Source organism: Arachis ipaensis, chromosome B6 (assembly GCF_059453495.1).
Source record: "Arachis ipaensis isolate K30076 ecotype BB chromosome B6, ASM5945349v1, whole genome shotgun sequence".
In the NCBI taxonomy this organism is placed as follows: domain Eukaryota; kingdom Viridiplantae; phylum Streptophyta; class Magnoliopsida; order Fabales; family Fabaceae; genus Arachis; species Arachis ipaensis.
In genome coordinates this window covers 144,700,400-144,761,347 of record NC_142441.1, presented here as the reverse complement: position 1 = coordinate 144,761,347, position 60,948 = coordinate 144,700,400, and the positions used below count along the sequence as shown (strand labels likewise).

General features: G+C 33.4%; 5 protein-coding genes and 1 pseudogene across 7 annotated transcripts; 4 read left to right on the top strand and 2 right to left on the bottom strand.

The window, feature by feature from the left end:
• Positions 1 to 252: 252 nt before the first annotated feature.
• Positions 253 to 3,318, bottom strand: LOC107605145 (Plastid-lipid associated protein PAP / fibrillin family protein). Its single transcript, XM_016306912.3, has 4 exons — positions 2,940 to 3,318; positions 2,195 to 2,318; positions 1,278 to 1,457; positions 253 to 609 (listed from the first exon to the last, which is right to left on the bottom strand). The coding sequence occupies exons 1-4, from the start codon at positions 3,162 to 3,164 to the stop codon at positions 422 to 424; spliced, it is 717 nt and encodes a 238-aa protein (XP_016162398.1). The 5' UTR covers positions 3,165 to 3,318; the 3' UTR covers positions 253 to 421.
• A 4,313-nt stretch (positions 3,319 to 7,631) lies between these two features.
• Positions 7,632 to 9,816, top strand: LOC148563035 (uncharacterized). The gene is made up of 2 exons (XM_088491130.1): positions 7,632 to 8,532; positions 8,609 to 9,816. The coding sequence occupies exons 1-2, from the start codon at positions 7,632 to 7,634 to the stop codon at positions 9,814 to 9,816; spliced, it is 2,109 nt and encodes a 702-aa protein (XP_088347256.1).
• Positions 9,817 to 17,960: 8,144 nt separating this feature from the next.
• On the top strand, positions 17,961 to 25,983 carry LOC107605146 (glycosyltransferase BC10). Of its 3 annotated transcripts, none has more exons than XM_016306913.3 (11): positions 17,961 to 18,572; positions 19,020 to 19,494; positions 19,798 to 19,896; positions 22,021 to 22,121; positions 22,215 to 22,286; positions 22,461 to 22,551; positions 23,231 to 23,311; positions 24,122 to 24,184; positions 24,267 to 24,389; positions 25,281 to 25,319; positions 25,441 to 25,983. In XM_016306913.3, exons 2-11 carry the CDS (start codon positions 19,102 to 19,104, stop codon positions 25,567 to 25,569), a joined length of 1,191 nt encoding a protein of 396 aa, XP_016162399.1. In that variant the 5' UTR covers positions 17,961 to 18,572; positions 19,020 to 19,101; the 3' UTR covers positions 25,570 to 25,983. The 3 variants fall into 3 exon arrangements, with proteins under 3 accessions (XP_016162399.1, XP_016162400.1, XP_020960781.1); XM_016306914.3 differs by having other exon boundaries at positions 18,190 to 18,780; XM_021105122.2 differs by having other exon boundaries at positions 18,223 to 18,572; positions 19,025 to 19,494.
• Positions 25,984 to 27,540: 1,557 nt separating this feature from the next.
• LOC107605147 (uncharacterized) lies at positions 27,541 to 35,629 on the top strand. Its single transcript, XM_016306915.3, has 4 exons — positions 27,541 to 27,975; positions 28,835 to 28,931; positions 30,277 to 30,336; positions 35,263 to 35,629. The coding sequence occupies exons 1-4, from the start codon at positions 27,713 to 27,715 to the stop codon at positions 35,347 to 35,349; spliced, it is 507 nt and encodes a 168-aa protein (XP_016162401.1). The 5' UTR covers positions 27,541 to 27,712; the 3' UTR covers positions 35,350 to 35,629.
• Positions 35,630 to 43,128: 7,499 nt separating this feature from the next.
• On the top strand, positions 43,129 to 44,871 carry LOC107647509 (uncharacterized). Its single transcript, XM_021105120.2, has one exon. The coding sequence runs from the start codon at positions 43,173 to 43,175 to the stop codon at positions 44,532 to 44,534; it is 1,362 nt and encodes a 453-aa protein (XP_020960779.1). The 5' UTR covers positions 43,129 to 43,172; the 3' UTR covers positions 44,535 to 44,871.
• A 673-nt stretch (positions 44,872 to 45,544) lies between these two features.
• Positions 45,545 to 46,694, bottom strand: LOC107647510 (pentatricopeptide repeat-containing protein At1g71460, chloroplastic pseudogene; annotated as a pseudogene).
• Positions 46,695 to 60,948: the final 14,254 nt, after the last annotated feature.

Here is a 60,948-nt window from a genome sequence, read left to right as displayed (position 1 = left end):
ACAAACCCATAATCTACTCTATACAATGAAAATTAAGTTTTGTATGCAAATTTTTATGTTTAAATTATCTTTTATTATATTGATTTATAAAAAGAAAAACTGGTATTTCCAAAATTTGAATATTTGATCTCTTCTATAAAATATAAGATATTAATGTGTCTTTTAATATATTAATCATTATAATATTAATCTCTTAGGTGTTGAGAATAATCAAAGAAATCTTTTGTCCTGCCACAATTCACAATACCTTGGTTTATAGAAAATAGTTAGTTGGTTAATGGTTAGTGAATTGCCCCTTGACTTTGTCAGCTGTTTTCCTTTACAAGATCTAATGAGATTCACTCATAATCACATTATACATGAAAATATGAAAGTGTGCAGTGTACAAAGCTACAGAAATCTGAGATTTTGCAGCTCAACTTCATTTTCTTTGAAATACAAAGAGGGAACCTCTAGAACCCACTCCCAACCTGATTTTTTCATCAATGTAAGTGATTCTCAGTTTAACTTGACTCTCGCCGCCATACCGGGCCTCCCATGACCCTAGCTTCAATTCGGGTGCTTCGAATACAACTTGAATCCATTCAGTATCTAAAGCCTTGAGTTTTCCTGTTGCAAGTTTGCATAGATAAATTCAGCACAGAAGGTGACACCACATAGAAAGTTAAAAAACTAGGGAATAGATCTTCTCAAATTTTTTTTTCTCAATTGTTGGTGAGAGATCATACTTTACCAAATAATTGAGAGAAAAAATTGAGAGGATACATTCCCAAAGAACTGAACGGAAAACGCGCAGACTGAAAAATAAGCAAACAGATATCAAGATTTAAGATCCAAGGCAATCAGTTATGCTGCCGTCCTTAAAGTTAGATAAAAATACACAAATACCCTTCTATTCATCAAACCTATACTAAGCTCCCCTTTTGATTGTACCTTTTAGTTTGGGGAGGTTAGTGTCATTTTTCAGAAGGAAGATGACTATAACATTTTAAAAAAATGCCCAGATGTCGAGCATAGTATCACCCAAACTTAAATATAGATTAACATACACTTCTACAACCACAAGAGTGTTTTGTGTTATATATTATATTGCCTAATCCTTGAGATGTCAATGTAATTTACCTTAAAAACTTTAGATCGTTCAATTACTTATTTATTTCTTCAGTTTAGAGTTTATGAAGCAGATAAATTTAATGCTACTTTCTTTTTTGGATTTGACATCAGCATGTGGAAATTGGAGTGTTTTACACCTCCTTTCAAATATTTAGAAAATGTACCCTTTAGAGAGACTTCTCCATCCAAAAATCGTAAGGCAGTGAAGGTGATCTTATTTCTCACGATATCAGGAGCTTCAATAACCTGAGTCATTTGCTTCGTCTTAAAGAAAAGGCGTCCCACCGCACTCCTATAGCCACCTCCAGGTGATGTTGGCTGTGAACAGTACGGTACATCCCACTCTGGAAACAACTTTTGTCAATGGAATGAGCAAAAAAGAAAGATAGATAAAAGGGCAAACCAATTTGATTTGTGTATCATAAATTAAAATTCCCAAAGGAATGTTTATAAAATATGTATTGTAATTAGCAATGGAAGGTGGAATCTGCTTGGAGAAGGTGAATAGGTGATATCTAGTGAACTTAATGATTTTAAATTATATATAAAGATACAAAGATTTTGTAGAAATTAAAAGTGTATATAAAAAGATAAAGGGCTTCTTTTGCAAGGTTAAGAAGAGGGTCCTTTGGCTTAATTTTTAATTGTTTGGTTTGAGTATTTTACAAATAAGTCTCGGAGGAACAATTCTGATAGGAAGAAATGAAATAAATTAATTCAAATTACCTTTATATGCAAAATTACTAAAAAGTATATTGAATATATGATGACTTTTGGAGATTGATAAGGGAGTAGTGAGATTAAGTTTATAACAGTGAAAAGTAAAAACAGTTCACCGAAATGAAAAGTACCTTCACTTTTATACTTTGGAGGCTCTCAAAAGTGTGTTGACACACCTTAGTAACCAAACACTTTTGAAACTGTTCAATTTCATTTTGCTATCATCAATTTTAAGTGTTTTTATTTTTGGTGTCATCACAAACTATAAAACCAACATGCAGTAAGCAAATTTTGTACAAAGATACTTTGTTAGAGCCATTTTAACGCCATCTCAAGGTTGTGCAGCACAATGTGAACTCACCTCCAAATATTAATGGGCTTTTAACTGGCTCATTCAGACAATAGTTCTGCAATTGCTGAGCCAATTCAGCCACCTCTTTATGTTGTTGAGATTTTAGTAAAACGCCTCCATCTGTTTCCAACACCTGATTAAAGTCAGGATTCAGTATTCCTTTTTAGCATGCAAGTTGGAAAATTGAACATCGAATGAAATGGAAGAAACTATAACAATTTATAAAAATAAAAAATAAAAAAAAGCACTGCTGAAACGGAACAACAGCATTCACAACTCATAAATCATAAATTTTATCACATGAAATTTATGAACATTACAGTTCATATTATGCTCTTCTTTAGATAAAATTAGTGCCTTCCAATCATCTGTTGCTCAGTATCTGATGCCTTAATCATAAATAAATTCATTATCAGTTGCCAATTGGAACAGAAGAAACTAAAGATCCAGAGAGGTTAGCAATATTATCAAATTTACAACATATATATCATTTGCATTTTTTCAAATTTGAAAATCGAAATTATTAATCACATCTATCTTTCCAATTTTAGTATTAACAAAAATGCTCTATGCATACCATATGTCAATCATCTATACTTAAACATTTTTTATTCTAATATTTCTCTAGCTTATAGGCATATCAACCCTAGAAACTTGGTCAAGGGCGGAGATAAGCTCCTTCAGCTAAATCACACCACGGTTAATAGTTTCTCTTTTCAACTCAAATTGAATTTCAGAAAGTGATCTTAGTTACCTTTGAGAGAATAGACGAAACAAGATCATCGGGAGCGGCACGAAGCTCAGGATTGGACACCGAAACCGAAGCGGAAACAGTGAGTGCGATGCTCTTCTTTACGTGGCAGCGATTCAGGTGAGGGAAACGTGAATGAGAGGAGCGAAGAGTGATTATGTTAGTACGGCCACCACAGGACGAAGAAGATCTGAGGAAAAGAGAAGGAGAAGCTGAAGCTGTGGCCATGGCACTGTCACGAAGGAGCAAGGGTCAATGGCGAGTGTTGAAGCTGCTTGTGGCATGCCACGTGTGATTGGAAATTTAAGTGCTTGGTTTTGGTGATGACCACGCTGCCCAACCTTATCTCCCATCATCTAACTATGCAGATCTTCCCGCTCCCTCTCATTTCATGTTATTGTTATGCATAAAATAAAATAAATAAAAATCACGTTTGGAACCATTTTTTTTTTATATTTTTTAATATGAAAGATAATTTTTTTATTTTTATTTTTATTATTTTTTAAACTAAAAAAATGTAAAAATAATACACATAAAAATAATAATTGATATATGAATTTAAAATAATTTTTAACGTTATGAGCGATTTTAAATTAAAAAAAAATTAAAACAATTACTTAACCTAAATTATAATAATTAATATAAATATATGAATTTAAAATTTATATATCATTGATGTAAAAATATTTTACATAAATATCTAATTACGGCTTTTTAATCTAAATATGGAAGTATGAGTGGTGTTGGACTCGGATATAGAGAGAAGGAGGTGCTTCACAATGTTGTGGTGTCAGTGGAACCACAACTCGTACCCTGCGAGTTTCAATTCACTAAACGGACCGTCCGAGTTGCATTTCACCAAACGCACGGTATGATTTGGTAAGGCATGGACACACGTCGCGCAGCAACTTCTCCCCCGAACGGTGCCCTGAAATCAAACAAAGACCCATGCATAACCCACTCTCACCATCTGAATACAATCACTTTCAGATTTCACTTTCAACTTCAATCCCACTCTTCTTCTTCTTCGTTTTTCCGTTTTCAGCTGTGTATGATGGAAGGAATAACAACATGCCAAAAAAATACAAAGTTAAAAGGAATAACATCTCTTACATGCTCGCTTCGTCCGTCACATATTTGGTTTGAAATTGGACAAATCCACCAAACACCGGTATGGGATATCTGTATAGAATACATATATTTTTCTTGACCTCTCAGAATCAATCTTTTCACATATCACACCTTTGAACTCTTCAAATGAGATGGTAAAAGGAATAACAACATCTAGCGGATTTTCACAAACAAATTTTACTCCTTCAGGTGTTTGTAATAAAATATGACCAAAATAATACGCTTTTAGTAACACTCTGTCACTCATTTCTCTCAATCACTAAAAAATGAGCATAAACTTGGCTACTAGATTTTCTGGTTCAAAACAAGCAATGAAGAAACTCAGAAAAAAGAAACAGAAGAAGAAGCCGTTGAAGAATGGGAAGAAGACGCGAGTACATCGCTACCACCAGTTACACACTTTTATATAGGCCTCTATAATCAACTCAGACCCTTCAACTAGGTTAAGCTTAATCAAAAAAAATATTAAAAAATGAACTCGAACCATGCGATTTCATGTTCCAGTTCATATAAAAAAATACCAAGCTCAAGCAACACGGAGGGTTCGACTTCAAACTTCCGAAATTCAAATTTCACAACCTACAACAAGTCGGACCATGCGATTTCATGTTCCATTTCATATTAAAAAAAAACCAGCTCAAGTAACACGGAGGGTTCGATTTCAACTTTTCAAAATTCACATCATTTCTCATCCTACAAATCGGACCATGTGATTTGTTATGCAAATTTTAAAACTAAATAACTCGCATGATCCGAGTTTTTTTACCTTATACTGCCAAAAAATTATCTCATATTTTTATCTTGTACCCCATAAATTCATATCGAAGAAGATCACACATAAGCCTTCCATTTTCAAAAAATTGAGCCTTTTATTTCACTAGGTAAATGATCATTAAAAAATAAAAATAATTAAATTATTCTGTAACAATGTAAAAAAATATTAAAATAAGCACAGATGACAGTCACGTGGACAAGTGGATATGACTGTAGAGAAGCCATACCCTTTGTTGGGTATGTTTCTAATGGAGGACAGATTACACGTGCTCCTGCTGGAACATTGACATTTAATGGAAACAGCATGTGTGGTATGAATTTGACTATTCAGACCCACTGAAACTGACTAATGCTTAATTATTGATTTTTTTTTTTTTGAAGAACATTATTTATATATTTAGTTGGAAAATTTTAAAGAAGATTGATATACTTATGTTTCAATAATTTTAAACCGCTTATATTAATTTAAAAATTACTGAAATATCAAATTAGTATATTTTAAAGTTTTTCTATTTAATAAATAAAAAAAGAAGATATTAGTTTATGCAAGTGACAAATCTTTAAACAAAATTTAAATGTGCGATAGATTAATTTTTAGACTAATATTTTTAGTATAGAATTCATCCCGTTTTTATTTATGGCCTACCTGTAATAAAAAGTAACTTCATATTAATTTTTACATTATAAACAGTAAATATAAATTTAAAGTATTTCTTTTTTTTCCATTAGAAAAAACAAACTTTAGTCTTTATTATGGTCTTATTTATTTAATTAATTAAAATAATTAAAATTAATGTAGTTACTATTTTTTTATAATAATATTATTTAAATTTATAAATTTAAAAATAATTCACTATTAAAAAATATTAATATTTAAAAAAATTATATATAATAATAATACACAATATATAATTTGAGATTAAACTAATTTGTAAAATTACTTAATATAAAAGAAAACATAGTTAAGTTTTATAGTTAAGAACAAGCATTGTGAAATTGTTATGTGTGTTCAATCAAGTCCTCTTTCAACTGTCTATGTTGCTGCCCTTTTTGAAGTTGGGCATTTCTTTGGAGAAATTGATGGTATGGTGCAAAATCTTCCTCTCCTAACTGAGGTCGTGATAATCCATTTTCGACATCGGCATATTCTAAGTTTTGAGCAAAATTTCTTGCATAAGTGTCTATTTTATTCTCAATAATCATATTATGCAATATAATACAATCTCTCATTATGTTTGCAAGCTTTTTAGGTATTTGGTAGTGTGCAGTTTTAATTTGGAATTTGAGAGTTTGAACTTTGATATTGTTGGGTATTTGGAGTTTGAGAAAAGTTTTATAAGTAATTGAAAAAATAGTTGAGTTGGTTTAGATAACAAAAAATAATATCTCTACTTTGATTTCGTAAACTTGAAAGAAGACGAAGAAGAGTAGGAGAAAATATGAGAATAGAAATGTATATAAGTAGTATATATAGAGTAATAAAATATTAATTTATTAATAATAACGGTAACATAGTAACGATTAGTTTTCAACGGCTAATTTTGTAACGGCTAATTTTGTAATGTAGTTAGCATTTTAATTTTATAAATAAAAATAAACAACCCAACCAAAAATTATTTTATAATATATAAAAATTAAATTTATTTTTTTATGTAAACAAATTTAATTAATTATAATTTAATTATTTAAATAATAATTAATTTATTAATAATTATATTTACTAATTATTATCATTGTTAATTAATTAATTATAATTTAATTATTATTTTAATATATATGTTATATATTTTTATTTGTTTTTTTAATTAATTTGCCATGTATCAAGACTCCATTGGATTGCAAGAGTTTTTTGAAGAGGGACTTTTTTTTGGTCTACTTAAAAGAATTCAATGTTTTTTTCACTTCAATGCTTCAAAGTTCTTTTATGTCAGAGAAGGGACTCTACTGGCTTTTTTACCTAAATGCGCACCTGAAAAACATTAATTCCCAAAATGCGCATGGCTGGAAATCTTTCTGTAAATGCGCATCACCATTTTGTGGCCTCTGCCCGTGAAATGGAAATGAACTCCATTTCATTTATGGTGCCCACGAAATGGGCATGCCATGTCATGCTAACCACACACGAAATGGATATCCCATTTCCATGAGGGCAGCAGCGAAATGGAGGGAGGAACTCACGCCTGGCATTAGCGAAATGGGGGTACGGCTGAGCTCAGAAGCCATGTCTCCTGTACCGCACACGAAATGTCACAAATTTGTGTGTACTGCACACGAATTGGGACAACGGCTAGGCTATAAAAATCCTTCGCCAGCAGAAGTAAACCCACATTTCTCACTCTCACTTCTTCTACCCTTCTTTCTTCTCCGAAAATTCCACTCTCACAGGAGCTACTTTCAGTAATTTTTGGGTGTCATAATGGCATCTGAATATATTTATGTGGTCATATATCCCGATGGTGAAATTTCGTATACAGGTGAGGGAGTGACCTTTATGTGTGACGACCCACTTTGGATAATGATTTCTCCACAGTCCTGTCTACAGCAACTTAAAAATATGATTCTGATGAACACTGGGCTGATTGGAAAAAAGGAGATCAGTACGCTCATTTACAGGATGCCCGTTGCTGTAGCTAATTTGTTTACATATCAGAAGATGCATATTAAATCTGACCAGCACGTGTCGATGATGTTTTCATATCATCGTAGCATCGGAAGCATCTATTAGATGGAACTCTGCGTGAAGCTCCAAGATGTGGGGGCAGCTCATCTAGTTCGAATAACGTGGAGGAAATGCGAAATTCCGGCGCTGGTGAAGGAATTCCATTTTTGGACATAGGTAGGGGTCGTAGTCCGTCCTTTAATGCCTTCGTGGCCCCTGCCCAGAATACAGAAATACCTGACCGACGTCCATTCCCGAATGTCCATGTTGCATATCCGGAAGGAATGGCCGATGTGTTGGCTGACTCATCTGAGGAAGACGAGATTGAGAATGATAGTGGAGAGGAAGCAGATGTTGTTCCGGAAACCCAACCGGTTCAGGGCGATAGGGTCATCCCAAGTGTTGTTGAACCGATCAATGTTGCAAGGGTCGGAGGTCTTTCTAGCGGCACCCCCGACCATTACCTGCACCTCAGTCTTGGTCCAATGAACTCGACAAATGCAGAGGACATACCCAGTAACTATGGTTTGACAGGTGAAATGGAGCTAGAGGTTGGCCTGAAATTCCTGACTAAGGATGCAACAATGCTTGCTGTTAAGAACTACAACATACGTCGAAGTGCGGAATTCAAAGTAGTGGAGTCAGATCATACCAGGTATGTTTGTCGGTGCAAACTTTTTGGTGACCAATGTTCCTGGATGGTGAGGGTTGCAAAGACAAGGGCGTCCAAATTTTGGGAAGTTCAAAAATACCAAGGGCCTCACACTTGTTTGGCGTCCGCGACTTCGCAAGATCATGCTCAACTGGATTCAAATGTCATATGCCAGCACATATTTCCCATGGTTCAAGCAGACGCAACGATTTGCATAAAAGTGTTGCAGGGGTCCGTGGAGTCGGCATACGGATACAAGGTGTCTTACAAGAAGGTTTGGCTAGCAAAGCAAAAGGCAATAGCGAGAATCTATGGAGACTGGGATGATTCTTATAACCAGTTACAGAGATACTTCAATGCGTTGCAAACCTTTGTTCCAGGTAAGCCTATCTATTGGATTGCATACTAGTTTTGTAATAGTTTTCATGCTCTTACGAATTTGCCATTTCGTCATAGGGACAATTGTTGACCTACAAACCCGACCATACTACGTGGGCAACACCCTCGATCGTGAAAGCGTCATGTTTCATCAAGTATTCTGGTCATTACCATCGTGTGTCGAGGCATTCAAGCACTGCAAGCCTCTAGTTTCGGTTGATGGAACACACCTGTATGGTAAGTACACGGGTACCTTGTTGATGGGAATAGCACAGGACGGAAACAACAACATTCTTCCCATAGCCTTCGCGCTAGTGGAACGGGAGAACACAGATGCATGGTACTTCTTTCTGACCAACTTAAGGAGACATGTGGCTACGCAACCAGATGTTCTACAGATCTCTGACAGGCATGCGGCCATAAAGGCTGCGCTGGAGCGGGAGGGTTGTGGCTGGGAACATAATGTTTACTGTGTCCGACACATTGCGTCCAATTTCGCAACAAACTTCAAGAGTAAAGAAGCCAAAAGACATCTTGTTAGCGCTGCATACTCGAAGACCCAAGAGCAGGCACAATACTACCTAGAGTTAATCAGCGCGGAGGATCCGGCCACGTCCCCGGCAATGATGGCTTGGATAAGAGGGTTAGAGCCACCAAAATGGCTCCAACACCGGGATGAGGGGCGCCGATATGGTCACATGACAACGAACCTTTCTGAGTGTATCAACTCTGTGATGAAGGGCACTCGTAACCTTCCGGTGTGTGCAATTGTCAAGTCCACGTACCACCGTTTAAATGCATTATTTGTCCAGAAGGGTTGGCAGGCAGAAGCACAGGTTGCATGTGACCAGATGTTCTCACAGTTCTTGCAAAAGGCAATACTTGCCAACAGGGAGGGAATCACGCAGATGCTTGTCATATCACACGACAGGGCGACATCGATCTTCACCGTCGATGAGATAGCCGGCGTAGGGTCTCAATCCAGATTCAGAGTATACCTCCAGCAAAGACGGTGTGACTGCGACTACTTCCAGGCATTGCACTACCCATGCGCCCACGCGCTTGCAGCATGTGCCCATGCTAGGCTTGATTGGCAGTCATATGTCGATGATGTGTATCGGGTCGAAAATGTCTTCCGGGTATATCAGATGGAGTTTTCCCCTTGCCCGATGAGGAAGTGTGGCCACCCCACGAAGGACAACTTTTCCGTCCTAATCCCCACCTGCGACGATCGATGGATGGCCGACCTGTGTCGACAAGAATTTGGAATGAGATGGACGACGTAGAGCCTGGACCGGGAAAGCGATGTGGAATTTGCAGGCAACCGGGGCATACTAGGAGACATTGTCCTCATGTCACGGGCACTTAGCGGCGTGGTTGGGTCGGATATTGAGTGTTGTTATGTTTTCAATTTATTTAAATTCTCGTCTTTAGTCGATGTGATGTGATATGTTTTAGAATTAAAGAGATGAATGCAATATTATCCTTTTCTTGTCGATTGATCACACAAATTTGCAACCCGTACTACATCAACATTAACAACACCGAATTTATTACATGACAATACATATAACCGTAAAAAAGTTACAACCATGAACTACAACACCATAAAACAGAATAAAGCACAAACCAAGGGAAAATACATACATCGGACGATAACAAATAACCTTAAAACCATAACGTGAACTAGTGATGGTTCCAGCATGTCCCAACCTCCCACCTGTACCACATGAAGGTGCTCGAGTGTCGCGGCGGGGACGTCCTGGCTGTGCCTCCTCCCCTACATCATCAGCCCCCGCATATAATAAGCGACGGCCATCTAACAACGAAGGCTCGAACGGGCGCATCTGGGATCCGGCCGTGTCACCTACAGAAACAGATCTCCTCCTTCCGACAGGGGGGTGACTACCTGAATCATACGGTCGAAGTGCAAGTCCTAAGTCGGTGGGTGTGCGTGGTGATGCTTGAGAAAGAATGAGTTGATCTAGGCCATCAAATAAGGATGAAAAGTTTGTCCAACCAACTCGATCCATAGAGTCAATCAGGTCCTGTGTACCGCCCCCCTGCGATGAACCACCCTCCTCGTAGGTACTATTGTAAGGCATATACTGATGGACCGTGGATGACTGAAAGAGGTCCTCTGCGATGAACGGCTGCGGGCAGTAGACATCTCCAGGGAAATTCACTTCCACCGGTGGATGTTCCTGCTGACTCCAGACATTAACCTGACCTGGATCCGGAACTGGAGAATCTGGGACATGCATCTCATCAGCTCCGACAGCCTGATGTTTTCCACGGCGGGAACGATGGCGTCTCCTGTCCTGCGGAACTGCTGGTAGCTGAACAACTGGGCCTCTACCGTACTCTGCCGGAGCCCCTCGGGGAATATCATCTCCTCGGGGATCATGGAAGGCCTCCGGGGGTGAAAGAAACCTCTTTGTTCTCGAGCAATACCACCTGTAATAATCATGACTGGGTTGCAAGGTATCTGCCCTATCAATCTCTAGTCGATATGATACAGTCCGTCTGTTTGCCCATACTTCAAACCATGTCTGCAGGCGGATGGGCCACCATCCATCGTCATTGCGAGCCGACTGGCGATGGAAGGTGTCTATGTTTAGTGGAGGGTTCGGTGGACCTTGTTTGCCGCCAAATTGCCGCATGACTCTATCGATGTTAACAATCTCAATCTAGCGGAACAGAATAAGTGGCACGACAGCCGTATAGAAATCCCCATGCGGAGCACCAAGAAAGTCCCCAGGCACCCTCGACAAAATACGTGCATCCCTGTACGGCATCCACACAAACTACCAAATCCAAATTTCATTTACACAGGTAGACTAAACTTCATGGGACAAAACAATATCATGCAAGAGTGATGCAACAGGAATAGTTACCTCATCCACCTTCAAATTGTCCAACCTAAGTCGGTGCCTTTGTAAGCGTTGCTCGACGTAGTCATTCTTTCCTCTCTTGCCCGCCCACCTGCGAAAAAACAGAATGAAATTATAACCACATTTAAAAAATTACGCAGAGGAAATCAGAACACGGAGCATAAATACAGAAGATATGGAAGAAAATTTATTACGTTGTAGCTAACGGAAACGTGTATGGGCTCGTCACGTCCGGTGCCCAGAAAGGAAGCCTGAAGTATATCCAAGACATCAACAGTGTATGACAACCAGACATTCCCTCGATGTTATAATCAGTCGCTAGGCACATGCCTCTATACAACCAACAGAGCACGGCACTACCCAAACTATATGTACTAATGGCTTCATAGTTTGCCAGGAGAGGAAGATAACGAACATGAACCGTGTTGTTCGCTTTGTCAGGAAGTAGAACGCCACCCAATAAATACATAATATAACAACGTGGATACCGTACGAGGGCCTCCTCGGGAGAGTCAAGAGGCATCTGTTGCAGTCTACTCCTGAGCCACTTCAGTTTTATGTTATACTTCGTGGTCCCAACATGTCCGTCAGGAACTTCTCCAAGGAGTTCCTCACACCATTGCCAAATATCTCTCTGGTGGAACTTACTCCATGACCTCAGAGTGCCGCTGACCGGTTCACTGTCGATTGGTAATCCCACCTGCATGGTAACATCCTCCAAAGTGATAGTACACTCACCCCATGGGAGGTGGAATGTATGGGTCTCAAGACGCCATCTCTCCACAAGAGCGCTAATCATTGGATTGTCGTACTCAAAACACTTTATCAGAGATGCATAATAGAAGCCGGCTCTTCTTAGATACGGCTCCAGCATCTGCCTCCTAATCTCCATACTCGGATCTGCTTCGTCTACAGAGAAAACATCGACCAGCGTGCCATGCGGAGTCAAGACACGTGCCGGCTAAAAATGAAATAGATTAAAACACAATTATATAGTTTAAAACAATCATTTAAATTATTAACAAATTTTTTTTTGTAATAAAAAAAATAAACTCACCTTAACATGTAAATGAGCAGAAATGTGAAATTCATCCAACCTATTAAGATTTTCTTCCACATTAATTTCACTTCCACTCATTTTTTTTAACAAATCAATTACTCCTCAACTTCTCTTTTTTTTCACCGAAGCAACCCACTACTTCACTTCTCCTTTTTTTTACTTTGGCTTTGGTCCCCTACCCTCCCACAACCTCCTTTTATATGCTTCAACCTCACAACCCAACAATAAATTGTCTCACTTTCACCCAATGCATGCTCGTACGGGAACTGCAACGCTGAGACTTGCTGCTTTGACTGCCACCCCCCCCATTTCGTGCCTGCCACACTTGAGGACGCCCATTTCGTGTGTGCCAACCAAGATATGGCCAACTCGTGGATGACACACTTGACTTGGCCCATTTCGTGTGTGCCATCAGTGAATTCCCCCATTTCGTGTTTGCCATGCGTGTATTGGTCCAATTCGTGGCCACCAAGGTTGACATGCTCCATTTCCTTTGTGCCAGGCACGAAATGGTTTGTGTCAGTGCCATAATCCCATTTCGTGGCCACCCTTCTTAATGTCTATGCCATTTCCATTTCGTGGTAGCTGCATGCGAGTTGGGGGTGCGCATTTGCAGAAACATTTTCATCCATGCGCATTTTGGGAATTAATGTTTTTTTGGTGCGTATTTTGGTAAAAAAGCCGGACTCTACCTTTATACCATTGAAGTTGCTCTTGATATGTCGAATTAAGGAGTATTGTGAAAAATTAAAAGTATGATATCAATTAATTGATGATCTACTTATTAAAAAAAAAGGGTGAAATATAAGATTATATATTTAGATTTTAAGATTTATGATATAGGATTAGGATTAGGATTTTTTTTTATTATGGTATGTGATTTTATATATTAGGGGTTATGATTTAAAATTCGTATTTAGCGGTTTAAGATTTAGTGTTTAAAATTTAAAATTTTAAATTTATGATTTAGAGTTTAGGTTTTTAATATTTAGCATGTAGGGTCTAGTGGTTAAAGTTTATATTTTTTGGATTAGGATATGTGGTTTAGGGTTTAGATTTAGAGAATTTTGATATTTAGGATTTAGATTTAGAGATTAGAAACTTAGAATTTAGTTTTTAGAATTTATAATTTAAGGCCTAGGGATTAGAATTTAGAATTTAAGAATTTTTAGATTAGGGTATGTGATTTGTGGACTAGGATTTAAGATTTAAGGTTTATGATTTAGTGTTTTGAGTTTAAAACTTTTTCGATTAGGGTTTAGAATTTAGAAATTAAAGTTTATTACCTTTTGGATTAGAAAATGTGATTTAGGATTTAGAGGGGTTTGATATTTAGGGTTTATGATTTAGTATTTAGGAATTAAGATATGGATCTTTTATTTTTAAGATTTAAGGTTTAAGGTATACACATTATTTGGACTAAGAGAATATAAAGGGAAAGAAAATGTGAAGAAAGAAAAATAATGAAAAAGTAAATTTTTTGTTGTTTGGACGAGAAAGAAAAATTGAATGAAAAAGAAAAAAATAGTGTGAAATTCATTCAAAATTTTTCTTTTCAAAGATGAGATGATAAAAATAAAATGTATAAATATTGATAAATTATTAATTCACCATTTTATTAGTAAAAAAACAAAAGACCTAAGAATATTTATGTAATTTTATTTTATTATGATTATTTTTATTTTTATTTTTATTCAAACAAAAAAATTTTCTATTTTGTTTCTATTCATTTTTTCTTTATCCAAACAACACATAAAAAAATAATTTATCTTTTTATTTTTTTCTCTTATTTTTTTTCTTTATCTTCCATTCTCTATCCAAACAAAATGATAAAATTTAAAATTTAGGGTTTAAGATATAATATTTAATATTTAAATTCTTAAAGTATAATTAAGTACAAATATAAAAAAAACAAACAAATAAAAAAACATAAAAAATTATAATATACTTAAAATATATTATCCTCTATTTATAATAATATTCTCTCTCTAATTATATTATAAAAAAAATATAGGTAAATAACTTTTAATCAGGCAACTTTAAATAATTACAATTAATACGTACGATAATTTTAAAATATTTTTTTTAATTAACACATCACATCTACTTAAAATACACTTTCGTATTATGAATTTAAGATAAAATAAATAAATTACAAAGTGCATGAGCAAGTATAGGAAAATAATGACAAATTTAAACAATGTGAATAATGGAGTAAAAAAGGAAGGTAAAATTTAATTAAAAATCATATTGTTAATTAATTTTGTAATTTCAGACTTTGAAATTTGAAAATTTAGGATTAACAATTAAATCCATTTATAGTATGGATGGTTACTCCTATTCTCATCATATCTTCTCAATCTCCGGTCTCCCTCTTGCTGTCGCAGCCTCACCTGCGCTGTTGCAACCGCCCTCGGTCGACCGTGCCAACGCCGCCGCGGGCTCCCGCATACGCCACCGAAAGCTCAACGACGCCGCTGTTTGAAGTAACCGTCGCGGATCCCCCAGCCTTCCTGCCCGCCTCCTCTGTTGTCGTCATCGTTGTCGGCAACGAGTACCTCACCACCACCTTGACAACAATGATGACCACCTCGATGCCAATGCATTGTTCAAAGTCATGCAAAATCTCTACTCCATTCTCGCCTCCCACGACCTTGACCGCAAGATCAATGTCATGACGCCTCATGGCAATTCTCGCTTCTTCCTTCCCTTCTTCCTCAATCACCTTCGCCATAAACTTTGTTCCCGTAATGATCGATATTGTTACCTTCTTAGTTAACACCGGTGCTTCTTTTATGATCAACGCTTACCCTTACTTCGTCTACCGAGACATTTCTATTTCTGTGAACTTCGACTACGCTCTTTTCGATAATGCTTTCGGTATTTATGATCCAAAAGGCTACGTCTACAGCAACATACTGGATCGATGCTGTGAGAAGGCATGTAGCAAAAGTTTTATATACGCATGCAGATATTTATTTTCATGCAGATATTTATTTAACTTTAGTTGAGGTAGTTTTTTTTTTTTAATTTTCAGTGGGCTAAAAAATCAGTCTACTGATTATGTTGTTCTGATTTTTTAGTGTCTACCTAGCAGAATTAAATTAAATAAATTATAAAAGCTATAAATTTTGATTAAATTTTTTTTAGTCGATGGATTGGACAACCCCCAATTCTAGATTACACAACACACTTACTCAGACACACAAATTCTATCACTAGTTCACTACCTAGTTATAGCTGGGATTCGAACTTGAGATGTGGCTTATGTGAGGCCAACATATTGGCCATTGGTGCAATGCCTCGGCCACTTCGATTAATTATAGTTGCGACTTGCGTGGCCCAATTGCTAGTATACTGAACAGATACACAGTTGACAGTTTGGCGCTTTCCCGTCGTTTTGTTTTTTTTTTTTTCTTCCTTTCCGTTTTTGCTACAAAGAAAATAATTAGTTAGTGGGCCATCTTCAGGCCCAAAATTAATGGGAATAAACAATTCTCTAGTAAGCCCAAATTAAACAAGAGCAAAAACTCTTAACCTACATCCCAATGCAAGTCAATTTATTAATGATTTGTTTGAGTGAATTACTAATTGGTCCCTTTCTTTTCTTTTTTCTTGCCAAGGACATTTGCAATCTCTGATAAAAAAAATATCCTCTTGATCTCCGCGAGATAATGTGGCCCTTATGTGAGTCTTGTCGTCAAACACTCATAAAAATTATTGATCTGACACGTTAAGCCGGATAACATAAACGGTAAATGTCAACATAGACAGTTAGAAAATGATAGAATCTGTTTGTTCCCAAACTCAAATTACTTAAAAATCTATTTATTTTTATTCATTTAGACAAAATAACACCGTTATAATGTTAAATTAGTCAAAGAACTATTTGTACTTAAAAATTTTTTGATACAATTTTTTTAAATTAATTTTTTATTATTGTGATATTTATTATATTAGCATTTTCTTAATAATGTTTTATTGTATGGTATAATAAATATAAATTAATTAATAATACTTGTTACATTATTATAGATATTAAATAAATGAAAAATTATTAGAAAGACTAAATAGTAAACCTAATTATTCTTCTAACTCTATAAAATTATATCTTATTAATAAATATTTTTCTCTCTCTTAATTATCAAGTTTTTATTCTTATTTTATCCATTTATTTGAATTTATATCCTTTTTTATTTCATCAAATTCTTTCTATATTTTTCTAAACTTACGAATATAAAATAATATTTTATTACCTTCTAAATCCATAAAATTAAAAACTCTTTCAGGTGCCATAATCAGTTCCCCAATAATATAAAAAAATATTATAATTATATATTACCTATTAATGTTAATGTTTACTATAGAGAAATTATGAGAATTACTCTAATAATATGTATGATTTTATATTTAATTATTTAATTTTCATTAATATGCAAAAATAATAAAAATAATTCTCAAATTTAGTAAAAAGTAAAAACATTATATCAAAATAAATATATACATGGGAGTATTTACACTATATAAAAAATAAATTTACGTTTAAATTTGTAATCAAATTATATTAATATTATGGGGTTAAGTACGATTTTAGTCTCTATGATTTTAGTCGAAAATCAAAATCGTCCTTATTTTTTTTGTTTAAAATTGTTTTTTAACGTTAAATTTAGATTTAAAATCATCATTCCAACAAAAATATCCTTATATTTATTTTTCTCTCTTCTTAGTATGGTCTTTTACTTCTCAAAAATTTTTTTCTTTCCTTTTCACCTCCTCCTCTATCACTCTTCATATTTTTCAGACCTCCTCTAATTTTAAGAATAACAGCCATATATAACTACTGTCCTTTTAAAACTCAAACAAATTAATCAAGTAATTTAACAACACAACAAAAAGATGACTCAGTTTAACACATTAATCTTTTTTTATCATTGATTGTTGAATTGCTCTTTTCACTTTAACATTTCAGCAGTGTCAAGAGCTTTGGATCGTTGATATTGTTGTCCTGGTTTTCTGGCGTTGTCATTTTAGTATTTTGTCATCTTGTTAGGATCCTTCGGATCTCAATAACCGTCGACGAAATAACTGAATTCGAAATACATCGACAAACTCCTCTTTGTGCTATTAAGCGATGCCTATATACGCATTCAATATTCTTGTCTCATTCACTTACAAATCACTAAAAAAAATCAATACAAAAAATTGATGCTTAAATCTTTTACCCGGACATAATAAGTAATTATTAAAAATAAAAAGAAATTGGGGGATGTAGCTAGAGGAGGCATGAAAGCCTGAAGCCAAGAACCAAATGCCCAAATGAAGCAAGTTGCAATTATGACAAAAAAAAATAAAAAATAAAAAGAAAAACGAGTTGCATTGCCCTTTTTTTTAAAAGAAAACTGAAACAAGTTGCGGAGGGAAAACAAAAGGAACCAAAAGTCATACAGAGAAAAGGGCAGTAACATACGACGTCTAAGGGCAGAAACATACGCAATAAAATACGGTAGCGACAGCATCAACTTACGAGTTACGAGTAACAACAATAACAACATCCATTGCTTCCATTTGCCATTTTCCATAGTAGAAGCCTCAACTCAAATTATGAAGGGGATCGTAATAATATAGTCCAGTCCCTTGGCGCGTGACGTGGCATCTTCACCGGAATCTTCCTCTCTCCCTTCCCCACTCTCTCTCTCCACTTCTTTAGTAACAGAGATTTGAGATTCATTTGACAAATCAGGGCCATCGATCCAGCGACCCACCAACCTACACTGCACATCACACACACATTCTCTCTCTCTCTCTCTCTCTCTCTCTCTCTCTCTCGTGTTGACATCATCGATCCACTTTGAAAAATCTCCCAAACACACTTTCTTTTTCTAGTCGCTGCTTCGTCTTCTTCTCTCTTGTTTCCTTTCATTCATTCTCCTTATTTATTTCTTTTCCAACAAACTTTTATTATTCTTTTTCCGAGTGTTTTTTTCTTCCTTTCTTTCTTTTTTATTTTATTTATTCGATCTTCTTTGGTCTGTGTCCTTCCTGTGGACCCGTACTAGATCCACTTCTGCATTGGATCACAGATTCACAGGTACTAATACTATTCAATTTTTGTGAACTTGTGATTTCAGTTTCAATTTCATTTCCGATATTTGGATTTGTGAAGAGGGGAAAAAGATTCAAAGATCTGTATAGTCAAATATGACATGAGAATTGAAATTTACATGGAATTGTTGTAGTTTATTGTTAAGGACCCACGTTGGTTACTGAAAATTCCATTGAACACTGCAAAAATTCGGGTAATTTAATGCGTTGACTTTAGCTCTGTTCTGTTTACGGATCTTGCTGTTTGGAGTATTTTAAGATCTGAATGGTGCTTCTTATAACCGTCTTTTTTTTCCTGTTGCTATTTTTGGAAGTCATTGTGTGTGTTTTTATTTATTTATTTAATTTGATCTTCCTTCTTTTTTTTTGGTAGTTAAGAGTTATACTTGTTATTATGAATTTGACTTTGCTTGTTTCTTTGTTGCAATGTCAGGGAAGAAAGAAAGAATCATTGAGATATAAATGTTGATAGATCATAGATGTATGGGAGAGTTGCTGAGTTACATTGAAATTAAATGAAGGAAGAACTTGCATGGACGAAGTTCTTAAGGAATCTTCTGATCATGGTTGTTGGATCAAGAAACCGGCCGCAGTTGAGGAGGCCGACTTGGATTATTGTTCTGATCTCCATAGTGTGCGTCTTTCTGGTTGCTGCCTATATTTATCCGCCGCAAACCCCTAAACACTCAGCATGCTATTTCTTTTCCTCTCAAGGTTGTGGTACTACACGTGTTGAGGTTCCAAAAGCTGTTGCCCGGGAATTAACTGATCGAGAGCTTGAATCCCGGGTTGTTATTAATGAGATTCTCAATGTTGACCCTGCCAAGACCAGGATCCCAAAAGTTGCTTTCTTGTTTTTGACTCCAGGATCGTTGCCTTTTGAGAAACTATGGCACATGTTCTTTAAGGTAAAGCAGTCTTGTTCCACAAAATTTGCACTGGAAAATCAACCTAATAGCCTTCCCATGGTGGCTATTTTCCTAAAGCACTATGCTATGTGACTGTGTCTGATTTTAAGAGCCCTAGAAGGATGTTCAAAGATATACCAGATGTTATGATTTATGAGTACATTTGATCGAGTGACGATTTAACATTTTTTTATGATATACAGATTTATTTTCATTTAACCATTTCAGTTCCTTTCCCGTTGAACATGTTATAGATATGTATACTTCCTATTTATTTGAACTCTACTTGTAACAAAAATGCAGGGCCATGAGGGCAAATTCAGTGTCTATTTACATGCATCGAGGGAAAAACCTGTACATGTTAGCCCCTATTTTGTTGGCAGAGAAATTCATAGTGAACCGGTATGGGTTTAGCAATTGACTTCTACCTGACTTCAATATATAAATTACAATTTCTTTATATTATGGTTTCAACTTTCAAGTTCCAATGTAAGAATTTGTCATTATGATATGCATGGTATGATATATAATTTTAAAAAATTATTCCAGCAATTGGTTGAACTTTGAGGATACTATGGCATAGATTTAACATTATTCTTTTACCCTTTTTTATACATGGTCAAGTTTTCTGTCAAAGCACTTCCATAGGTTAACAGTGTGGGTTAAAATTCCGAGATTTATATATGTTCATATTGCACTAATTTATTGCTACTGAAGCATCTTAAAGCAGGATAACTTGGGCACATCCTTGGTAAAAGGGAAAGTATGGTCGTGGCACACTTATTAAGTTTCTTATTTATTGATAAAAGATGATGTGGCTGTTCTAAAAGCATGCAACAACTGCTAAATTTTGTTTTACTAGGTGGGATCAACTACATGGATGTTCTAAAAAGATTATTTGGGTCTATCATTTATCAAAATTCATCAAGGAAAAGAAGTTATTTGAAGCATAATTACACAAGGAACTGTAATTACTAGAGCATTACCAATGGATGGCCTACTCTAGGTACCCAATATTAGCACTCACACTTGGGAAAATAGGATCTGTGTTATAATAGAATTGTGTGTGCTTTTTGCAAACATGCATGCTTATAAGTAATGCAGATTAGCAAGCCGATATCATTCCCATAGCAGTTGGGAGTTTTTAGCTACTGCTTTTCTTAGATAAGTCTATTTCATTTGAACTCAATGAAGTAGGTAGTGGATAGAACTAATACCATGTATGAAGCTTAGTAGAAAATTTCACACAAACAAGCAAGGACTCAGGACTTGGCTGTCCTTCTCTAGTCCAAATTAATTCAATTAAACTGATATCCTAGTTCTTCCATTCAATATCATGTTAGGGATTACCCTAATTAGTATGTAAGTGTCCCTTCTTCGACAAAAGTATAACTTTTCATAGTTAACAACCAAAAAGTCATTAAGCTTGAGGGAACCCCTTAAAGATAGGCTAAGGTACACATAACATCTCTCAAATTTCACTGGTACTAGGCTACTGGTTTGATTACTACTGATACCCTTTTTGTCTCTCACCCTCTCAGTTCCAAGTAGATTGTTTAGTAAACCAGATGATGTTCAGTGATTTAGAGGCATTGATAATACCAAAAGTGAATAAATAAAAGAATCAAATCTAAGCCCACAAGAATTAAACAAAATTGAAACAAAATAGACTCGTTTCCATATAAAGTAATAAAACTGATAAACTACTGAGTGTTTTAAACTAGAAAGTGGCCGTAAAAAATGACATACTAATCCACCCTCCCCTTAGTGATACAACGAGGGATGCCTCCATATACAAGTTCACCATATCAAAAGGCATTATTGATATCAATATGATAGAGGGGCCAATGACACATGGCAGCTGTAGAGAGAAGACAAACAGAAGCAATCTTTGCAATAGGAACAAGTTGTCAGTGTAATCCAAACTACAAATTTGAGCATCATTCTTGTATACCAAGTAAGCGTAGTAGCACATGATATTGATTTACTATAAGTAAGGCAGAGTATATTGGGTGTAATTTTGGCAAGATGATACTAATTCTTTGTTAGATACTAAAATAGAGATCCCACCTCAAGTCAAGTGGTTTTATTCCATATACAAAATGATGGGAAATCAAAGGATCTAAGCTAAGTGGATAAAGGAAAAAAATTTTTCTAGTCTTATTTATTATAGGAAAGTATCATAACATCAAGGAAGATTTTACTGTATAGGACATATATTTTACAGGACCTAATGTTGGGTGGTGAAAAAGGCAACAAGATAATAAACTCAATGTTGTAGAGATGAGAATGTTATAGAGACAAATAACTACAAGCGAAACAATTAAAAGGATTTAGATTTTAATTATTTGTTTATGGATATGTTTTATAATCGGACACCAAGACATTTTATTTATGTAGCTGAATATACCTAGTAGGACAAGGCTTGGTGGATATTATACTTTCGTTTTTGAGCACTAAACACCTGGTACTTAAAATGCAACCATTTTACATAAGTCATGGCAACTCAGTTTCAATTTTGTTCAGGTAGGTTGGGGAAAATTTTCCATGGTTGAAGCAGAACGAAGGCTGTTGGCGAATGCACTCTTAGATCCCGACAACCAACATTTTGTCTTGCTATCTGATAGGTATTTTTTTCAACCCGGTTCTTTATCCAGTTTAGACATGTTTGATTTGCTGGATTTAATCTTTGGCAACTATGTCTTAAAATTTTCTTTCAGTTGTATACCCGTGCGCAAGTTTGACTTCATGTACAACTACTTGTTATTAACAAATGTCAGCTTTGTTGACTGGTAAGAATTATAAATGAACCTTTTACAAATTGGTTGATGAAATCCTAGATAATTTTCCTTTCATTTAACAAAATTGTTTGATGCAGATTTTTGGATGAAAATTGAACTAATATTTGTCTGTTTTCCCCTACTCAACTTCTCTTTCTTCTTTTTTTTTTCCCTGAAAAAAAAAAGCTATGTGGATGCTGGTCCTCATGGAAATGGCAGGTATATAGAGCGTATGTTGCCAGAAGTTGAAATGAAAGATTTCCGGAAGGGTTCACAGGTATAATTCATGTCAATGTTGATGCCAAACTTGCTAGAAAATTTAAGCATCTACTCATTTGCAGTGTTTCATCAAGGTCACTTCCCTTTTATTATCTCTTTTGCTTAGATAGGGGTATGAGTAATTTCTTGAAAGGAGTGGTTGGTTACTCCTATGACTTATTTTCTCCATTCCATTCTCACTGCCATATGGAATAACATCAATTTCAATTTCAGTTGTAAAAAGGTCCTTTTCCGCTTCATTGCATCACAAATGTCCTTGATCAGTCCAATTACTTCCCATTCATTGAATTCTATTCCTATACTATCATGCTATCTTGCATGGAGTGGAATTGATTGTGAAAACTGGAAAAACACTAGCTCATCTCTTTCATCAATATTCCAAATGCTTTTCCTTGAGATACATTATCTGTTTAATGAATGCCTGATAAGTGATAGTTGTTGAGATTTGTTGTCTTGCATTTATTTTAGATGGTGGAATTTCATTCTTAGTTTGTGAGAATTCTATGTGGTAGTCTAATTTTAGTTTTTAACAATTCATCACCATCTAAAATGTAGATGCATCCGTTATATCCTAGATTTGGATAAAAGATTACTTGTTATGTTACAATTATAGAGTTGTAGGAAATCAATAGAATCTTTCTGACATGCATCTGATTTGGATCTTGTTTGTAATGCAGTGGTTCTCAATGAAGCGGCAACATGCTATAATAGTTATGGCAGACAGTCTCTACTTTACAAAATTCAAGCATCATTGCAGGGTACTATGTTACTAAGAGTCATTCATGCTTTTGCATTTACCAACTGGATTGAGTTTATTATCCATATTATATTGTTCCTTTCACAGTAGCACCTTTGTTAAGAATGTTAGAGCCAGTATACATATTTTTTGGGAATGAAATAAGAGATGTAGTGTATTTCGGGACTACGTTGATCCACTGTTTTTATTAAAGTTATTGCTTTGTCCATTTTCTTTGACTTTTTGGTTAAAAATAAAAAATAAAAAAATAAAACACCTCACTTGTCATGCTAAAGTGAGATATAACATTTTGTAACTCTGCAATGAGTAAACTTATGGAACATGCCAACATTTTAAAGATAGTACATTTCCTGCACTTAAATCTACCAATAGCATAGGCTCCAGGTTCTTTTTTTTCTCAGTTGCTTATATCTGATATTTTATATTTTATTCTTGTATATTTAGTTCTTTCTTTTCTTTTGCTATTAAGAAATTGATATCGTGTACTAAAAGTGTTGGATGGTTATGTTTTATATTTTCTGGTGTATTTCTTGCTGTACCTGCTGCAGTATGCATGAAGTTTTACAAATTTCTGAATATGTGAAATGTTCTGAAAATATGACTGTGACAATTGATTTTTACTTTTTCCCCCCCCCCCCCCTACCAAGTCAGCAAGTCTCAAGCACCACTCAATATTTTTTTTGTTTCTTTCACTCTTTGCAGACTTATTATCTTTTATGTGGGATTTTTAGCCATGTCTAGACGTTGTTACTTGTTGGAAGAATCTTATAAGTACTGACAAAATTATACTATTCATGTTTCAATTTCCTAGCCAAACATGGAGGGAGGAAAGAACTGCTACGCCGATGAACACTACTTGCCAACCTTTTTTAGTGTTAGTCCACCAATCTCTTATCTTTTAACTTGCAATAACAGCCATTTTTCTTTCTCCCCGCTGACTTGACGGACATGTTCAGATGCGTGATCCGGGTGGAATTGCAAATTGGTCAGTGACCTATGTTGATTGGTCTGAAAGAAAATGGCATCCAAGGTCATTCAAGGCTCGGGATATTAGTCATCAACTCATTAGAAAAATAGCAGTATGTTACCAACCTTACCCTTATTTTTTATGCTAATATGCTCTACTGAAAGCCTGAGTTCTCCATTTCTTATGAAATTTTAGGGTAAACCACAAAAAATGCACCTGGATTATTTTGGCCCTGACAAAAATACCCTGAATTTTGTTATCGACAAGAATGCCTTTAAATTGTTCAAAAACGTGACAAAAACGCCCTCACCCTTTTTGTTAGCGTAGAATGTCTTAGTTCATGGGAGTGTATTTTGGCACGTTTTTAAATTATTTGAGGGTATTTTTGTCAGTAACAAAATTTGGAGGCAGTTTTGTTGGTGACAATAATTCCGGTGTATTTTTGGTGCTTTATCCAAAATGTTAAGTTCAATTGGTATACCAATTCGCATAAACCAGCTAACTTTTACCATCTAAATGGACTATGTAACTGTAATCAGTTTTTTCAGCCTTCCTCCTTCTGTATTTTTTCAAACAATATGTAGCAATTTCTGTACATCCTTTGGGTATGACCCTTCTCCGTATCCTGTTAATGTGGGATGTTTGTGCATGACCCCTTGTTTTATGTATCAATTGTGTTAAGGTTCTCAGAAGACATTTTCACATGAATCTCTTAATATAGCTTTGAAGATTTACGGAGAATAAAGAGAAATGAAAATGATAATAGAACATGTTAATTCTATGTTTCAGAATTTCACTCTATTTAAGATTCTCTCCAGATATTAGCCGATCCAAGAATCTCAGTGTTTAAAGTTTATTAATTATTTCTCCATTTTTATCTTCTCCCTAATCTTTATTTGCACCCTTGGTGTTACCTCCTAGTATTTTCCTTGTTACTTCACTTGTTTACGAAAATCACAATTATCTTCAATTCTACTTAATGACATGATTTCCTTTGCTGCAGTCCATTGACCAGAGTCCGCATTATACAAGCGATATAAAGGTATTATCTCATTTCTCTAATTTAGGTTCAGATGTCCTCCATTTTGTGATGTTGCTTCTGTATCTAATGAATTGAATGCATCCTTATAAGGTTTTCATTTTCATATATGCCTTGTTTGCAGAGATCAGTGGTGATCACACCTTGCATATTGAACAATTTGAAACGACCGTGTTATTTATTTGCCCGGAAATTTTTCCCAGAAACTCAGGATAAGTTGATACAGATTTTCTCCAACTCTACATTATTCTGAATGATTTGTGCATCATCATCATTCTTTGGTGAATCAACACCATTCGATCCCCCAGCCTCAAGCTCTTCCTCTTCATCATTTGGTTTCGAGAAGCGCCCACGCCCTAAGGTGAATGGTTAAAATTCTTAGGAAGACACACGAGCTGATTCAATGCAAAATCTTTGCTTTGCTGGGATTTGTCAAAACCGCTGAGCTGTTCTTGTATGATTTGTTATTCCTGTTGTACTCTATTTTGATTTTCTTTCTTAATTATTGGGAACATTATAGATTTCCCTGAAAGGATAAATTTTTTGTATCATTGATAGAGACTTAGAGAGGGAGGGATAATGATTTTGGGGTTGTTTTTGACTCTGGACGCTAACGTATTGCATATTTCTGTTATTACATTGGAATTCAAGCCTTCAGCATTGAAAATTACTTGGTGAATGGTATATAGTAGAGTATTAAACTTTTTCTTACTTCTGACAAATTAGTTTCTAAAGACAAAAAATACTAATTACATTTTTTACGATAGCAAATAGTGAACATGGTATGTTTTTTCGTTATTTTATTGTGTAAAACTAAACAATACTGTTTTTATGTATCACTACGTACAATGATGTGTTTGTTTATAAAACACTGTTAATGAAATAACAATTTTTGAAGTAAAATTTTTTCTGTTTCGTTAAAATTTGTGATAAATAAAAAGTAATTGACAATAATTATTTGAAAAGTTAAAAGATAGATAATGCTTTAATGTTGAAAATAACATTGTTTTTATGTTCATATGCCAGCAGCTAGGGATGTCAACAGGGCGGGAGCGGGGGATATTTCTCTGCTCCCCATTCCTGCCCCAAATTTTCTCTCCGTTTCCGTTCTCGTTTTTCGTCGTGGGGAAATATTATTCCGCATCTTCATTCTCTAAAAGGCCCGATTTTTCGCGAGGACTCTATTCTCCATTTACCTGATAGTTTTAACTAATTATTAATTTCCATATGAAAGTATTCATCTTATACAAAATTAGCAAGATTTTATACAAAAGGTTTAAATGACAAGATGATGACTTCTTTCAAAATGACGTAGTGGGGGACGCAACGACGAGTCAGAAGACAGAGCAGTAACGAGGTGGGAGACGCGACAAACTGGACACGACGACATAGTTACAGAAAGGGACGTCGCAAATAGAGAGCACGATGCAATGAGGGTGATGGCACCGTGAGGTGTGACGATGCGGTGAGAAGGGAGTTGGATGGAGTATGGACAGCGTTAGGAATCTCTGAATTAAAGAAGGGTTATGCAAATAAGGATTAGGAGTTTTGGTTTCTCTCTCTATATATATATATATATGTGTGTGTGTGAAATGACTAAAACACATATATGAGAAATAAACCATTAAACAGTAAATTTATGAATTTCAGAGATTAGTGGGAATCCTTGCTCGGGTCCCATGCTTGCCTCGGGAGAATTTTATCCCCCATTTCCATCTCCGCAGAAAAAATTTCCCACAATCGAATTTCCATTCGAAGAAGTCCCCGCAAAAAACAGCGAAGGAATAATTCTATTTCGTTTTGACAATCTATCAATACAAGGTCATTATGTATTTACTATTTGTTATTATAAAAGACATAATTAATATATTTTTTGTCTTTAAGAGACTAATTAGTCAAAGTTAAAATTTTGAGAAACCAAATTGTTATTTTATTTTATATAAATGATCTTGATTTATAAAAAAGAGTTTTAAGAGTACCGAAAATACCGGTGTTTCAATTATTTTAACCGTTGATCTGAATTATAAAAAATATATATAATATATATTAATTAAAATTAACGGTTAAAATAACTGAAACACCAGTATTCCCGGTACATTTAAAATTTTTCCGATTTATAAGAATAATTTATTATTTCGGTAGCTCAGTCAAAATTCAAATTTTTTTGAATTGTGTGTTATGTAAATAGAGACAGTCAAAACCCACATTTTATCTTTTGTTTTGCGGGGGAAACATTTTTCAACGTTAATTAAAACAATGAACGAATGCGTTCATTCATTATACATATAGTGAGAGACTCGGTAAGGGGTTCGGTCTTCCCTTTCTCCTTTTTCTTGTCAAAGAAGAAGTGAAGAGAAACTAAATAAATAAATAAAAATCTTTTCATCTTCTCAGCAATGGCACCTAGCAAGCGTAAGGCTGAGCAACCACCAGTGGAGGCGACGGGGAGGGTAACTCGGTCGTCGGCGAAACTCGCCGCCGCTGGATTGAAAACCGCACCTGTTGTAGAGGTGCCGGAGAAGAAGAAGGAGACGAAGAAGCCGAAGGGGAAGAAGCAGAAGAAGGAGGAAGTAGTAGCCGAAGTTAATGGTGGTGCTCCTGTTACTGATAAAGGGACTGTTGTAGAACCTTCTAGAAAGACAATCGTTATTGAGCATTGGTATTATTTCTTTCCCCTCTTTTGCTCTTAACTTGTGTTTTTGTTTGAGGCATGAACTAACTTCTTTTCATTGAGATTAGGTTAAAATAAGGGTTTCAAGTTTTTTTTTTCCCCACAAAAGTAATTTTTTTGCCCTTAGGGTATCTTTGTGAGTTGAAGTTTTGTGCGGAAAGGAAGGGAGGGAAATGCTTGAAGAGTAAAGTGTTTATTTAAAATTTCAAGCTCTTTTTTGTCTTTCCAAAAATTCAATGCACAAACACACCTTGAACAATGTTATTATCTTGAAGAGAGTACCAATTACTTTGAGGAGAAGTGAAGAAAGGGAAAGCCTTTCAAGTTTCAAGGGTTTGACTTGAACTTTGAGGGTATGTTTGTGAGTTATTAATGTTCTTAAGGAGAAAGGAAAGGAAGGGAATGACTTGAAGAGTAAAAGTTGGAGTCCATTTTACTCTTTCCCTCCCTTTTGAGCCAAAATCCTGATCAACAAACATGCCCTTGAGTTTCCTAGTAAGATTGTGTTCTTGATATTCAAGTTCTATGATTTTGTGATAACTTGTATGTTCGGATGGGTTTATATTGGTCGAATGAAATGGGAGGAACTGAAGTTATATATTTACTAAGTTAGAAGATTAATAAAGGAGTTAGACATTTTTTTCCCCTGCAAGAGTTAAGTCTACAGAAAATTGATGAAATATGAAATAATCAGTTTTATAAGATATATAAAAAAGCTGGTTCCTTGCCACCCCCTCTTATATTTGAATCATGTTCTATTTCCTTCAAATTTTAAACTCTTTAATTTAAGGAAATTAGTTTTTGTGCCATATATTTATTTTAACTGATTTTTTTTTCTTTGATATAGCAAGCAATGCAACTCATTCAAGACAAGAGCAAATTTGGTGAAAGAAGGTTTGGAGAAGAGATCTTCTGGAATCACTGTGATACTGAACCCTGAAAAGGTATCTAGAGAGTAATGGTGATTGCATTATTGTTTCATGAAGCTTAGGAAGTTTTATAAACCATTTATCATCATGAGATCTATATTTTATATGGAAATGAAGTATTGTCTGTCGTTGTTTTTTAATAAAAGAGGACAGTACCTTATTAATATACGAAGGTCATTGCCTGACTTGCCTTGAAATGTTTCATGATTCAAATTGAGTTAGTAAACTTATTCTTCATTGTGCATACACAGTTTAGGATCATTTTAAAACTTCTAGTGGAAATCATTGAGTTTTAGTCTTTCACAAGATTTTGTTGATTTGTTTTGTATTCCAACTCGGATAAATTATTGTGGTCTCTTGACTCCTCTGGGGTGTTTGTTAGAAAATCCCATTTTCAGTTCTTATGTTTCTTTGAGTCTAACAACCTAATTATATGTTGGTACATCTATTTGATGGTACGACTCTCTCTTCGATGCTTAACCAAATTAATACAAATGACCTGTTGCAGATCTGAAGTCCAAATTAGGCTATTTACTAATTTTGTGTTAAAGTAAAGTTTCATTTTTGTCCCCAACGTTTGGGATAGGTTCCGAAATTGTCCCTAACATCTAAATCGTTCTATTTAAGTCCTAATTTTCAAAATTGTCTCAATGTTGTCCTGTTATTAGTGATCTATTAACAGAGTTGATGGTAGGACAACACTGAGACGATTTAAAATGTTAGAGACTTAAATAGAACAAAAACGTTAGGGACAAAAACGATATATTATTCTTAAAAGAATGATCAAATCAAGTAAAATGAAAGTGAATTTTAATGGAATGAATTGATTACGAATTTAAAATTTTACTTGATTTGGTAATTCTTATAAGAGTAATATATAGTTTTTGTCCCCAACGTTTTCGTTCTATTTAGGTTCTTAACATTTCAAAATTGTTTCAATGTTGTCCTACAGTCAATTCTGTTAACAGATCACTGACGGCATAGCAACATCGAGACGATTTTAAAACGTTACGGATTTAAATAGGACGATTTAAACGTTAGAGATAACTTTAGGACTTATCCTATAGATATTCTTAACTTGTTCTTTGGCTGACCTTTTATGGATCATTTTGGTATTGTTGGTGAGTGTTGGGTGTGCATTCCTATTTGGCAAGTTTTGCTAGGAAAAAAAAGGAAGATGCCTCGGAGTAATGTGCTATTTATGAGTTGGTGTATTTGGTTGGAGTGTAATCTCTCACATTTAATAAGAATTTTTTACATATTGGCCCTCTTGACACTGCTCTTTTTTACCCTCTCTCATTACACTCGAAAAGAGGGCTATTGGTCCAACTCTGATGCTTTTTTTGATTGTTATGCACAGCCAAGACGAGGTTGCTTTGAGATACGGGAAGAAGGGGGCAAGAAGTTCATTAGCCTCTTGGTAATTTCTTAACCTTGAATAATTGCAAGTTATCATGTTAAATTGTTACACTTTTCACTCCAAAATATGCCATTTTCAAATTTGATACATTTGTAACTCAATGTATGTAGATACAACTCACTTCCAAATACTAAATTTTGAAAGTGGCATGTTTTGGAATCGAATAACTAATAACTATCAAACAAATTTCCATTTGAATGAAAAGTGTTCGTATAGCATGATTCAATATCAATTGTTTACCGAATATCATTTGTACATGGCATGGTGGAATCTGAGGCTGTCGCCATATGGGTAACGTTGTGTTGCGGAAATAATGGCCGCAATGATGGCAACGTCATGGCAGTCCACAACGTGAATGGTGGTGTTGGGTGGAATTTCTTTTAGCATTTGAGGGTTTTTTGTCATTTAGAAAACCCTAAAATCTAACGTTAGTAAGGCTTTATTTGATTTATACCATGAAACATAGACACGATATTTGTGTGTGTGTATTGTTTTGGCAAAACTAATTAAACACGGCACACAAATATTCAAAAAGACTAACACCCACCATCACTACCTCCACAATCTCATCTCAAATCACCATTCTCTATCACTCTTATTCAATCATGTTCAATTAAAACAAAACAACAATGATTATCAATACAAAATGCAATTTGTTTAATTAGATAATAAACAACAATAACAAGATGTTTGAGAGAAAGATATGGGGAGTAATGTGGTCACAGCAGAGGAAAAGGGCAACTGGAGGAGATCAGATCTGGCAGTGGTGGGTAGTGGAGACAACTAAAACGAAGCAGATCCAAGCGTGACCCAGATGCCATGTAACCCGCATGATAAAGACAGAGCAGATCTTGATGTGCTGAACATGTAGGAGGAAGAGTTGGTAGAGAGAATAAGGAAGAGGGAAATGCAGAGGAACATGAAGACAAAGGCGACGAGGAGGATGATCAAGTCAGAAGAGGGGGCATGATGCAGATTGCTAAGAGAGGCAAGGTGGGAAGAGGGAGGAGGGGAGGTTGACAGGCTGTGACAAGTGGTAGGGAGGGAGGAGGAGAGGTGGCAAATTTGGATGAGGGCAAGGATGAGTAGACAAGGGTGAGAGGAAGGAAGGAAGGAGGAGAAAAGATGTGGATTAGGGTTGAAAGTTAAAGGGTAAAATTGGGAATGGGAAAAGATAAGGGTAAAAGTGTAAAAAAAAGTCCATGTCCATGTCTAAAATTTGTGTTTCAACTTAAAAGAGAGATACTACTAATATGTGCATTTGTGTCTTATCAAATAAATAGTGAATGCATTTGGTAACAATAGACACAAAGACATAACAACATATAAACATAAACATACACAAATGTTGTGTTTGGTAACAATATACACAACAATACCCTAAATTTATATTCATATCAAAATATCAAATTTACCTTCATCAGTAACATCACTACCACCACCACCATCAACATCTACAACCATCGTCACTACCACTATTAGATTCATTATCATCGTAATCATCATCATCATCATCTATAATTAACAAAAAGACCTTGATAAATTTCTTGACAATAACCATTTATCTATCTCAAAAAACAAAATGACAGAGAGGCAAAGGTAGTAATCATAGTAACAATCCACCAAAATTTAAAAAAATAAAGAGAATGAGAGAGATTGGGGCGACTGGCAATATAAGGTTAGAGAAAGGCAATGGTGGCTGTGAGTTGCTTGAAGGCTATGACAGTTGCAAAACGGAGGAAGGCAAGTAGGCACGTGGATGTGAGTGTTCCTATGTCGCGAGGGGCGCTGTGAGTTGCTGGGCCGTGAGGGGTGGACAACGACCGCTTTGCAACGACGCAACAACTTGCTATCTTGTGAGGGTTGGATGGCGGCAGTGCTGTGTTTTTGTTGTTTCGTGAGAGATGCATGGCGACTGTTGCAATGGTGGGCGACAGATCTAGATCAATGGCAAAGAGTGGCGGTAGCGGCAGTGGCAGAGGGGAGTGGCAGAAGAAAATGGAGGAGGGAAGAGGGAGGGAGAGAGAGAGGAAGAAACATTATTAGAGTTTTGGGTTAAAATTGAAATTTAAAAATTATTCAAGGATTAAAAGAAAAAAAATAGTGTCTTGTGTTTATGTCTTAGTGTCTCAAATTAAAGGTGGTACACAAATTTTATGTATTTATGTCCATTTGTGTCCTCCCGTGTTCATCAAATTTGTGTCTCACCAAACCAAACAGAGGACGTGTGTTACCGTGTCCATGTCTGTTCATGTCTTCTGTCCATGTCTCTAAGACATGGACAGCAACCAAACGCTGCCTATATGCACAGACACATATGCACATGAATACTTGTAGTCTGTTTGATTGTCAAGACACTAATAAGGAAAAGGGCAACTGGAGGAGATTTGGCCGTGGTGGGTAGTGGAGACAACTAAAACGAAGCATATCCAAGCGTGACACAAATGCCGTGTAACCCATGTGACAGACGGATTCTAGTAGAGGAGGGAGAGTTGGTAGAGGGAATAAGGAAGAGAGCGACTAGAGTAGGAAAAAAAATGTGGAGGAACATGAAGACAAAGGCGACGGAGAGGTTGACGGGCTATGACAAGTAGTAGGGAGGGACGAAGAGGAGAGGTGGCAAATTTGGGTGAGGGCAAGGAGGAGTAGACGAGGGTGAGAGGAAGGAAGGAAGGAGGAGAAAAGAGGTGGATTAGGGTTGAATGTTAAAGGGTAAAATTGGAAATAAGAAAATACAAGGGCAAAAGTGTCAAAAAAATCCATGTCCATGTCTAAAATTTGTTTCAACTTAAAGGAGAGATACTAAGAATAAATTACCATTTGTATTCATGAAAGATACAAATGCGGACAAATGTATCCATATAAGAATAAAACGTACAAGGGCAAAAGTGTCAAAAAAAATCCATGTCCATGTCTAAAATTTGTTTCAACTTAAAGGAGAGATACTAAGAATAAATTACCATTTGTATCTATAAAAGATACAAATGCGGACAAATGTATCCATATAAGAATAAAACGACAATTGTACCCACGGAAGATAGTTTCCGTGTGCCAAGAATACCCTAAGGGACCAATTGTGTAACCAACGTCCGGGTACTCTTGGTACACGGAAGCCATCTTCTGTGGTTATAATTGTCGTTTTTATTATATGGATACATTTGTCAGCATCTGTATCTTTTATAGGTACAAATGATAATTTATTCGAGATACTAATGTGTACATTTGTATGTCACTGTGTCCATTAAAAATTTGTGTCTTATCAAATAAATAGTAAATGCGTGATACCATGTCCATTTCTCAATTGGACATCGACACTGACCAAATAATTCCTAAGGTTGTGTTTTCTGTATCAAAACAATGAAGACACGGACACAGGCCCGTTTGGTAACAATAGACACAATGCAGTGGACAGAGACACAAAGACATAGCAACACATAGATATAAACATAAACATACACATATTTGGTAACAATATACACAAGACACTAAATTTACATTCATATCAAAATACTAAATTTATCCTCCATCGGTAACACCACTACCACCCCCATCATCTACAACCATCATCACTACGACTATCAAATTCATCATCATCATCTATAGTTAACAAAAAATCTTGATAAATTTCTTAAAAAAAATGACAGAGAGGGAAAGGCAGTAATCATAATAACAATCAACTAAAATTTAAAAAAAAAATCGAAAGAATGAGAGATGGGGGTGACGGCAATAGAAGGATAGAGGAAGGCAATGACGGCTGTGAGTTGTTGGAAGCGATGGTAGTTACGAAACGGAGGAAGGTGAGTAGGCAAGGGGCTATGAGTGTTCCTATGTCGCGAGGGGTGGGCGTTGCGAGATGTTGGGTCGTAAGGGGTGGATGACGACGGCGCTGTGAGTTGTTGGGCCGCGAGGGGTGCACGACGACGACTCTACGATGGCATTGCGACGGTTGCAGTGGTGGGTGATAGAGACGAGTGGCAAAAACTGGCGGCATCAGCGGTGGTAGAGGGGGGAGTGATTGAGGGAAGAGGGGAGTGGTAGAAGAAGATGGAGGAGGGAAGAGGGAGGGGGAGAGAGAGAGAGGAAGAAACATTATTAGGATTTAGGGTTAAAATTGAAATTTAGAAATTATTCAAGGACAAAAAGAAAAAAAAATTAGTGTCTTGTGTCTATTTCTTGTGTCCATGTCTTTGTCTTGTCCATCTGTGTCCTCCCATGTCCATCAAATTTGTGTCTCATCAAACTAATCAGAGGATGTGTGTTAGCAACCAAATGCTATATGCACATAGACACAGATGCACATAAATACTTGTAGTCTGTTTGACTGTTAACACACTAATAAGGAAATATGAACACATTTGTCATCAAATACTAATTTTATCTCTAACGAGGAAGTTGTTGGTGATCAAAGTGATGAGAGTAGAAAGTCAAATTTCAAAACTTTTGAAGGGAAAGAATTGTATTAAAAATGTGTCTCATATCTAATAGCTGTGTCCTACTATCTAACAAAACATTAAATAAATTTATTTTGTGTATGTGTGTCAGCAAGACCTTCTGAAATGTGCGTCTTATTAAACAAACGTCATGTCAAGTATCTGGATTCTAGTTTTCTGGCAATACTCTAAATACATCTCTGCAGCATTGCTATTGCTGGCGGTTGGCCTCGTCGTCCTCCACTCCAGGTGGTTTTCCTTTTCCAACTTTCCCCTACCCCTGTTTCGCTGACTCTGTTCTGTTCCCCTTGTTATATACAGAACATTAGTTTTCGTTTCCCCTGTCGGTAGCCGCCATCCGGAATGAAAAATGATATGATATCAGTATCATTCACTGCATATTTGTTGTTTGCCGCTTAAAAGAGACCCCAAATTCTTTTTATTTGTCCAGTCGAACCAATGCATATTTGATTTGTTAACCATGCTTTTGTTTCAGGACATGAAACGTCCTTTTAAACCAATGAAGGATCTTGACATGGAGAAAGTTATCTCTGACATTGCTGAGGAGATATCAAACACCTGACATTAGTTGTTCAGCAATGTTTCTTTTGGTATGGCCTTGATATGACGCTAGATAGGTATTATTCTTAATGGTTGAAACCTGTCTATAGTTTGTAGTTAACTAGCTGCTTTTGTGGTTATTTTGAGATGACCAAACTTGGAGTCTCAGATAATTTGGTGTCAACTAACTGAATTACATTGAGGTTTCATTGACTGTATTTTGGTCAAATTACAATATATCTTGTCAGTAGTATTTAGTATACTTCATTATTTGTGCTAAGATTGTTAATGTTTCTACTTTCTAAGTTTCTATATTTTCTCTCTTGTTATTTCTATCTCCTATCTATTGGCAAATCAAAGGATTCCATTGACATGCTCCTTGAATTTCATATTGATATGATAAGTTATTTTCGACTTTTTTTGGTGCATTTATATAAATTGTATTTTGATATAAACATACATTATATTCAAATACATTTACTTATAAATGTACGAGTAAACTATCAAAACAGTATTCGAAAGTTTGCATAATTGACAAAACAAACCACAAAAAATGTGAATGATAAATAAGTTATTGAAAGATTTAAAAATACGACAAAAGAACTAGATATTAAATATATATTCTAAAAATGATTTTAAAGATTAAATTTTGATGCAAATTTTTGGAATCATTATTAAAAAAATAAGATTTTTTTACTTTAAAGTTGGTAATGTTTTTTGAAAAAAATTATTGTGAATGACTTTTTTTGAAAAATAAAAAAAATTTTAAAATTGAATTTTGCTTTGAATTTTTGTGTGTATTTTTTAAATATTTATTCAAATGTTATTATAAAAATTTAGATCTAATAGATAAATTCTTTGTTAAATATGAAAATTTTTTTATTACTTACAAAAAATATAATATTTATTAATTTTTTTGTCGTATTTTTAAATCATTTAAAAGCTAATTTATTGCTAGCATCTTTCATAAATTTTTTTTATTAGTGACTAAATCTTTTGGATATCAAATTCGTAATTAATCCTAAATGTATTAATAAAGTTAACGTTACTTTATCACTGGGGAATGTAAGGAGTAAAAGATGTAGATGAAATATTTTGTCACTAGTATTTTCCTTTGATTTACCTACGACTTGTTTGAAATCCCAATTCCCAAGTATAATGCCATAACAATATTAGAAAAATTGATAGAAGACGAGGACCATTTAACAATGTCAAAATGGGTTGAATTTGTAGAGCTAACACATTTGCGGGAAAGAAATGTTCGATGATCAATTTTTTTTCTTTATGTGCTTTACATTTGGGTCAACATTAGTCGATTATTGGTAATTTAAAATGTCTGGTTGAAAAGGAATAGGAAATTATTTTAGAATATAGAAAAACGTGTTGAAGACATCATCAACATGACTATGCTTAGCTATAAGGAGTGGAGGAACGACGATTCTTATTGTTATTGATGGCAATGCCGAAGATGACATAGGAATACGCATTTGTTCGAGAATTTTAGGTGGTTATTATAGATATTTTTATGTTGGTTTATGTCTCAAAGGCGTTTGTATTAAGTTCTTGTTTCAAAAAAAAAAGTGTTAGTTAGTTCCTTAGCATTCTCTTCTATAAAAAATATAAGATTAAAATTTGTTTAAATCAATGAAATAAAACAGATAAAAAGTAAACGGATCAATAACCTATTTAATTCGCGGGGTTTGAATGAGTTTGATTATTTAACAACTTTATCTTTGTCTGGTGAAATAAAGTGGTATAACTTCTATGCTAATTCAAGGGTTAAAGCTAATGGAGAAAAAAAAAAATCAAAACCGATAAATATGCCATTGGGTCGAATTGACTTGAGTTTGTTAGATTTAGAATAACTCAAACTCTCTTACATTTATCTTAAGTTACTATTCGTTGTGTTTTATCAAAATATTTGTGGTAAATTATTTTTTGGGTTAGTTTATTATTAACCTAATACTACTAGGTTTGGACTTAGCCATGGGTCATGGCCGCCTAATCATTCTAAAAGAATTTCTGCATTATAATAAAAGAAACCAAAAAATTATTGCTTTTTTTTTTTTTTATTCAGCTTTAGATTAAGGGCTTGTTTGGGTGAGCTTTTTAAAAAAGATCTTTTTTTGAGTTATCTTTTTTTAAAGATCTTATAGAGAAGTAAAAGTAATTTTATGTTTGGATATCTCATGTAAAAAGGTCTTTTTATCAATCAATTATGTTTGGGTATAACAATATAAAAGTACTTTTTTGTTTATTTATTACATGAAAAACATCTTTTTTTTAAGGAAAAAAGATCTTTTAAAAAAAGATGTAAATTACAGCTTCTCAAAAAAGATCTTTTTTTTATTTTACTAGTGCTTTTACTTTTACTACTAGAAATTTGCCAAACACGTTAAAAAATAAAAAAAAATCTTTTTTCATTGAAAAAAGATCTTTTTTTAACAAAATAATAGCGCCCAAACATGCACTAAATCCTAAATCTTTAGTAAAAAAAAAATATAATTCTACAAAAAAAAAAAAAAAATTCAAATACTCAAATGTAAAAGTACAAACTGCAGACAAATAATATAAACGAAAGGAATATTATTTATAAAGACTAAAAATACATTTAATTTTTTTCTTTCCATATTTTGGTAGATATATTATCCTTATAAAATCTTTATTAAAAAAAAAATCAATCTACATTCCAAATATATATATGAATAAATGTTATCCTAGAATACACATATCCAAGTTAAATTTTCTTTAAATATATCATTTGATATGCATTTTAAATAAAAAATATATTATTATATCTTAGATATGAAATATTTTTTTATGATGTTACTATTATTTTAATTGTTTGCTCTCATTATTAGCATTCAATATGATTTATTTAATTTATTTGTTGATTTAACCTTCCATATCTTTTTAATATTTATTGTTATTGCTGTTGTTTTTTCTCTCTAAATCAATCATATATCATCATCATAACTAATGATTCTTGCGTGGTATTTCTTAATTTTAATATTACAAAATTTGCATAAAATTACATTTATTTATATCTCACCCTCATTATTTTTATGTATGTATATTATATTTTTTAAGAATATCTTCAAATAAGGAAACTAAATCAAATACTAAAAAACTAAATATAACACTTGTTTTAAAGCATACAAAGTTTTTCTATATATACTTACTATACCATAATAGTTGTTCAATACATTTTTATTATTTGCTTTATTATTTTATTCTACATATTTTTCTTACTTGAATATTGAATATTGTTCATCATGTCTGATCAAGAGAAGAAATACGAGTGTGATCAATGTGATAAAAAGTTTTCAACTTCAAAAAATTTGCGCGCCCATAAGAGCAAGTCTCACAATCCAGTTACTTATAATCCAAGTAATTGTAGTATATGCAACAAATACTTCGACATTCCATCGCTGCTACAAGTTCATATGAAGGAAGAACATGCTTATTATACATTCTTGTGAATGTTAAGGTATTTGAAATAAGTCCATGAATTATGTTAAAATTTAGAATGAGAATCAATATTTATGGTATTTTATTTATTATTTTACTAAGAATTTTTTTTTAAGAATTTAATTTGAAAATTGTTATCCTATTAATTAGGGTTTTAGGGTTATAGTTTTTCTTATATGGGTCTTTGTTATGTACGTACGTGTCTTTTTTATTTATTAAGCTTACATAATTATATTTGATTAATAAAAAAATTAGAGTTTAAGTTCTAATCTTTATAAGCATTTTTTAATTCTTGTTAATATATGGTCAATATAAAAATACACTATATCCTAATTTAATGTTACTAATTAAATTTAAGATTAATTTATTCTTTTAACTCTATTAATTCACATTATTCATACATTGTTCAAAAATACTGTTGGTTATCTATACCTTTCTTATAAATTTTTACGGTAATGTCTTTGATTTTTTGAAGTAGAATTTTATTTATTGTGATATGGAAATTCTTTATAAAAATTGATAGAAGACGAGGACCATTTAACAATGTCAAAATGGGTTGAATTTGTAGAGCTAACACATTTGCGGGAAAGAAATGTTCGATGATCAATTTTTTTTTATGTGCTTTATATTTGAGTCAACATTAGTCGAGTATCTGTCTTTACATTAAAAGTGTTAGTTAGTTCCTTAGCATTCTCTTTTATAAAAAATGTAAGATTAAAATTTGTTTAAATCAATGAATTAAAATAGATAAAAAGTAAACGGATCAATAACCTATTTAATTCGTGGGATTTGAATGAGTTTGATTATTTAACAACTTTATCATTGTTTGGTGAAATAAAGCGGTATAATTTCTATGCTAATTCGAGGGTTAAAGTGAGAGCCACTTGGTCTTCGCTATAAGAAATAGCTAAATATTAATTGTTGAAAAACTATTTTTTAATCTGAAAATATTTAATAACAAAAAAATATTAATAAAAAAATCTGACTATTTTTTTTTTATATTTTACTAGCATTACCGTTTCTAACCCAATATTTCCAAAAACTTAACAATTATGCTCAGGAAGAGTTCCTTGAAACATGTGAACAAACTAACGTGATGGAACATAACAAAGAAATCAAATTGAATTATATTCTATGAGATAACAATCAAAATAGTTTCATAATTTTAGTCTGATAATCAAAATGGTCTTTCGATTTTTAAACTAATCAAAACAAAATAGTCCTTCGATTTTAAATTGTAAATTGAAATAGTGTTTCTGTTAATCACTATTTTAACGCAATTAAAGATTTTATGTGGATCATTATCGCTAGTTGGCATAATATTAAGCATGTTGAGACGGTGTAAAGGGAATACAATTGTTATAGTTAGTCAGTTACTTCTTTTTTAGCTCAACACAACAAGCAGAGCGTATGAAAAATAACAAACAGAATTAGCAAACTATCAAAAAAAGAAAATTAGGATAAACTTTATTTTTTGTCATCTTCGATATTGCCATCAACAACAAAAAAATCTACATTTATTCACTCTTTGTAGTTTGTACCACCGCACAAATGAGTAATCTCTTCAACTCCTTTTTCTGTATGCCGAAAAATTTTTAAATTCCTTTCAAGCTAGATATTCTAAATAATCACAAAGAAACACATCATTCAATTCTTACGGACCTCCTTGTTGTAGGATATCTCAGTCCAACTTAAGAAATGCTCTCTCAATATTCCTGGCACGTCTATTGCCTACTAATAAATGATAGCCAAGTACACCAAACCTGCTAAGAAAATTCGCAACCAAAAAATAAATGGTGACCATTTTCAACACTTTTGTTATATAACACGCAAATAATATCTTCTTGATTGATAATCCCAAACCGACTCAACCTCTCTTTAGTGTTGACCTTCCCAATCAATACAAAATAGCTAGTCAGTTACTGAGTTGGATCGGAAGACATCTGGCTGGCTCATTTGGGGATCGCACCCATCCAAATCATGACCTTATCCCACAAAACGTGATAGAATTAGGAACAAATTCTCCCCAAATCTCCAACCACCAAAGGTTATAAATAATGGGATATATAGAACTTCTTGCAAGTATCGTTTTTAATCCTAATTTTTGTATCTCTTAGATCTTAGACGGACTTGAAGTCGAAATCTTTGTACGTACATCATTCCCATCCGACTCCGGGTCAACGGCTGACTGGTGGCTCCCCGATCATCCTCATGTTTCACCACCATGAGTAGTTCTTGACTAGAACAACAATCAATTCATTAGACGCTTAAATTTGAGACTAAATTAAACAAAATTCCAACCCTAAGCCATCTACTCCCTCGTCATCTTCTTCCTTCTATGAGATTTGCAACAAAGACAATCATCACAAAGTAGACACTCTATCAACCAACACCTCCATAACGATTGATTTTAGAGTATTTATTTAATTAGTTTTTAAACAATTTTGAAGTGAACATCTTAGTCTCCAACAATTATAATTGGTCTTCAATGTTTTTTGGCATCAGATAAATTGATCTATTTTAATACGGCTCCATTAAGCACAAACGAAATATTCTGATGTGTCATATCAAGTTGGTGACTTGCCAATTAATCGCTACATGTTTAATTAGGATAAATTAATCCCCTTAAAAAATTATTTATCAGATAAATAGATCTCTAAAGAAATTATATATCAAGCAAATAGGTCCCTAATCATTTCATTTAACAGTCACCTAAACCCTTTCATTTTCCCAAAACCAAATTTTATACACATAAAAATCGAATACTACTTTATAATTGTTTGCCTTACACAAACATAATGACAGATATGCAATTATCCTCATAAGACTACAAATATAATAACAACAATATAAACATAAACAATACAAATATGATCACAATAATACAAATATATTTAGGCTATATTAAAATTCTCTGGCACAAATATCTTTTTTTGTTACACATCTCTCTAATTTCAGTGTCTTCGTATATAGGATGTAGGCCTAAGAGTTTTTGGATCATACCAATACATTTTTTTATATGCATGATAGCCAAGCTATGAAGTAGTATTGGATTTATGTGTATAAAATCTAGTTTCAAAAAGATGGAAGGGTTTAACTAACTGTTAAATGAAATGATTAGAGACTTATCTGTCTGATACATGATTTTCTTGAGAATCTATCTGCTTGATAAATGATTTACTTAAGGGGGATCAATTTATTTTAATTTAACACTAACGCTTAACGGATGAGTCATCAAGCAGATAAGATTTTATACACATAAATCCTGTTTTAGTGCTTAATGGAGTGGTATCAAAAAGGACAAATTCATCTAATACAAAAAAAAAAAAAATATATGGAGACCAATTATTATATAATTAATTTTTATTAAAAATCAAAAACATCTACTTTAAAATTTTTTAAGGACCAATTTAAATAAATACTCTTGATTTTATTCTTTTATCAATAACATTATCCTAAATTCCAACCCTAAATCCATGTACCATTAGTTTACAACGGTGAAATCAGTTTCTAAATTCTCTATTTGATGAGCAAACTATAGCCGCGCGCCAATTCTTGTGGAGTTATAACTTCTTTCTGAAAATGACAAAAATAAACTTCATGTAGATTCTCTCCAATGTGGCTAAAGCTTCTCGTGTCATGTTGTAAGCTCTCTCAAGTTTGGATTGCATTATCTTTATCATCAACCCACATAAAAAAAAAAATTCCATGACTTATCAATCTTAAAATATAGCAACATCTCATCTCAACAAAATCATAAAAACAATAATTAACATGTTTAGGAGTTTGGTGGATAAAGAAACTCAAATCATAATTTCAACATCCACATAACCGTCGTCGTCTTTAGTTAGATGACTCTTTATATTGGGTCTTTATTTAAGTGCTGTTAAATAATAATTTAATTAACAAATGTTTATATAATAAAATTTTGAAATTATTAAGAACAACAATTGATAGAGAGGAAATGAGCAGGAGCAACGGTCAATGGCACTAGAATAATAACTAACTATAGATAAAATTATGAGTGAAAGCTAACATGTAAAACAAATAAAAAAATTAAAAAAGTCCAAATTTAAAGTAACCACAAATTATGATTATCCCTAAAAATATACACTCATACACCCTCCTTGTTTGATCATACAAACCATGCATGCTTAACCATTCACAACCTCCTCCAAATAGTTTGTAGATAGAGGTTCATAGTTCACCAATTCCAACATTCATGTTTGAACCCTTCAATTACACCCATGTAACACTATATAAAAACCACAAGTTTTTCCATTTTCGTCATCCTCGGTTTTGCTAGTACTCTCCAAAAAATAAAAAATAACAAAAAAAAATTAACAAAAAACCAAAAACAAAAAGAAAAAAAAAATGAGTTTCAAAAGTGCATTGTTTCCACACTTGGCACTTCTTATCCTATTCTTTTCTGCCTCACATGCATTTGACATTGCACAAATGCTATCACAATATCCAGAGTTTTCATCATTCAAGAAACTCCTAACGGATACAAAGATTGTGGACCAAATCAACAGCCGGAAAAGCGTGACGGTGATGGTGATGGACAACGCTGCTATGAGCGCCGTAGCCGGAAAGTCACCAGATACCATCAAGGCGATCCTGATGACTCACGTGATTCTTGATTATTACGACGAAAGGAAGCTTATGTTAGCGCAAGGCAGCAATGTTTTACTCACCACGCTTTATCAAACCACAGGGCTTGCCGTAAACAATCAAGGATTCATCAAGGTAGCCCTTGTCGGCGAAGGCGAAATCGCCTTCGGCTGCGCGGCACCTGGCTCCCCCTTAGATGTCAAGCTTGTTCAAACTGTAACCACCCAACCCTACGACATCTCAATTCTTCAGGTTACAAAACCTATTATATGGCTTGGCCAAGATGCTGCGAAACCCGGTGGATCTCAGGGACCAAATGCTACAGCGGCAACAGGAACAGGTTCAGTCGCAACCAAACCAGTACCTTCACAAGGTGCTGCAACTTCACCGATTCCGGCACAGGGAGGAGGAGCTTCATCAAGTGCAGTAAAACCAGCATCTTCACAAGGAGCATCTTCACCGATTCCATCACAAGGCGCAAATGCACCCAAAGGAGCAGCTTCAGGGACTACAAAGCCGATTCCGATTCCTCCACAAGCTGCAACTCCGGCCGCCGCGGGAACAAAACCGGTGCCTTCAAGTACAGGACATGGAGCAAATGCGTCTAGTTCGGCCAACGGAACCGCTGTGAATCCAGTGCCTTCAACTGCAAATTCCTCCACATCTGCTGCTCCTACAAAAAGCGGTGGAAATGCACCAAGCCCGGCTCAAGGGCGCGGCGGAAATGCACCAAGTCCGGCACAAGGAAGATCATCGTCAACCTCACCACCATCGTCTTCACCAGGTGCAAGTTCACCAAGTGGAGCAGGCGGTGGTGGTGGTTCGAGTGGTGTGTCACCATCACCGGGTTCAGCAAGTTCAATCGCACCAACACCGGTGGCTGTTTCACCTTCTGGAGACACCATTAACCCAGCTGCACCGAATGCAGGGCCAACATCAAATGCAGGAGCACCTGATTCATCGGGTATTTCTCCGGGTCCAGCCATTGATGGTCCTACAGCAATAAGCCCTTCAGATGCTGCTGCAGACGCACCTCCTTCTTTTGGTAGTTCTTCACGCACCAAGATTAGTTTGTTTGGTGCGGTTATTACGGGTTTTGCTTCTCTTTTCGTAGTTTTGTAAATTTATTCTAATTAACGTACGCGCTACTAGAAGAAGGTCATGGATGAAGATGAGGATCATCCGTTTGAAGGCAGAAACAAGTTAGGATTATGTTAATTAAACTCGTGCTTAGTATTTGTGGGGAGTACATGTAGAAAAACAATTACTTTCTTTTTTTCCCTTTTTTTTTTGAATTTTCGGAATAAAGCATCCCTTCGTTTTCTACGTTTTTATGTGCGATGATGACTAGTTTGTTCATTTTCTCAAATCAATTTGAGATTTTACATGATAATGTACATAAATTCTTCTTGATTTCACTTGTTAATTAGAACAAGAAAGCTTTGAAATTTGAGATGCAAATGAGAGTGTTGTAAATTGTATAATATGTTCAGTGTAATATCATTTTTTTTTTAAAAAAAAAAACATATTTATTATGTAGTAATATTTCTCGGTTACTCCTGTATAAAAAAGGTTATTGGAGAAGATTATTGCCATATCCTTTACATGGCTGATGCTACACCTATTTTATTGTTACTTCTAAAATGTTCATTTATATTTAAATTGATTATTGATCACTTTGTGTTGGACATTTTAAATGATAGAATTATAATTCAATTCCATCGAAAAATGAATTCCTACAAAAATAGAATTCAATTCTTTAGTTTGGAACAACTAACTCATTTAATGAGATAGAATTGAATTCCATTGTTTGGAATGACTTGTTGATGAATTACATTATTTCTCTAAGATATTTTTATCCTTCAATAAATATTAAGTATAATTTTATTTATCAATTAAATTAGATAATATAATTATATAAATCACTTATAAGTAAAATTGGTCTAACACAACCTTATCAATTAGATCCATCTCATCCATAAAATCATGATAGGTGGAATTTTTTTAAAAATGAGAAATTTAAATTATTTAAAAAAAAAATCAACATCTCATAACTTTTTCATTTTTTTTTCTATAATCTTATTTGTGTGCATATGACACTCATTTGATATGATCATGTTTTTGTTAAAAAACAATAAAATAAAAAATGAGATAACCCCATAAGCCATAAACATAACAAAATTTAATTTAAAACAAAATACTCATAATCCATATCAATAAATCAACCTCACATGACCCTTGTAGGAAGAACTGACATCACCACAACCGAGTTAACCTCCACTCCTTCCTCCACCATCCACCTCACATATTCCAACGCCTCCCTCTGCAGCCTGTTATGCACAAAATCCGCCACCATTGCTCCCCAAACCACAACATCCCTGCTGGGAATTTCGTCAAACACGCGGCGCGCAAGATTGATCCTCCCACACTTGAAGTATAAATCAATCAAACTTGTCCTAATAATTGAACTATCAACCAAACCATTCTTGATCAACAACCCATGAGCTTTGAGGCCCTGGAAAAGGGCAGGTGCACCGGCGAAACTCTTAATCACAGTGGTGAAAGTATACACATTTAACTTAACACCCAATGCCCTCATCTCAGTATAAGCTTTAAGCACATCAAGGTAGTGCTTTCTACCCGCAATCACAGACCCTCTTAACAACGCATTCCATGGGTACACACTGTTACAGGGTAACTCGTTAAAGATTTGTTTGGCTTCTTCCAAAGCGCCGCAAGAGGTGTACATGTGAACAAGCTTCGTTCGCAAAAATTCGTTGTTTTCGAAGCCGTTGATTCGGATATGGACGTGGACTTCTCTACCATGTTGTAGCGACTTGGTGCGAATGCAGGCGGTGATGAGAACGGAGAAAGTGGTGGCGTTGACAGGGATTCCCTGTTGGTCAACGTAATCGAGAATGGTAAGTGCTTCTTTGAGTTTGTCTTGGCGCGCGAATCGTTTGATGTCTTTGTAGATGGAGCGTGGATTTTTTGTGTGGATGGGTAAGGAGGATGGAAATGCATCTTTCTCTTTGAAATATTTCAGCTTCTTGTAGTGGTGGTGATGGTGATGGCGGTGGTTCTTGGTGGTGGGGAATTGGGACGGCTCTGTTGTGTGGTGGGGTTTCTTTGGGAGTGGTGGTTTGAAGTTGAAGAGTTGGAAGGTGATTTTGGTGTTGGAGGATGGCGAAGGTGATGTGAGATTTGGAGGGAACGAGTGAAGTTGGAGGGAGAGAGAGGCTGCCATGGTTGAAAAGGGATTATGGAATATTATAATTTGGACAGGGGTATTTTTGATATTGCACAGTTTAAGTGAGATTTAGGTGAGAATTGATTTTGAAATCAGACCAAAGTAGGTCTAATTTGTAAATGGGGGTAAAATGAGAATTGGAATTCTCCCTGGAATTCAATATCATATTTTTTTTCTATTCCAAAGTAAGGAATAGAATTTAATTCATCTATGATTTCAAATCAGATGCATTTCAAACAGGCTGTTAAGAAAAATTTTGAACTTTGAAAGAGAAGGTATTTCTCATTAAGTTTATAATATGGAGTATTTGAAAATTGAAGTATAATTAATTAATGATGTGCGTGATATTGGTAATTAATGGGATCGCACTAACTAAGGTCTAAGGCGATTATTAAGCATGTGGACAAACTTTCTTTCCTTTTTATTCTGGTGTTTGAATAAAATTTATTTAAGATTAATTATTTTCATCTTCTTAGAATTTTCGATGATAATAATAATTTCAGAGAATAATTTGTTAGTACTTCGACCAACAGGATCAATAGAGACGTTGAAATCGAGAGATGAAAACCATACAAAAAGTTTCGATTCGCTTAGGTTTGTTGAAAGATGAGGTCAACAAGTTGAATATCGAGATTGACTGGGAGATATGCAAACGGTAGTTATTTGGATTTGCATTTAGCAGGAACAGTTATTTTTTAACTCTTCGCGGGGTGACACTTGGCAAAATGGGATTAATCAGCTTGTTCTATAAATTAAGAAGGTTTAGAAGCATCATGGGGTTGGAATTCATTTTAGAAAATACTCACGCACACTCACATCCCAGTAATTTTCTGAGTCTGTCTCGAGTTTCTTTTTTACAGGATTCCTTCCATGTTTTTACTTTTCATTTAAAATTTCTTGTAATTTTTCTTTTCTGCAATTTACTCTTTCTTTGCAAGTTCTTTTCTCTTTAAATTTATGTACTTTCTTTTGAATTTAAAGTCCTTCGACTATGTTGGAGGAATTTTATTGCTTTCTTTAAAATTCAAGTTCTTTATTTCGTTTTCTATAATTTTAAATTCAAGCAATTCAATTTTCAGATTACATTTCAAGTTTTCTTTCGTATAACTTGTTTAAAAATGGAGTCTTTGGTGCAATTTTCGAGACTCGTATCTATAAAAGAGGAGTAGATTTCGCTTTTAGAATCTAGATATCGAACTAATTCATATTTACAAAAGATCTGTATAACAAATTGCACGCCCGGTGAGACAATTTTTACGAAATTGTGTCAAAGATTTTTTCATTGTGGTCTTGTTTTAGTGCATGCAACTTCGGTACGGGAGAATTATTAATATGGCTGAAGAAGTTTCCAACAGTAATTTAGAATCTTCAAATAATAATATTCCTATTGTTATAGCCCAAACTTTTGCAAGTTTAATAACAATTGCAGAAGGAGTTATTCAAAATCCTGTTTCTGGAGAAAATGTTGCGGTTAATAATGCAACTGTTGGAGGAAGTGAGTGTAGTCCAAGTCCCAAAATTGCTCTAACTCCAGTGCAACTGCCAGTAACCGCAGGTTAGCTTCCTTTTGGTCTTCCTCCCGATTACACTCCTCCTATGAGAAATTTTGCACCCCTAGTTCGATTTGGGAATGTAACAAGTGCAGTTAATAATCAACCTAGTTTTTCTCATTCTGAAATAAATCGAGAGTATCATGCTGGTTCAACTTCAAATAATTCGGGGTTTGTGGCTACTTTTCGACAACATATCGATGAGAGTCATCATGACTTAGTCAATTTGTTAACTCAATAAATGGCTACCATTTTGAATGCAAAAATGGCCAATAACAAAATTAAATATGAGCGTTTGACTAGACAAGTCGAACGAATTGCTCAAATTGTCGATTATAATGAGGTTCAACCCATAATCAGAATTTCGGGATGAATCCCAAAAATTTGGGTATAGGACAAGGGAACCTACATGTTAATCCCAATGAAGATGAGGTTGTGCCTCATATAGTTCAACGTAATCAGAATGCTGATGAAGTGTTACACAGGGTACGTGCTAATCAGCGTGGAGATCATTATCAAATGATTATAATTGTCAAAAATGTGCTTAATCGAGTAGGCATCAAGGTAGAATTTATTAATCGGTCTTATTTTGTGTCGGCTTTCCCTGCTGAAGTACAAACGGTTGAAGTGCCAAGAGGTGTAAAGAATCCTAAGATTGTCACTAAGTTTGCCGGGGAAGTAGAAAAATCGACTATTGAGCATATTGCTTGATACATGGTCGAAATAGAAAATTTGGCAAATGATGAAAATTTGAAAATGAAATTTTCCCTTCTTCATTAACAAAACATGCTTTCACTTGGTTTTCAAACTTAAGGCCTGATTTGATTTTAACATGGGCGCAATTAGAAAATGCTTTCGATGTCCAGTTTTATAAGGGAGAATAGAATGTCACCATAGCTGACTTGGTTGCTATCAAACATGAAGTAAATGAATCGATTGATGATTTTATGATTTGATTCAAAAATGCACGTAATTGTTGCTATATGACATTTCCTGAGAGTGAGGTAGTCAAAATTGCAACTATGAGTTTAGGTTTTTATATGCGTAAAAAATTGTTGAATGTTCGTATTCCCAATTTGGCTCATTTGGCTGAGAGGGTCCGACAAGTTGAGTTGCTTAAAATGAAAAAAGCAGCATTTAAAAATGAAAAAAAGTCTAAAAATTATAAATCTCTTGCTCGAAAAGAAAAAGTTTCTTATGTGGATATGGAGATTTCCAGTGAAGATTCTGAAAATGAATTCTTCAAAGTCAATTTGGCTGAATTGAAAAAAGAGCCACCTTATATTTTTTTTCATTGAAGAAAGTCTCGAATATTGATAAAGTTAATGAAATAAAGCATAAGGGTGGCAAAAAGTATAGTTTTTGATATTTCATTGTCAGAATGAATTCTTGATGTGTTGCTTAAAGATAAACAATTGGTTTTACCAGAGGAAAAAACTTTACCCTCAATTAAAAATTTGAAAAGAAAACCTTTTTGTAAGTTTCATCAAGCAACTAGCTAGCCATTCGACTAATAATTGTGTTCATTTCGGGGACTTGATTCAAGAAGCGATCATAGAAGGAAGGTTAAAGTTTGATAAAGGCAAAAAAGATACGAAGGTTGATGTTGATCCCTTCAATTCAGGTGTGAATTTTGCTAAGCCTCAATTTTTTGGAGTGAACATGGTTAGTTTCACTTCTTTTGAAATTGATACCACTTTGGGTGATTTTGAGGCTAATGTCCGACAGGTTTATCCTGGAGTAGGGGATGACTTGTTAGATTTCTTGATGCACCAGAAACTAAAAGACAGGGACATGTCTTTATGTCCCAGGTGCAATGTTGTTTTCGATGCGGAAGCTACTGCAATATTTGAAAAAGAAAGAATGAAAAATGAGTTAGCTCACAAAGAAGAGCAAATCCGTTAGAGGCATCTTTCTCAATATCAAGAAGGGTAAAGTTCTCAAAATCCTCAACAGAATTATTCTCCTTCATCTAATTGCTCTAAAGCAATTGGAGTTTAGGGGATTAAGAATTTTCATGAGTTTTGTGATCGAGAAGTACAAGAATATCGACAACGCCACATTCAAAAGGGCTATCAAGGATTCAATCGCGGTCGTTATCCGATCCATATCCTTAAGGAAGGACAAGAGAAATCGAGGTAGAAGATATTTCCGAAGAGTTATATTAGAGAAGCCATTGACTTCTATGGATAAGAGAGCAAAACCTTATATTCATAGAAGGGTGGTGTTTCCATCAGATGCTGAAACTTATCCAAAAGTAATACAGTCTCCAGTACAGGTTGGTAAAGGTAAAGTTGTCGATGCTGATCCTGTTAAATCAAATGACAAAGATGCTTATCTTGATGAAGGATATTTTGAAGAGGGAGATGATGAAATGGTGGGTACATTTTCAATTATCCCATCAGAGTTTTTGAGAAGCTATATAACTACAAGAAAAACGCTGAGTACTGTGAAATTTACCGTCGGATTTAGCATCGCACATTAGCGTTGGCTTTACCCACAGATTTAGCAACGGTTTTGTTGTGGGATTTGTCATGCCAAATAAGACAAGATCAACAGGGATGTCAAGTCGAGAGATGGAAACTAATACAGAAGGTTTCGATTCGCTTAGGTTTGTCAAAAAATGAGGTCAACAAGTTGAATATCGATCGAGATTGACGGTGAGATGTGCAAAGGGTAGTTATTTGGATTTGCAATTGGCGGAAACAGTTATTTTTGAACTCTTCGAGGGGTGACACTTGGCAAAATGGGATTGGTCAGCTTGTTCTATAAATTAAGAAGGTTCAGAAGCGTCAAGGGGCTAGAATTCGTTTTCAGAAAGCACTCACGCACACTCATATCTCAGTGACTTTCTGAGTCTGCCTCGAGTTTTTTTTCTGTAGGATTCCTTCCATGTTTTTACTTTTCATTTAAAATTTCTTGTAATTTTCCTTTTCTGCAATGTACATTTTTTTTTTCATGTTCTTTTTTCTTTCTCTTTAAATTTTTGTGCTGTCTTTTGAACTCAAAGTTCTTTAACTGTGTTGAAGGTATTTTGTTGCTTTTTTTTAATTTAAATTTTTCGTAATTTCAAATTCAAGAAATTCAATTTCCAATTTACATTTCAAGTTTTATTTGATTTAATTTGTTCAAAAATGGAAATTTTGGTATAATTTTTTAGACTGATATATCCATAGAAAAAAAATAGATTTCGCTCTTAGAATCTAGATATCGAATCAATTCAATTTTTGCACAAAATTTGCACAACACTTTGTCTATTGACATTCTATTTGATTGTCTAACTAAGATAATGATATAGAAATAATGTATCTTCAACTTCTAGACAAAGTGTATCATAATCGAGAAGAACGACTTGAGTGTGTTTGTAGTACTGCTTTTTCACAAGGTTGTGCAGCAACACTGCAACACCATCTTCATTCTTCAAACAGCAACAACAATTGATAGAGAGAAAATGACTAGACAGAGTATAAAATATTTTACTACATATCGAGATTAAGTTATATATACAAATACCAAATGATTAATTTGATAACTAATTTTTTGTATTTATAAAATATTTTTTAATTTCTAATTCACATATGATATGATCTCATTATTAACGTAACCAATGAGTGCCGCACAGAAGATTTAGATGTTATTTGGCTAAACCTTCTGAACCCATCTACAATGAATCAGTGGATTGTAAGGGTTGGCACCATTCACTACAACAAAACCTAATTTAGGCGACCATTTGGGGGAAGCGGTCAAATAGAACCGCCGTCACTGCAATCCCTCATTTCACATACCAGCGGTGAAACACAACCGCCTCTGAAGCACAAATCCAGTGGCGGCCATCACGCTCCTTCCACGGCGGTTTATGAAATTCGCGCCATTACTTGCTCAGATTGCCTAATCTCTCTTTCCTTCGCACTTCTCGCTAGCTCCACTACCCACTACTATCTGCCATTACCCCAATTTTTTATTCTTCCCAAACCTAGTGCACCCAGAACCCAAAGTGCAGTGAAAAGAAAATCTTTGTGCAAAACAAAAATCTGCAACGAATCATGGATTAGCAAAACTATACGCATTTGTTCCTGTCCCTGGTAAGCTAATTGTGTTTTTCTTTGTTCTTTTCTGATTCAATTTTATGCTTCTTCTAGTTAACAATCACTGATAACCCATTATCTTATTCTCTAGTTGTTTCTCCTTCTTGTTCATCACTCTGAACGCACGAATTTCTCTCTTGGAAGCGCAAATTTCTTCAATTTAAGATTACTTTGTCTCTTTCTCTATTCGGATTTTTTCTTCCCTCTCTATTTTTCTTACGCACAGTTTTTGATGGATAATTTAATGTGTAATTTTAGAAAGTGTTATATATAATATGATCACATAAGCTTTTGATTGAAAAATATTGATTAATTCTGTAGTTTCTCATACATTAAGATAGAGTGATGTCAGATATGAAGATATAATATTTTGTTGCAAGAATGACCCAAAAAATAATGAATTGAAATTGTGTAAGTGCAACAAAGCAAGTAACATGAGCATATACCTTCTGTGTTTGTTGTGGAGTTTGAGACACAAGTGAGGGGACACTAATAACAGAATGGGAGAGAGTAAGGTTAGAAATTGGATAGCAGAGGAGAGACAAAGTGAAGTGGGAAAATGTAAGAGTTACAAGCTCTATTTTTGTGGCAATAATACAATTAAAATTTTCAACAAAATGATTAGATTATTCCTTCCCAGTTTGAGATAATGATTTAGAGATTTTGAAGAATTGGAAATTGACACACCAGACTACACAGAAATTGAATTATAACTATACTTTAGTTTGATAATATAGGCCTATTGATTATTCCAAAAGCTCTTACAGCTCGTAAATTCTCTGAATACTATAACCATACATGATGGGTTTCGTCGGGAAGCTTCTAACATAGAAGATGTAGTGTTTTAGCAGCATGATCATAAAAAACTTTATATTGTTTACAAACTTACTTTTTCTCTTTCCAGCTTTGATAATTTAAGCTCATCCTGAAAAGACTTGTTCAATTTCTGTTCCTCTGTAATTGAAAGAAAGAACATGATAGTTAGCAATTATTTAGTTTACACTCCTAAAATGTGCCAAAATCTAATAAATGCTGAAGTGCTGAATATAGACCCTGGTATTTTAGTTGGATGTTTGCCAATTTATTGCGTTCTTGCTCCAATTCCAACTTCAATTTTTGTATCTCACGAGTATGTAGAACAGTTGCTGTGGGGCTATCTTTTCCCTCCCTCAAATTCGCAAGCTCCTAGAAGTCATTCATACAATGTCGCATAAAACAAATAAGCTTGTGATTACATTACATTTGAAAGGTGATCTTATTCTGATGCTTTTTTGTTCGTATCAGGAGTTCACAAGAGCTGGAGCATGTGGAGCTACATGACAAGGAAGAAGACGACGAGCCAATTTTTTTTCTAATTGATGAATGGAGAGAATTCTTCGCAAAAGCTGAAGCAAAGAGGAATCAAGGTTAGCAAATTTATCCTCAGCACTTTCATGTTAATACAGACTTTTTATATATATCTTCTTATATAGATACTTACGCAAAGAGATGTAGTGCAGTTTGTGTGTGTTGATATGTTTAGGATTATGTGTACTTTATTCTCAAATCTCAAGTGAACCTGTGACAGTTGAGAAATTGAGCAACTCATTCAGCCTACATATTGTTTCTTTCTTTGTATTTGTCTCAAATATATTTTTGAGTCAAAATCCATAAGATCAAAGTAACTCTTTATTTTAGGCTTTTAGCTTAATTAAATATTAGTAGCAAAATTCTTTTCTAATTCAATTTTAGTATTGCATTATTTGAATTTACTTTGATATGTAAATATAGGTGTTAAACACTGATTGTATTGGATTTATGATTATGTAAGACTTATTAAATATATATTATATTTTGAAATGCAATGTTCATATTATTTTGGTCAATTTTTCTATTTTACTTTGAGTTGTAGATTTTAATATTTGTAGTAGTTATTTTTTTTATTAGGATCGAAGCATTAGGAAGTAGTTTATATATAAATTTATTTATTAAAAAAAAAACATGCTGCAGTTTTTGCGGCGCGAAATTCATGGTAGAAGTCCTGACGACCTTTTAGCGGCGGTTCGAAACCGCCGTAAATGTTTAACGATAACTAAAATTTCAAATTTTGCAGCGCCGCTATACACATACTCTGCTTGGTTCACGCACATAGTAGCGGTTTTAAACCACCGCGATTCGCCAAGTGACTCTGGCAGTGGTTATTCCAGCGGTTCTTCAAAACCGCCGCCGCTGCTGTGCCGACGGTTGACTTGGTCGCCTTTTGCTTACCGTCGGGAGTTGATTCTAGCGCGGTTATAACCGCCGCAACCTCCCCCCCCCCCCCAAATAACTGCCGCCGCTGTGCTGTTTTGTTGTAGTAATTGAGCTGTCTAGGATATTTTCAAAAACAGCAGTTTATATTTTTTAAAAATAAAGAGTCTAATAATTTTTATATTAATAAATTTTAAATTTATTTTATTTTTTGTTATATTTATATTTTTATTATAGTCATTTTAAATTTTAAAAATAATTTTATTAAATATTATTATTATTATCATAATTTATGTTTATTAAAAGTTATTTTATTTTAGTTTTACCATATATATCTGATGATGCATCTTTCGAAACTATATAATAGTTAGAAACACAAAATTGATTAAAAGAAAATTGAAAATATAAATTTTATCAAAAATATCCTTAGACCGATAAACGTAACAATTCTTCTCTAAGAGAATGTTCTAAAATTTGAAATCCAACTTTGTAAGTAAAATAATTTGTCTAGATTATTTAATCCATATACTTTTGAGATGATATTTATTTTGGTCAATAAAATTTCAGGTCATATTTAAATTGATCTTTAAAATTTTAATTAACTTAATTTAAAATTCTAAATTTATAATTGTCACTATTTAAATTTTTTGTCTAGGTTCTATTTACTATAGTTTTGAGAAGTTTAACTATTACTTTGAGAGTCCTAAATTTTCTAAATTAAACTCGTTATTGTCTTTATAAAAATGTTAAAAGTATCAGTCAAATTTTTGAGAATTTTAGTAAATTTCGATCACATAATATCTTAATAAAGAATACAAATTGTGATAAATTAACATACTAAATTAGTACGTCGTTAACGAAAATCAACTCAGTAACTAATATAAATTATAATTATATATTTTAAATATCCAAATTAAATCAATTAAAATTTTAGAAATTAATTTAAATTCAACTTTAAATTTTATGGACCAAATTGAATATTAACTATTTTACTTACCATTAAACAAACTCCTTATTGGTATAATAACATCGATATCTTTCTCTTTTTGGTCATGTTTCGGTTTATATTTGTACTACATACTGTCAAACACAAATTAATTACTACAAAGCCGGATTTCAAAAAATTCATATTCCGATAAAAAAAAATACTCCAAAATGATAAAAAATAATGAGGAAAAAAGGTCCCCAAAAGGTAAAAAATGTTAAGCTACTCAAGGTTAGATCATTTTTACAAACATTCAATAGCTTTAGAAAAAAAACATTGTCGTTTTTTATTTTTATCCTAACCAAATTAAACAATAAAATTTAGAAAAAAAGTAAATAAAAGTGATAATAATTATTTTTATTAATATTAAACTAATTTAATTAAATTTAATTAACAAAAAAATTTATATGTATAATACTACTCGTTAACTAATACCAAAATTTTCGAAGGTAAAATTTGATTTGAACGTCTAATACTATTATATGACTAAATAATTTTTGTATAATTAAATCCAACTAAATTATCGTGTTCAATAAAAATACTAACACAAATATATGCATGAATCACTAACATTGTTATTGCGTTCTTCTTCGTGACCGTGTTTAAACACACAACAAAGGTAAAAATTCAGGTGAAGTTGACTTTATGTGAAGTTGATATCTAAAAGCCATTAGATGAAAATTTAATCAAATCAGTCAAATCATTTAACGACTCTCAAATATTAACTTCACGTAAAGTCGACTGTATCTGAATTCCCACCCACAACAAAAGTTAACCGACCACTTCTCCCCTTACATAGTTACATCTAAGTCACCTTCAATTCCTGGAGTTCTCTCCCTTAGCTTCTTCTTATTACTTTCTTCTTCATTCTTCTTTTCCTCCTCTTCTTCTTTATTTTGCAATTTTATTGTCTCCATATTTCTTTCTTTCTTTTACTTCCATTTCATCATATCATCACACACAATCCAATAAACCCATCATCGTTACTGCAAATTAAATTCATCGTTAATAGAATAATATTTGAGTAAAACCAAAATCAAAATAAATTAAAGAAGAATCGCCAACCAACAAATTATAATTGGTATTTGGTAAGGAGGCACAACAAAGGGAAAAAAAAAAAAAAGAAAGTACATTGTGTATTTTAATGGATTTTCCATTTTAAAAGGACTTATTTGATTTAATTCAGATTTATTATAAATAAACCTTTTTATTTAGCTTTTTTTTAAATATATTAAAAGATCAATATTTTTATTAATATTATTTAATATTTTAGAATAATATCTTATTTTTATATTATTAAAATTTAAAAATTTAAAATTTACGATTTAAAAATTAATTTTTAATATTTATTGTTTAGCCAAGTATTTACCATGTAGTATTGTTCTTTAATTTCCATAATTAATAATACTCGTATGTGATATAACTTGCCGAAGACGTTCTATAAATCTTGAAACATATGCGATAACTATAATGCTCGGTGACATGGATACAGAATATGACACGATACAAAACACGTTAACACGCGAATTTTAAAATTTTATAAGATATGGAGAGACGTATACATATAAAATATAAATTATTTTTTAGATAAATCATAATGATATTTTGATATTTTATTGATATTAAAATATAAATTAATTTTTTAATTATTTTTAATGTCTTATTTTATTTATATCAAGTATTTAAAATATTTTTTTATTTTAATAAATAATAATATATACTATATCTAAATTTATTTCAAGAATATATGTTAAGAATAAGACTGGACATACTGACACGTGATGGTATTTAAGTATGTCTAATCGTGTTTGAAATTTTTTTTTTATTAAGACACGGTTGGACACAGCAGATACGCGTGTCAAACGAGTGTCGATGAGTGTCGTATCTGAAATATGTCTGACACGTGAATACAGCAACTCAGCGAAATGTCCATGTTTTATAGTAAGAGAATATAACTAATTTAATTTGGCAGACAGATTCTCACTTCAAATGGATTTCTATTTCATGACATTCTTACCTCTCATGTCAACTCTTGCGTGCTCCATAAAGGGCATAAACTATTTTCAAATTTATTTTGATGCTAGAATCTACACCTACGTGATTCTAAAAATAAATAAATAAAAAGGGTGTTCATATACCAGATTTCGAATAACAAAAATTTTCTTTGTGTATATAGTTCAGTGATTAAATAACTGATGCACGCATGACGCATATACTGCTAAACATTCTGAGGAAACTTGTACGGTACAATATTGAAACTTTAGAATAATATATAATATACAATCATAAGCATTAAGATTAATTATGAATTAGTGGAATATGTGCTCATTTTATTACAATGCTTCACCACTAATATTGGCTTATCATACTTTGGTGCTGTCCCTGACCAAATTAATTTTCTTTTGTTATTGATGAAAGAGATATTATTTTGAGGTATTAGATGCTTCTCATCTCCACTCTAATGCTATCTATGTATTTTATTTGTGTGCTCTTCTTTCTAAAAGGAATTTGGTGTCACATATTAAAATATGAGAAAGTATAAAAAAATAACGTTGATATTGAACAACGTAAGTAACGGAATATAAAATTAATTTTAAATTAATTTTAAAATTTAAATTTTTAAAAAATAAAAAAAGTCAGCATATTAAAAAAATCTGCTCTTACTATTTAGTATCCAATTTCTCTTTTTCAAATCCTAATTTCTCTTCCCTAAATCTCCATGCCGTGTTACCCTATCTATTTCTAATAACTCGACATGTCGTTTTTTCATGTTGTCACTATGCTCTCATTGTTCACATTATTTAGATTCCTCGTTATCTTCCTAATGATATTGTTAAAATATTAATAATATTACATGTACACTATAAAATCGGCTATCAGTTGTCTTTATTATTGGATTTTTTTATTATTTTTATATGTATTTTATTAAAAAAAATATTTTTTGATATTATATGATCAATCTATATTTCTATACAAAATGGTGGAAAATGGCTGATTTTATGGTATATGTTAGCACGATTGCTAGAATATGTAATTAATCTCAATCGTTGTTAATTGAATAAAACCTAATTATTCACCTAATAATTACAAATATTCCTTATATATTTAGACATTCTCTCTTAAAGTGATGTGTTCATTGCATATGGCTTAGCCAAATGCCATTCTATTCTCGAACATAGTTATATATTATTCCTATATGTTGCTGACTTCTGATGTGATCTTATCTTTTTGCTTTATATATGTCACCAAGAATTAAGAATAATCAACAAGAATTAATTAATTAATTAATCAATTAATTTGATATACGTTGTGGATTATGCATGGATGGGTTACATATCCCACAAAGAAAGGACGAATCACTATTCTCCCCAAAAAGTGACGGCAAAAGGTTCATTTTATATTTTGATTATACAATGTCAAAGAAAAAGTTAACTTTATTTGTTTTCTTTGGTAATACCTAATAGAATAAGAATCTTATTAGCTCACTTTTTATTAACCAACACTTTTCATGCTTAAATAATCTCATTCCCCCACGTACCTCAGAAGTAAAGTAGGCTAGCAAATTAAGTTTTACCTATTAATTAATTAATTAATTAATTAATGATGTATGTCCTAATTTATTAAATCTACCAATAGTAAGATTATTCCCTTTAAATGGTTACATGGAAGAACAATAGAATTATAAATGGGATTCAAATTGGGCGATCCATAATGGTTATTGATATAACCGTTATAACTTGGTTACACGTTATAATTCAGCTATAAATATTATAGATCAGTTATTAATAATAAAATATTAAAATATATCATAGGGTAAAAAACGTAAATAAATCAAGGGAGTTGAGAAATTACGCAAATCTGCCAAACTAAAAATTGCTTCACGAATAAGCCAACTCACATTACTATATAATTCGAACCAAGTTGGTTCAAACTACAAAAACTAAGGTAGCTCGAATATTGATGGAACAAGTGATGCATATAATTCGAACCTAGTTGGTTCGAAGTAGGATTGAGAGTAATTCGAACTAGGTGAGTTCGAATTACACGTTTGAACGCTTCAGCAAGTAATTTGAACCTAGTTGGTTCGAATTAGTCAAAGTTTGCCTCAAATAGTAATTCGAAATTCCATACAATACTTTTCTGTCCATTTTTAATAGCTCATGAATATTTTTAATAAATTTTTTTAAATTATACTATAAATAATATTTTATCCTATGCAAAACAATTTTAAAAAAATGGCTTAAAAATGTTAGGAGTACTATAAAAATTTGTAATGTTCTAATAACTTAGGTAAATACATGAATGTACTCAAATTTTAAATAAAATATTCTACATAGTCAATAATAATTTAGAAATGAAAGAAAATATTTTATTCCATACAAAATAATTAAAAAATATATTTTATTCTATACAAAATAATTTTAAAAAACGGCTTAAAAGATGTTATGAGTACTATAAAAGTTTGTAATATTATAGTGATTTAGGTAAATACATGATAAAAATATTTTTTCTTTAATTTCTAAATTATTAGTGATTATGTAGAGTATTTCTTTAATGTCCTAAGTCATTAGGACATTACATATTTTTATAGTATTTCTAAAATTTTTTAAGCCATTTTTTAAATTATTTTGCATAGAATAAAATATTTTTTTGTGGTATAATTTAAATAAATTTATTAAAAAATATTCATTAGCTATCAAGAATGGGCAGAAGAGTATTGTATAGAATTCGAATTGCTCACCATATAATTTGAATCAAAGTGATTCGAACTTCCACATGCGTAATTCGAATCATGTAATATCTCACCATATAATTTAAATAATTTTATTAAAAAATTATCATAAATATTTTTTAATAAATTTATTTAAATTATACCACAAAAAAAATATTTTCTTCTATGCAAAATAATTTAAAAATGGCTTCAAAAATGTTAGAAGTACTATAAAATTTGTAATGTCCTAATGACTTAGAACATTAAAGAAATACTCCACATAGTCACTAATAATTTAGAAATTATAGAAAAAATATTTTTATCATGTATTTACCTAAATCAATAGAATATTACAAACTTTTATAGTACTCATAACATCTTTTAAGCTATTTTTTAAAATTATTTTGTATAGAATAAAATATATTTTTTAATTATTTTGTATGAAATAAAATATATATTTTTTAATTTTTAAATTATTAATTTTTTTAATAAATTTTTTAATAAAATTTTTTTAATAAATTATTAATTTTTAACAGCATAGTTCGAATTACTATTCGAGGCAAACTTTGACTAATTCGAACCAACTAGGTTCGAATTACTTGCTGAAGCGTCCAAACGTGTAATTCAAACTCACCTAGTTCGAATTACTCTCAATCCTAGTTCGAACCAACTAGGTTCGAATTACATGCATCACTTGTTCCATCAATATTCGAGCTACCTTGGTTC

Coding starts and splice junctions, on each gene's coding strand:
- LOC107647509 (XM_021105120.2), top strand. CDS start 43,173: ATGAGTTTCAAAAGTGCATTGTTTCCACACTTGGCACTTCTTATCCTA.
- LOC107605146 (XM_016306913.3), top strand. CDS start 19,102: ATGAAGGAAGAACTTGCATGGACGAAGTTCTTAAGGAATCTTCTGATC. Junction 19,495..19,797: donor TATGGCACATGTTCTTTAAG/GTAAAGCAGTCT, acceptor ACAAAAATGCAG/GGCCATGAGGGCAAATTCAG. Junction 24,185..24,266: donor ACTTGCCAACCTTTTTTAGT/GTTAGTCCACCA, acceptor GGACATGTTCAG/ATGCGTGATCCGGGTGGAAT.
- LOC107605147 (XM_016306915.3), top strand. CDS start 27,713: ATGGCACCTAGCAAGCGTAAGGCTGAGCAACCACCAGTGGAGGCGACG. Junction 27,976..28,834: donor ACAATCGTTATTGAGCATTG/GTATTATTTCTT, acceptor TCTTTGATATAG/CAAGCAATGCAACTCATTCA. Junction 30,337..35,262: donor AGAAGTTCATTAGCCTCTTG/GTAATTTCTTAA, acceptor CTTTTGTTTCAG/GACATGAAACGTCCTTTTAA.
- LOC148563035 (XM_088491130.1), top strand. CDS start 7,632: ATGCGAAATTCCGGCGCTGGTGAAGGAATTCCATTTTTGGACATAGGT. Junction 8,533..8,608: donor GTTGCAAACCTTTGTTCCAG/GTAAGCCTATCT, acceptor ATTTCGTCATAG/GGACAATTGTTGACCTACAA.
- LOC107605145 (XM_016306912.3), bottom strand. CDS start 3,164: ATGGCCACAGCTTCAGCTTCTCCTTCTCTTTTCCTCAGATCTTCTTCG. Junction 2,319..2,939: donor TTTCGTCTATTCTCTCAAAG/GTAACTAAGATC, acceptor GACTTTAATCAG/GTGTTGGAAACAGATGGAGG. Junction 610..1,277: donor TGGAGAAGTCTCTCTAAAGG/GTACATTTTCTA, acceptor AACTTGCAACAG/GAAAACTCAAGGCTTTAGAT.